At 44.8% G+C, this 63,377-nt stretch overlaps 1 long non-coding RNA gene across 1 annotated transcript; it reads right to left on the bottom strand.

The window, feature by feature from the left end:
• Positions 1-2,670: 2,670 nt before the first annotated feature.
• Positions 2,671-27,188, bottom strand: LOC137750969 (uncharacterized). The gene is made up of 3 exons (XR_011070662.1): positions 27,162-27,188; positions 15,897-16,042; positions 2,671-2,914 (listed from the first exon to the last, which is right to left on the bottom strand). It is a non-coding gene; the product is annotated as an uncharacterized lncRNA (long non-coding RNA).
• Positions 27,189-63,377: the final 36,189 nt, after the last annotated feature.

Raw genomic sequence — 63,377 nt, 5'->3', positions numbered from 1 at the left:
TACAGATGGTGCATGAGGAACGGCCCAGTTTTCAAAGGAGGACCATCTTCTACAGGAGGGTGAACACGCATTGGCCTATAAACAGTAATAAGAAGCTACAAGAATATCAACAATGGCTTCCAGGCCTGAGGTAAATTGGGGGTGTGAGAACAAACAGCTTCCCTCGCAGGGGCTCTGGGCAGTTGCATTCCTTCCTTAGCTCAAGCGAGAAGGAAGAGGGAGATTCCACAAAGAGCTAAAAGCCACGGGAGAGGGTGCCGTCGACGAACAGGGTTTCTAAAAGGCAAAGATGAGAGGCCTGAGATGGAGCTGGCAGTGAGAAGAGGAGTTGGGAGGCGTCAGGTCAGAGCTTGTGTGGTCTGTATTTAGGACAGAGGTCTGTATTTAGGAGGGTATTAGACAGAGGGGCTGTATTTAGGACAGAGGTCTGTATTTAGGAGGGTATTAGACAGAGGGGCTGTATTTAGGACAGAGGTCAACAGTGAGAGCCAAAGGCCTAGCCAGGCTCATAGTTTTCAGTAGAGTTTAGCAGTCTCCTGCTGAACTTGTCGAGTTTGGGGAGACTGGGCTTCCTTCCTGCAGCTGCCTCCTGATGGTAGAGAGATGGGCAGGAAGCCAGCCCACGGTGGGGAGGGCAAGGGAGAGGCTGCCTAGCAGCAGGGGGGCTAGAAGGGTGGCGGCCCTCAGCTGAGAGGTCCTGAGGGTGGGGCCTCGTGTTTCCCACTTTCTTTCCCCTAGTATTTTAATCGAGTATTTTCATTATGTGTTTCTAACCCAACTTCCCTATTAACTTCAGAGGACTGTACATCGCTATTGTGAAGGGCGGATCCTTAAACAGGGTTGAAAATGTAAACCCAGGGCAAGCATGTGGGTCTTGAAGAGGACCATTTCGTAGGAAGCAGGCTGCCAGGCCGCCAAAGGAGGCCAGCGCAAAACTAGCCAGAGGGAGACCCACTCAGGAATGGTGGCAGGATAGGAACCTGGGACTGGAATTATAAAGGGGCAGCTACAGGGGTCAAAGGCTGAAAAGAGACTCATCCCTGAGTGAAATGCAGGGCCACACGTGAGAAAGGGAGCAGCGTTCCTGATGACGACTTACTTCACGGAGGGGCTGGGCAGACATGCAGTTACATTAACTAGTTCACAGTGCGGACCCATGACAAAGTCCAGAAGTCGGTTATAGGAATTCAGCACAAGGTTGGGTGGATTTACAGCCAGGAATTCTTGCTGTTAACACACTTTTTTCTTTTTTAATTTTTATTGGAGTATAATTGATTTACAATGTTGTGTTTGTTAGTTTCAGGTGTACAGCAAAGTGAATCAGTTATACATATACATATAGCCGCTCTTTTTTTTTTTTTTTCAGATTCTTTTCCCATATAGGCCATTACAGAGTATTGAGTAGAGTGCCCTGTGCTAGACAGCAGGTTCTTATTAGTTATCTATTTTATATATAGTAGTGTGTATATGTCAGTCCCAATCTCCCAATTTACCTCTCCCCCCACTTATCCCCTGGGATAAGTAACCATAAGTTTGTTTTCTACATCCGTGACTCTACTTCTGTTTTGTAAATAAGTTCATTTGTACCCTTGTTTTAGATTCCACATATAAGCGATGTCATATGATATTTGAGCTGATGATGCCTCAAGTGTCCCCGTCCCACCCCCTCACACCCCCGCCCAGGGTGAGATGGGGGGCAGAGGGCTCGGGGTGGGATGGGGCTGGACTTGGAGGGTGAGATCAGGGTTTCCAGCTGTGAGGAGGGGAGGCTAGCAGAGGTCAAGGATCAGGCAGGGCCTAACAGGTTGTGTGGAAGCTGGCAGCCACGGCCACCGTCCTGAAACTCATATTCCTCCTCCTTCTATTAACCCCGAATGGAGGAATTTAGCCATGCCACCAGGGACAGCTGCCCAAACCACGGCAGTGGTGCCTGCAAGGAGTGAACCTCCCCCTTCCCATGGGCCCTGGGCCCTAGAGAGTGGTTTTTATTGAAACCACCTGTGCGCTATAATCAAAACAAAAGCAAAAAGCCTGATGCTCAGGCAACACCCCCAAATCAATCAAATCAGAATCTCCAGGGCCAGGAACCAAGGCCCAGTGGATTGTCAAGCTCTCTGGATATTTGCAATGTGCAGCCAGAGTTAGAACCTGAGGTTGGCCTCTGGCTTGGCCATAAAGCTGTGTGACTTTGAGCAATTTATCAAACTACACTTCAGTTTTCTGTGTGAAATGCAGCACTACCTTATAGGGTTCTTGTGAGGTTGGAGTGTGCTTAGGCAGGGCCTGGCGCGTGTCATAGCACTAGCTACTATTATTAATGCTAGTCAGGATTCAGTTTGCAAACCCAACCTGAAAACCAATGGTTAGCCTCTTTGGCTCTTCTGGCATTTGTCAAGTGTCACCCTCTTAAATAATGGCATGGTTTGTAGAGGTGGGGTGGGTCAGATTCTGTGGTGCTGATGGATGATCACATGCTGATATTTTCTAAACAGGATAGGAGAGAAAAACAAGTCCCACACAGGCTGGTCATTATGTCTTCAAATGAGAAACTGCCTTTTCAGGAAATCATTATCTCCATTTTACTTTTTTAATTCTTCTACTTTTGGGCGGGAGGGGGGGTAACAGTTTTATTCAGATATAATTCTCACACCATATGAGTCACCCATTTAAGTGCACAACTCAGTAGTTTTTAGTACATTCACAGACCTGTACCATATTCTCATTGCTGTTGTTTTGTTTTCACAAATCATCTTCCAAGGGCTTGTTCAATTGTTGCCGTGTCTGGTGATCCTTGTCTTGGAAGAATGCTGTTAATCCAGCACTGGTTCATTACGAACTTCAACATGCCTAGTAGGGATGGTTCCTCAAAATGGGACTATTTGAGCGTGATACTGTTCAAGTTGTTTTGAAGTTCCTGTAACAGAAGTCATGTCAGAAAACCTAAGGCACCAGCGGCATGGGGTCCAGCGAGCAAAGCCATCCCCTTGGCAGCCAGCCCGGGGAGAGACAGACAGGAGGGGCCTGGGATGAGGAGAGTGGTCCTTCTAAAGAGAGGGGAGAGGGAAGGGAGAGAAAGCCTTAACCTCCCCCTGGCTCATGTCTTGCTAAGATTGGCTAACCAGGCCCCTCCTTGTCCCACAAGTAGTAGGACAGGTTCTATCATTTTCTAGGCTTGAAGCACATGGGGAAGCTTAGTGCTCCCAGAATTCTCAGGTGGAAGTAGTCAGTGAAGCTGCACAATCTTGGAAGGTGACTGAAGTGGGGACTCCCTGTTTCAGCTGCAGGACCCTCCATTCAGGATCGAGTCGTAAATTCTCCCCATCTGTCCATGGGCGTATCCCCTCATCCTTTTGTTTTTACTTAGTGTTAGAGGTAATATTTCTCTGAGCACTATCTCAGTCCCCAATTTCTACAATTTTAGCCAATCCTTTTTTCTACCATCATCTTAGGTAGTTTTCAGAAGTGTGTTGTTTGTATAAACACATACACACACCAACTAAGGTTTTATGCTTTGTAATCTCCAAACACAACTCTCAGGTCTCCACACCATGAACAGTATTTCCAGACTCCTGGCTGGAGGTGGAGCTGAAACAGGAGGAAAGGGGCAGGACACAGCCTTTAAAAGAATGACATAGCCATAGGATATAACAAAAACTGGTTAGAACCAACTAGGTCCAAGATGGCAGAATATTCGACTTCCAGTGGACCTTGAGCCTCATCATACGCCCATTGTAATACATTAGCATAAACTAAGTGACACACCTACCAGCACCATGACAGTTCCGAGGCCAACCATCAAAGGCCAAAAAGTGGACGATGGCCCACTTCCTGGAAATCTCCACCCCCTTCCCCCAAATAATTGGAATAATCCTCCCACTCATTAGCCTATGAAATTACCCAGCCCGTAAAAACTAACCATTGCCATATTTCGAGGCCACTCTCGCCTTCTGAGATGGTCCACACTCTGTGGAGTGTGTTTCTCTCTAAATAAATCCACTTCTTACCCATCACTTTGTCTCTCACTGAATTCTTTCTACCATGAGACGTCAAGAACCTGAGCTTCATTAAGTCCTGAGACCAGGTGTGTGATCTCAGTTAAAAGACCATGGGTTAATCAAAAGAAAGCTGGAGTAGCAATTCTCATATCAGACAAAATAGACTTTAAAATAAAGACTATTACAAGAGACAAAGAAGGACACTATATAATGATCAAGGGATCGATCCAAGAGGAAGGTATAACAATTGTAAATATTTATGCACCCAACATAGGAGCACCTCAATACATAAGGCAAATACTAACAGCCATAAAAGGGGAAATTGACAGTAACACAATCATAGTAGGGGACTTTAACACCCCACTTTCACCAATGGACAGATCATCCAAAATGAAAATAAATAAGGAAACACAAGCTTTAAATGATACATTAAACAAGATGGACTTAATTGATATTTATAGGACATTCCACCCAGAAACAACAGAATACACATTTTTCTCAAGTGCTCATGGAACATTCTCCAGGATAGATCATATCTTGGGTCACAAATCAAGCCTTGGTAAATTTAAGAAAATTGAAATCGTATCAAGTATCTTTTCTGACCACAACGCTATGAGACTAGATATCAATTACAGGAAAAGATCTGTAAGAAATACAAACACATGGAGGCTACACAATACACTACTTAATAACGAAGTGATTACTGAAGAAATCAAAGGGGAAATCAAAAAATACCTAGAAACAAATGACAATGGAGACACGACGACCCAAAAGCTATGGGATGCAGCAAAAGCAGTGCTAAGAGGGAAGTTTATAGCAATACAAGCCTACATCAAGAAACAGGAAACATCTCGAATAAACAACCTAACCTTGCACCTAAAGCAATTAGAGAAAGAAGAGCAAAAAAACCCCAAAGCTAGCAGAAGGAAAGAAATCATAAAGATCAGATCAGAAATAAATGAAAAAGAAATGAAGGAAACAATAGCAAAAATCAATGAAACTAAAAGCTGGTTCTTTGAGAAGATAAACAAAATTGATAAACCGTTAGCCAGACTCATCAAGCGAAAAAGGGAGAAGACTCAAATCAATAGAATTAGAAATGAAAAAGGAGAAGTAACCACTGACACTGCAGAAATACAAACGATCACGAGAGATTACTACAAGCAACTCTATGCCAATAAAATGGACAACCTGGAAGAAATGGACAGATTCTTAGAAATGCACAACCTACCGAGACTGAACCAGGAAGAAATAGAAAATATGAACAGACCAATCACAAGCACTGAAATTGAAACTGTGATTAAAAATCTTCCAACAAACAAAAGCCCAGGACCAGATGGCTTCACAGGCGAATTCTATCAAACATTTAGAGAAGAGCTAACACCTATCCTTCTCAAACTCTTCCAAAATATTGCAGAGGGAGGAACACTCCCAAACTCATTCTACGAGGCCACCATCACCCTGATACCAAAACCAGACAAAGATGTCACAAAGAAAACTACAGGCCAATATCACTGATGAACATAGATGCAAAAATCCTCAACAAAATACTAGCAAACAGAATCCAACAGCACATTAAAAGGATTATACACCATGATCAAGTGGGGTTTATTCCAGGAATGCAAGGATTCTTCAATATACGCAAATCAATCAACGTGATACATCATATTAACAAACTGAAGGAGAAAAACCATATGATCATCTCAATAGATGCAGAGAAAGCTTTCGACAAAATTCAACACCCATTTATGATAAAAGCCCTGCAGAAAGTAGGCATAGAGGGAACTTTCCTCAACATAATAAAGGCCATATATGACAAACCCACAGCCAACATTGTCCTCAATGGTGAAAAGCTGAAACCATTTCCACTAAGATCAGGAACAAGACAAGGTTGCCCACTCTCACCACTATTATTCAACATAGTTTTGGAAGTGTTAGCCACAGCAATCAGAGAAGAAAAATAAATAAAAGGAATCCAAATCGGAAAAGAAGAAGTAAAGCTGTCACTGTTTGCAGATGACATGATACTTTACATAGAGAATCCTAAAACTGCCACCAGAAAACTACTAGAGCTAATCAATGAATTTGGTAAAGTAGCAGGATACAAAATTAATGCACAGAAATCTCTTGCATTCCTATATACTAATGATGAAAAATCTGAAAATGAAATTAAGAAAACACTCCCGTTTACCATTGCAACAAAAAGAATAAAATATCTAGGAATAAACCTACCTAAGGAGACAAAAGACCTGTATGCAGAAAATTATAGGACACTGATGAAAGAAATTAAGGATGATACAAATAGATGGAGAGATATACCATGTTCTTGGATTGGAAGAGTCAACATTGTGAAAATGACTCTACTACCCAAAGCAATCTACAGATTCAATGCAATCCCTATCAAACTACCACTGGCATTTTTCACAGAACTAGAACAAAAAAATTCACAATTTGTATGGAGACACAAAAGACCCCGAATAGCCAAAGCAATCTTGAGAACGAACAATGGAGCTGGAGGAATCAGGCTCCCTGACTTCAGACTATATTACAAAGCTACAGTAATCAAGACAGTTTGGTACTGGCACAAAAACAGAAATATAGATCAATGGAACAGGATAGAAAGCCCAGAGATAAACCCACGCACATATGGTCACCTTATCTTTGATAAAGGAGGCAAGCATATACGGTGGAGAAAAGACAGTCTCTTCAATAAGTGGTGCTGGGAAAATTGGACAGGTACATGTAAAAGTATGAAATTAGAACACTCCCTGACACCATACACAAAAATAAACTCAAAATGGATTAAAGACCTAAGTGTAAAGCCAGACACTATCAAACTCTTAGAGGAAAACATAGGCAGAACACTCTATGACATAAATCACAGCAAGATCCTTTTTGACCCAACTCCTAGAGAAATGGAAATAAAAACACAAATAAACAAATGGGACCTAATGAAACTTAAAAGCTTTTGCACAGCAAAGGAAACCATAAACAAGACCAAAAGACAACCCTCAGAATGGGAGAAAATATTTGCAAATGAAGCAACTGACAAAGGATTAATCTCCAAGATTTACAAGCAGCTCATGCAGCTCAATAACAAAAAAACGAACAACCCAATCCAAAAATGGGCAGAAGACCTAAATAGACATTTCTCCAAAGAAGATATACAGATGGCCAACAGACACATGAAAGAATGCTCAACATCATTAATCATTAGAGAAATGCAAATCAAAACTACAATGAGGTATCATCTCAAACCGGTCAGAACGGCCATCATCAAAAAATCTACAAACAATAAATGCTGGAGAGGGTGTGGAGAAAAGGGAACACTCTTGCACTGTTGGTGGGAATGTAAATTGATACAGCCACTATGGAGAACAGTATGGAGGTTCCTTAAAAAACTAAAAATAGAACTACCATATGACCCAGCAATCCCACTACTGGGCATATAACCTGAGAAAACCATAATTCAAAAAGAGTCATGTACCAAAATGTTCATTGCAGCTCTATTTACAATAGCCAGGACATGGAAGCAACCTAAGTGTCCATCATCGGATGAATGGATAAAGAAGATGTGGCACATATATACAATGGAATATTACTCAGCCATAAAAAGAAATGAAATGGAGGTATTTGTAATGAGGTGGATGGAGTTAGAGTCTGTCATACAGAGTGAAGTAAGTCAGAAAGAGAAAAACAAATACAGTATGCTAACACATATATATGGAATCTAAGGAAAAAAAAAGGTCATGAAGAACCTAGTGGCAAGATGGGAATAAAGACACAGACCTACTAAAGAATGGACTTGAGGATATGGGGAGGGGGAGGGGTGAGATGTGACAGGGTGAGAGAGTGTCATGGACATATATACACTACCAAATGTAAAATAGATAGCTAGTGGGAAGCAGCCGCATAGCACAGGGAGATCAGCTCGGTGCTTTGTGACCGCCTGGGGGGGTGGGATGAGGAGGGTGAGAGGGAGGGAGATGCAGGAGGGAGGAGATATGGGAACGTGTGTATATGTGTAGCTGATTCACTTTGTTATAAAGCAGAAACTAACACACCATTGTGAAGCAATTATACTTCAATAAAGATGTTAAAAAAAAAAAAAAAAAAAAAAAACGACCATGGGTTCAAGTCCCAATCTGAGTTACACGGTTTCAGTGCCATCACAAAGAATTGCAGGTGGGACTTCCCTGGTGGCGCTGAGGTTAAGAATCCGCCTGCCGGGACTTCCCTGGTGGTCCAGTGGCTAAGACTCCACGCTCCCAATGCAGGGGGCATGGGTTCAATCCCTGGTCAGGGAACTAGATCCCACATGCATGCCGCAACTAAGAAGTCCGCATGCTGCAACTAAGGAGCCGGCGAGCCACAACTAAGACCTGGTGCAACCAAATAAAGATAAATATAAAAAAAAAAAAGAATCCGCCTGCCAATGCAGGGGATACGGGTTCGATCCCTGGTCCAGGAAGATCCCACATGCCGCGGAGCAACTAAGCCCGTGCACCACAACTACTGAGCCTGCGCTCTAGAGCCCGTGAGCCCGCATGCTGCAACTACTGAAGCCCGTGTGCCTACAGCCCATGCTCCACGACAAGAGAAGCCCCTGCTCTCTGCAACTAGAGAAAGCCTGCACACAGCAATGAAGACCCAACTCGACCAAAACATAAATAAAAATTTAAAAAGAAAAAGAATTGCAGATAGTAGAGGAGGCTTCTGACTAGTTAGATGGCGCCAAAAATTCTCTCCCACAGGTCAAGCTTGCCTTAAACCAGTGCTTCCCTAACTTCTCAAAAGAAGCCCCTGTTTATTTTTGTATATGGTGTTAGAGAATGTTCTAATTTCATTCTTTTACATGTAGCTGTCCGGTTTTCCCAGCACCACTTATTGAAGAGACTGTCTTTCCTCCATTGTATATTCTTGCCTCCTTTGTCGTAGATTAATAATGATAGGTACATGGGTTTATTTCTGGGCTTTCTATCTTGTTCCGTTGATTTCTATGTCTGTTTTTGTGCCAATACCATAGATAACCAACAAGGACCTAATGTATAGCAAGGGAACTATAGTCAATATTTTGTAATAACCTATAAGGGAAAAGAACCTGAATCACTGTGCTGTACACCTGAAACTAACACAATCAACTTTACTTCAATTAAAAAAAAAAGAAGCACCTGTTTAAAAATGCAAATTCCAGAACCCATCCCCAACCCTCTAAAGCAGAATCTCCAGAAGTCAAGAAAGATATTTCTACAAATGTCTCCAGGTGATTCTTACCATAGGAAAGGGCTTTTTTTTTTTTTTTTAATGCAAACACCTCCTCATTAGAGATTCCAGTTTAATGAGGGGGTGGGGGGGCGGGTGGAACCAGGGTGGACTGATGTTTGTGAACACAGTGGCTCTGATGTGTAATCTACTGAGAATCACTGCTGACCTTCAGGCATACTTGACCCTATTCTCACCGCTTTGATCAAGAAAGCCAAACTTTAATTGGGCTTTTTTTTTTTTTTTTTAGGCTGCACTGGGTCTTCGTTGCTGCACAAGGGCTTTCTCTAGTTGAGGAGAGCAGGGGCTACTCTTCGTTGCGGTGCGTGGGCTTCTCATTGCAGTGGCTTCTCTTGTTGCAGAGCACAGGCTCTAGGCGTGCGGGCTTCAGTAGTTGCAGCACGTGAGCCCTAGAGCACGAGGACTTCAGTAGTTGCAGCGTACAGGCTCAGTAGTTGTGGCGCACGGCATTAGTTGCTCCGCGGCATGTGGGATCTTCCCCGACCAGGGATTGAACTCGTGTCCCCTGCATTGGCAGCCGAATTCTTAACGACTGCGCCACCACGGAAGTCCATCAACTGGGCTTTGTAGTGATGATTTCAATCAGGTTTTCTCCCTTTTGGATATGATATGTTAGTTTTCTTGATCATCATTATTTAAAAACAAAATATAAAAACAAACAAGAGCTCTGCTTTGGGAACTGTCCTGTGCGTACCCACCCTCACGTAGCCCTCTCGACAACCCACTGAGGTTGGTTCTATCACTGCCCCACTTTACAGATGAGAAAAGAGCTTCGCTTAAGACCGTCTAGCTAATGAGTAGCAAAGCCATTCTCACCAAATCCCAGACTGGGCTCTCCCCCTCATTAAGGAGGACGCCCACACCCTTTCTCTCCTGGTGTGCATCTCTGCCTTGCTTCTGTCTTCACTAAACTGTTTCTCTGTGTGCTCTCTCACTTGTTGTTCTGCTATGTCTCTAATAATAAACTTTGTACCTGTTTTTACAGGGAAAAACAAAAAACGCAGACTAGCCACCGAGTGCTATACCCCTGTGCTCAGCCTGCCCAAAACTGGCCCACAGCGCAGGGTGACTCTGAGCCAAGAAGCCTCGATATGGAGACGAGTTTCCCAAGTCGAGAACGAGGCTCCACCGAAAAGCACACACACCTGCTTTGTATCAGGCCAGCAATGGTAGGCTATGTTGGAAGTACCCTTACATACAATCATTCCCAGTTGATGGTGCTTCAGAATCACCTGGGGAAGGTGTTAAAAATGCAGATACCTAGGTCCTATCCTCAGAGATTCTAGCTCATTATGTCTGGGATGCAGCCCAGGAGTCTATAAGTACAGCCAATGATTCTGATGCAAGTAATTGGAGGGCTAGGATGAAAAAAGAAAAAAGGGGGGAAGGGGGGAAGGAGGGAAGAAGAAGGAAGGAAAGTAGAAAGAGTGCCCTGGGTGAGCAATCAGCCTTGACAGAAGGATAAGAAGTCCCCCGTGGAGGGGAGGCTGCAGCCTTAATGACTTCTCCTCTCTTCCTCCACACCTAGATAATTTCCACTCCTCCTTCAAGCCCAGGTCCCATGTCACACCTCCTCTGTGCTGTCTTTCTCTGTGACTCCAGAAAGAGTTAAGGAGGCCTCCTCAGGAATTCATAGCCTTTAAATCTAGGCACTGGTGCATTTTCCTTATCATATTGGCTCAAGTGGTGGTTTTCACTGCTTAGGCTTTGTGGTGGTTTTCACTGCTTAGCCTTTGTGGGTGAATTAATCACCTCACAGGGGTAAAGCCACAACTCTGGGCTGCTGTCTGCAGACCTGCTGCTGGGCTGCTGGGGAGCCAGAGGAGACCCAGAGAGGAGTCCAGGTAGGCCTGAGCAGATGTTCAACGACTATCAAGGGCTGTTAATGCTCCAGAGGTGATCTGCCCACACCCCACACGCCCACCCACAGGCCAAGACTCAGCCCCTTGAGAACAGGGACCCTGCCAGACCCTCTCCTGAACTGCCAGTGCCATGCCTGCCGGTAGGCACTGAAGCAAGGATGCCAATAGGTTTCATCCAGCTTGTTGACTCCAGTCAGGGGTAGCAGCTGCTTGGAGGGCCCTGTGGACGTGATGGAGGTGGTGTCAGGTTCTATGGGGAAGAACTCTGATAATGATTATTAATGTCTGCCTGGGGCAAAGGAGGTACTTGCCTGCCATGTGTTTGCCAGCTGCATTAGTTTCCTGGGACTACCACAACAAATTACCACAAACTCAGTGACTTACAACAACACAAATTGATTCTCTCACAGTTCTGGAGGTCAGAAGTCTGAAATTAGTCTGGGTCAGAATCAAGATGCTGGTAGGACTGTGCTCTCTCCAAAGACTCTCGGGGAGAATCCTTTCTTGCCTCTTCCAGCTGCTGGTAGCCCAGGTGTCCCATGGCTTGTGGCAGCGTCACTCCAATCGCTGCTCCCAGACTCACGCTGTCTTCCTCCGTGTGGTCAGATCTCCCTCTCCTCTCTTTCATAAGGATACCAGTCACTGCATTTAGTACCCACCCCAAATCCAGGATGACCTCATCTCAAGTTCTTAGCTACATCTGCAAAGACCCCTTTCCAAATAAGGTCACATGCACAGGTACCGGTGGTTGGGACTTGGACTTTTTTGCAGAGCGGGCCGGGTGAGGAGTGGGCATTCAACCTACTACACTAAGCTTGTACTAAATAAATGTCAGTAATTAAGTACCCTCTCCTCTTTTTTCCCCACCTCCCACCCCCTTGTTCACACCTTTCAAAACCTAATGCTGGTGAACCTCCCTTCCCATCAGCGACAGATGTGCCCTGGCCAGTTTGGGCTCATTTCAGGCCTCCCATCCAGCAGCCAGGACCACAGGGGATGCTGAGGGCCAAGAGAGGCAGAGAGCCTCCCGCTCCGACAATGATGGTATAATGAGTGCCAAGCCCTCTCCAAATGTCACCAGGAGATCACTGTGCAGAGTCTCCCTGGGGTGTACCAGATGCAGAACCCAGTACATGAGTGTGGGTCAAGGCCATGGTCGGCTTGCCCTCACCCCACTGACTCATCCCGCCCCTGTGATCATCGTGTTCCACCCCATCTAAGTATCTCCTGCTTAAAGGTCACCCACATCACGAAAGGCAGTTGCAGTGAAGACCAGGCCACAGAAGACCTGCTCCAAATCCCCCTCTGCCACCTTCTGTGCAGCCTGACTGTGAGCTGCTCATTTCACACCTCTGAACCTCACTGTAAAATCAGGCTGATAGTGATACCTACAGACTTAAATCCTTTCTCCAGCCAGGCCAGGTATCATTAAACAGGTCCTTCCTCACAGGCCAGATGAATAAGTGTGAAGGTTCCAAGCCCACAGTAGGCCTTCCATAAGCTGCTTTTTTTCTTTTTTCTTACTGAATAAAATGTGTGACAACACAGCAGGTGCATTATCCTACGTTCACCAGGTTTGAACACACTCCTGTCTTTAACCAGCACCTGCACATTAGTAACTCCTAAGTCTCTCTTCCTCCTGCACATCTGACCGCCTGACCCATATCTCAATGTTTCCATGGTCAGACTCTGCATCTCCCATCCCTCACCTGCTCCTCGTCCTGTAATCTTCATCTGCGTGAGTAGCCACCCAATCCAACATCTGACAGGTGTCTCTCCTTTACCCCCAAGTCATTCACCAATTGTTATCCGTCCTTCCTTAATATACCTCAAATTTCTCTCCACCTCTTTATGTCCACCTTGTCTTCACATATTTAAAGCCACATCATTTCTCAGCTGAAATGATGAAACATGTTCCCTTCTTTGTCCCTTCCCTGCCCGGTTTATGTTGACACAGCTGACATTTCTAAGATACGCATCTAATCACGTGCACAGACCCTTTGGGCCAAAGACCATCCTCCTCGGGGTGGCTGCAAGGCCCATGTGACCAGCCCCAGCTACCACTCCAGCCATGCTCCCACCGTCCCCTGAACCAGAGCCCTGTGTAGCTGATTGAGCTCCCAGCCACCTCTGCCCCGCCCTCTTTCATTCCTCCATGCGTTTGCATATTCTGTTCCCTTTGTTGGGAGCATTCTTCTAGCCATTCGTCACATTATTAACCCTTCCTCAACCTTGAAGACTCAGCTCCTTCAGAAGGCCTTCTTCAACCTTCCCTCTCCAGGCCCCCATAGCATCTTGCCCTTTGTCTCTCGCAACACACATTATATCGTAAATGCCTATTACTTATCTATCTGCTCCATGTGTCACACACCCCTACACCCTGCCCCAGACTGTGAGCTCCTTGAAGTTTGGGACTGTGTCTCTTCTCTCTGTATTTCCAGTACCTGGCACAATGCCTGCCAATAGTGCCTTAATCAACATTTGTTGAAGTGTTGAATGCCAAGGACAGAGTAGCATCATATTAATAGATATATCTGGTTGATTCTCTTTTTATTCATAAATACGTTGTTTATTTGTTTGTTTTTAGCATTCCATACTGCAGAAAGAGATTTCTATGCCTGAAAAAATTTTTCCTTTGTTTAGTAAATCACATAGAAATCCAGCAGAAATCATGAAAATTCTGAAAGACAACATGGCCATTTTGGGAAAGCAAGTCAAAAATACAAATAACATATGAGCTAAAGCACAAACATTATTATTAAAATACATGTGTTCTGAATCCAAAAACCAATGTAAAAACTTAATGAAGAATCCCAAATATGGGAAAGGTAAGCTGGGAGGAAGTGAGAGAGTGGCATGGACATATATACACTACCAAACGTAAAATAGATAGCTAGTGGGAAGCAGCTGCATGGCACAGGGAGATCAGCTCGGTGCTTTGTGACCACCTAGAGGGGTGGGATAGGGAGGGTGGGAGGGAGGGAGATGCAAGAGGGAAGAGATATGGGGACATATGTACATGTATAACTGATTCACTTTGTTATAAAGCAGAAACTAACACACCATTGTAAAGCAATTATACTCCAATAAAGATGTTTAAAAAAAAAAAATCACTGTTGAAAGTAACACACCCTTGGGGAGCCAACTTGTGATAGAATCTAGATCGCTGTCAGTTCAAAATTAAATTTCCTGAGTAAGGCGGATGGTGCCCACATCCTGTGTGGTTGATTAAAGAAGATTCTTTAACGAGGACCACATTCTATGGGAAGACTGAGCAGCCTATTAAAGAGATGAAGCCTGCCCCGTCTCTACCCAAACGTGGGTCACAGGCTCCTCTACATAAATCCCACACCCCAGGTATGCTGGATCTTCCCTTTCTCCAAATCCATCATGCACCTTCCCGCCCCTCTGCCATTTTCTCCACCTGGAATGCCCTCCCCCTCCAATTCCTTCCCCACAATATCCTGTCCGTTTGCCAAGGCCCAAGTCATTGAGATATAGATTATATTCCCCCATTATCTCTTTTTTCCACATTGAACTTTTGGCTGGACACTTGGTCACTTGGCTATAGACTACATTTCCCAACCTGCTTTGTAATTAGATGTGGCCAAATGGCCAAGTTCTGGCCAACAGGATAGGTGAGCCACTCTGGGTCTGTGCCTTAAAGCATCTGTTTGTTCCTCCATCCTCTCTTCGCCCTTGCCACAAGGTGGGAGGTCAATGCGGCAGTGACCAAGCTTTAACCTTACAGATGAAGATAATACCCAACAGGACAGTGGAGCAAAGCAACAGCGCAGAGCAAAACTGTGTCCCTGAATGACCCTGCGGAGCTGAGCTGTCCCACCAGACTAGTGCCACCTGCATCTGCACTGTTATGGGAGAGGGAAATAAAATTATATCCTAAGATTGATCTTATATAGACTATCGTGTTTTGGGATCTCTGTGCCATAACTTATTTACCCACTATCTCCTCTAAAAAGACTTCCCTGAGAGCTGTCCGAAGTCCTGCCGTGACTTTGGTGGCGATGCTCTTACAGCATCCATGTGCCATTACAGCCACCTCCATGCATGTTATTTGTCACTCCTGGACTGGAAGATTCTTGAGGGCAAAGGCCACACCGACTTCATCTTCGATGTCCCCCAGAGCAATCAGCACAGCGTCCTTACACGGAAGTCACGTTTGCTGAAGAAGTGAGTGAATACACAGTGCTTCCCACTCGAATACCGTTTTTAGAAAAGAAGCAAAGATAGCAGCAGTGGAGTCAACACACAACACACTTAAACGTAAACCAGAAAGAATGGGGCTGACAAATAAGAGGCCTGCGGTGTCAAACTGGTAATAGTAATTCTCCAAAAATAAATGTATTGTGGTAACAAAGCCTGAAGAGACTGCACTGAAAAAACACAGAAGGTTACTGGAGCCCCGGAACAGCCCCTCCCTTCCGCCCAGTGACTGCGTCGCCCTCAGGAGATGGCCAAGGTGGAGACGGCCACACGCTCTCAGGACCTGGATGACCACTTCTGCAAACTGGATCCCCTCCCCCTGGGCACTTGTTGTCGTACTGGGAGAGAAGCCGCAACATTGTTCTTCCAGACCATGGAAGTCTCAATCACAGGGGTGTGAGGTCTGGGGCCAGAATACTGAGTTTGAATCCCAGCTCAGCTGCTTACCAGCTGTGCAACCTTGGACGAGTAGCTTAACCTCTCTGCACCTCCATTTCCTCATCTGTAAAACAGAGATGATAACAGTACGTACTTCGAAGGTTGTTGTAGGATCCAGTGAGTTCATGCATTAAGGCACCTAGGACAGGGCCTGGCGCACAGTCTGTGGCAAGTGCTGTCATCAACATCATCCTTGTCTTTGTTGTCGTCACCCTTACAGGTAGCTCACAACGCAGAACCCTTTGTGCAGGAGGTAGAGCAAAATAAAATGCCTGATTTCCAGACTAAAAATACTGAGGCTCTAAGGGATTATGTGACTTGCCAGGGGTCACCAGGAATAGAAGCAGGACCTGGGCTGCCCCTCTGGTATCCCAGCTCTAAATCATGTGCTAATGGGGAACTCTGTAACCTCCATGTGGGAATTCTTCTCCTGCTTCCAGAAGGGCTCCTGGACTTCAGGAGGGAGCAGCCCCGGGGAGGCTAAGAGCTGAGGGGAGATTATCATCTCCTCCTGTTTGAGTGGCTTCTCAGGAGTCCAGGTGAGGAGCCAGACCTCTCTGCCTGCTGCCCATCCCCCAGCAGCCTCTTGACCCACCTGGGCCCCAGGGAGCTGAGCCTTCTCTGCAGGCTGCGAGGGGGCGGGGAGGCACCAGGAAGAAGTTTGGGTGCTTGCTGATAAAAATAGATGAAGATATGTGAAGGGACCAGAAAGTCTCAGATGATGTTGTGAGCAAGTCTGCAGAAAGGAAAATGTGAATGAGGAAGTATAAATGAGAAAATAGAAAAAATGTGCTTGGGCCGTGTCAGAGCACAGGTGCTTCCTGTGATGTCCTGGCTGGCCCATTAGCCGAGGTGATCCGAATAAAGCCAGACTGTGTGTGTGTGTGTGTGTGTGTGTGTGTGTGTGTTCCGGGGGGCGTGATCGATGCAGACACAGCAGGGGTCAGAAAGAGAGACACGAAGAGTCTAGGAGCCATACACAGAGAAAAGAAAGGATGGGAGAAGAAAAGAGGAGAAGGGAGAGGAGACAGGAAGGGAAAATAGACAAAGAGAAGCAGAGAGACTAGAAAAGAGGAGAGGCCGAGAGCCCCACCACCACAGAAGCAGGGACTGTCTCCACCATGTCACGCTCTCAAAGTGCCCCCCTCAAAAACTGAACAGAATGGGACTTCTCTCCCTGAGGGAGCTCTCTTTCAGGAAAGTGCTGGAATGTTCCAGCTGCTGGGCGCTGACCAGTATCCCAGCCCCCCTTCCTGGCTAACCTCCCCCTTTTTGTCTCTTCCTGATTTGGTAGGACGCCCTCCCTCTTCCCTGAGCTCTGTTTCTTCCATAAAATCGAAGACGCTGTCGTGGCCCCTCTCGGCTGATCCTGTGGGTCGGCCCAGTGGAGCCCTCCAGTCCGGTGTGCCCGCGGACGGCCTCCCAGCAGAGGTCACGTACGTTCCCAGCCCCAGGTTGCAGGGTCACGTGACAACCAAGGTCCACAAACCCTCAGGCCCAAGGTCAACGCCCAGCAGTAGTGGCGAGGCCCAGAGGCCCCTCTGTCTGCAGGGGGCAGCACTCCCTTCCCTCGGGCCGAGCAGACCCAAAAGTGACCACAAACCACGGCTCCAGTGGAGCCCCGTCTCTGTCCCCGGAGAGGCGGCCCACGAGCTCCGTGGCTGGCAGCCTCCGCCTGCTGTTTCCCCTGCACCCCACACCTTGGCTGCAGGCCTCACAGGCCTCCTGGAGGTTGGCCTCTCCACGCTTCACCCCGCGCACTTCCTTCCAGGTCAGACAGGACTCCAGGCCACTTTCCTCCACCGCCATTGTCTTGACTTCCTGAGAAACCTGAACCAAACACCCACCTCGGGACGCACACTCCTTGCATCTGCTTTCAGGTGAAGGAGATTTCAGATTCCAGGCCCTTCCTGGCCAGGCGCCTGCCCCCTTAGCAGGGCCAGCAGGACAGGCCTGGGGATGCCTCCGCCCCCACAGCTCAGTCCCGGGACCCCCTCGCCTCATCCTCAACAGCATGAATCCACCCACACCCAATTCCAAGTCTTCTTAAATCTGTAGTCCCAGCAGGTCTGCCACACAGCACGTGCATAATAAGCGTTTCTGGATGGATGGCTTTCAACTTCTGATTCCTGGGAGTCTATAGACCGTTTTTTAAAACTCTTCTTTCAGACCAACCCCAGTGCAGCTCGGCCTCCTCCTCTGTCTCTGCTGCAGGCACAGGGGCCCGTAGGAACCCCTTCTTGACCTTCTAGGTGGCAGAGATCAGAGGACTGCAGACTCTAAGGTGTTCCTGGGCCATTGCCCAAACCTGGTGTATCAATTTCCTGTGGCTGCCGTATCAAATTGCCAAAAACTGGGTCGTTTCAAACAATAGAAATTTATTCTCTCGTGGTTCTGGAAACCAAAATTCTGAAATCTGTATCCCTGAGCTGGAATCAAGGAATTGAGAAGGTGGCACTCTGTCCAGAGCCTCGAAGGAAGGAAAGAATCCATCCCTCGCCTCTTCCAGCTTCCGGTGGCATTCACTGGCTTGTGACCGCATCACTCCAATCTCCACCTTCTGGTCACATCTCCTTCTCTTTTCTGTGTGTCAAATTTCCCTCTGCCTTCCTCTTAAAAGGATACATGTGATTGCATTTGGAGCTCACCTGGATAATCGTGGATACTCTTCTTATCTTGAGATCCGTAACCACATCTGGATTAAATTTAACTTAATCACATCTGGATTATGACAAAGCCCTTTTTGCCATATAAGGAAAGTGACATTCACAGGTTGCAGGGATTAAGACCTAGATGTATTTCGGGGGACCATTGGTCACTTTGCCCCTTGCTAGATCTGTGATTTGAACAAGTTGCTGAATTTATCCAAACATCTATCGAAGGTCTTCTGTGTGCCAGACACCATGCTAGGCATGAGTTCCCTCCAAAATGGAGAAAACAGTGTGTTCAGTACTATGCTGATGTATGGAGAGTGCCTGGAATTGTGCCTGACTCATAGTAAGCGCTCAATAAATCCTAGCTATTACCATTAACCATAGTAGGTGTTCAGTAGGTGGGATTTATTTTTAACACCCAGATTATACAGGCATGGAAAAACCAAGACAAAAGAGAATCATGGAAGACAACAGAAAAAGGAGGTCCTCCGTATCTTGTTTGATTTTCACAACCCTGTGTGAGTTGGGTGATCTTTTATTTTACTGAGGAAAAAGTAAAGTTCAGAAAGTTAAGATCCAGCAAACACAGTTGATGTTCACCACATATCCATGTGTGCCCCACAATTTCCCCTGTAGCTAGACAGGGCCATGTGACCACTTCTGTCCAGTGGGCTGGGAGCAAGAGTTACAAGTGTAACTAGCAGGATAAGGCGGAGAAAGCGCCCTGAATGTCCCCTCAGCTCTCCCTTCACCTGCCATGGTCACCACAGAGTTCTCACGCTGAGACAGCATAACCACAATATTGAAACAACCCAGGCCCCCAAGACACTGCTGGAAGAGAGCTGTCTGATCCACAGAGGACTTCATACAAGTGAAAAAACAAAAACAAAATACAGAGCTTGTGTGTGTTGGGCCACTGAGGCTTGGCGTTTGTTAGTTATCACATCATAGCCTATCCTTGACTTACTAAAAATCCAGGTCTTCTGACCAGGGGTTTGTTTCAATCTACACTTACAGTCTTTACTTCCGCACCTCCCACTCACATTTTAGTCTCTTTGGTCAGCCTTCTAGCCCATCTGTCTACTGAATTTGCCCTTTGACCACCATACTTCCAAATCCAATTGACAGTATTAGATTTTTTTCATAACGAATTTTTGAGGAGTGTGACTCCGCTGAAATATTTTCCTCCCTTGGTTACCCTAGTAGAAAGTAACAGAAAACCTAATCTAAACTGGCCAAAACAAAAATAAAATTCATTACATCACATAGGAAAAGGCTCGGTGGAAGAGTGGATTCCAGGGATGGCTGCGATAGTGGATCACCAATGTCATCAAAGATTCCAGTTCTTTCCATTTCTCCTCTCTGCCAGCTTTGGCATGTGGACTTGCTCCCTAGGCTGGGTTTCCTTATGATCACAGATAGCTGCAACTGTTTCCGGTATCCCATGCAGACTGGACAAAGTCCAGAGGTAAAATAGAACCATCTCACCCTTGCCTCTGTCTTAAGAATAGGAAACCTTTCCCAGAAGCCCTTTAGAACTCTTCCTCTCACGTTTCATTGGTCAGGATGGGTCACAGGTCCATTCCTAAACCAATCACTGACAAGGGGAATGAGGTTACCACCACTGGCTTCCACTGTCAAGATCCACTCTTTGGAAGAGGAAAGACCACATACTTATGTCAAGGAGGATAGACGGACAGACCTTTCTTTGTGTCCTCTCCTGGGTCCTCTTCCTCTGAAGGTAACTTGAGTTTTTACTTCCCCAAGGGTTTTATGCCCAGACTTCTGGTCCTACTCCACACCCTCTCCCCAGCAGTCTCATTCATCCCTATGGTTTTAATTTCCACATATATGTCCAGGAGTCCAAATCTACACCTCCTGCTCTGAATTCTCTCAAGCTCTGGACTCAAATATAAAACCGTTTGCTACATGAGGTCCCAAAGGATCTTCAAACTCGCTGTGTCTAAATCAGAACTGATCTAAACCTTCCCACCTCAACTTCCTCAAAGTTGTTGTTCTTCTTGGGTCTGTGGTTCAGGTTAGTGGCATGACCTTCCACTCTCCACTGCTCCTTCTACCACACTGGATTAGTCATCAAGCCCTGGGGTTCCAGCTTGAAACCTCAAATTCATCCCCCCTCCCCATCCTTACACCTGCTCCCTGGGTTCAGGCCTATGTTTCTTTCCTGGTGCATCACAGTAACCTCCTAACTGGCCTCCTTGCTCCAGCCTGGGGGCCGTCAATCCACCTAACACAGACTCCAGGGCAGTGGCATTGTGCCCCTTCTAATTCCCATCCCCCAGCTCTGAACACACCTGCTGGGTCTTCCATGGGCAGACCCTGCCCCTGCAGCTCTTTCATCTGCATCCTGACAGCACCAACCTTCCATATGATGTCACCACTCTGGGCCTTTGAACTTTCTGTTCCTACTGCCTAGAACACCCAGCAAACTTCTCTTCTTCCTTTAGTCATCACCTCCTCCAGAAAGCCTTCCCTGATTCGCTCCTGATAAAGTTAATCAGTGTCTCCTCTGTGTAACATTTTCCTTCAATGATCCATTAAGCATGTACTGCCTGCTTACTATGTGCCAAGCACTGGGATATGACAAGGAACATGACAGACACAGTCTCCGTCCTGTGGGAGGGAGAGGAAAAGGAAACAAAGCTAAGAGATGTCAAGAGGAATTGAAATAATGACGGGGAGGGCCTCAGGGAAGACTTTCATGGGCACCTGAAAGATAAGTAGGAGCTCACCAGGTGAATGGGAGAAGGGGATTTGGGCAGAGGGATTAGCCTGTGGCGAGGCCTTGGGTGGTAAAGAACATGGCATATCAAAAATATCAAAAGGTCAAGTCTAAACCTTCTACAGCTTCTCTTGCTGGACCCCCCAACACAGGGATCACCAGAGGGTCTTCCCTACCAGGAAGAGTCCCTAGAGGGCAGGCTCCAGGACTGACTCACCTCCTCCTCTTACTACTGCAGGATGTGGCACCCAGGAGGAGCTCAGGGGGATTTGGGGAGAATGGAGAGACAGTGGATCTGACAAAGGTGTCACGTGTAAATGTGAGCCACTCTGCACAGGCAAGCTTATTCCCAGGGAAGAGACTGGGGGCGGAAGCCCCCTTTGTACACACCCTCTTGTCCACACCCAGACTTGCCAGCAGACACCTGGCCCTGTGGTCAGCAGGAGAGACGCTGCCACCTTGCCCCTTGAGAACAGTGCTGCTTGTGTCCCCCTCAAAATTCATATGTGGATACCTCATCCCCAGTGTGATGGCGTTTGCAGGTGGGGCCTTGGAGAGGTGATTAGGTTCAAATGAGGTCATGAGGGTGTAGCGCTCATGAATGGGATTAGTGCCCTTATAGAAAAAGACACGAGAGAGGATCTCTCTCTCCACCATGTGAAGACACAGTAAAAAGGAGACAGTCTGCAAACCAGTGTCGACTGAAAGAAAAAAACAACAGAGTTGTGAGTTAAGTTATTTTCAGGGACCTTACTGAGGACTATAGCCCAGGAATCAGGCTGTGAGCTAGCTCTGAGGAACTACTCTGAAGAGGTAGGTGAGGAGCCAGTATATAAATGAATTTGGGGGCTAGGAAAAACAATTAGTCAAGCATACATCTTGGTAAAAGATGACCGCTAATCACAAAGAACAGATATCTGAAGTTAATGTGCTTGTCTAGCATGGAAGACACAAGAATCTGGGGTCGTTGAAATTCTTCCTTAGAAATGCCCCTTAACTGGGTAGGGGCCTGTTTTTCCAAAACACAGAGTGCCTCATGCAGTTTCTCACTCCTGAATGCCCCTCAGGGCACACTGTCCTGGGTGACTGCAGTGGGTTGTGATTTAACCCTTTGTATAACAGGATAATGAGCAACATTGTTCTTTTTGTTTACACCAGGAAGAGAACACTTACCAGAACCTGACCATGCTGGCAACCTGATCTCGGACTCCAGCACTGTGAGAAATGCATTTCTGATGTTTAAGCCACCCACTCTGTGGCGTTTTGTTATAACAGCCACCTCCTGGCATATCCCTTCAGACTCTTCTCCCCAGCAAAAGGATGTGAGATCCGCCCAGAGAGGGTGGTGCCGAGGGGAGTTTGCAGGCAGCCTTCCAACCTCACCCCCTTCCTCAGCTCCGCTGCCAGCCCCCCACACTTGAGTGTGCCCAGGGAGCCTGGTCCCCTCTCTCTGAAATGCAAGGCCTAAGCCAGTCCTTTGCTGGTCATGGAACAAATAAAACACAATGATCACAAGTTCAGACAGATGCAGAGCCATGTGCCACCTGCTTTTTAAAGAGGGCTGCAAATACGGAATAAACCTAAACTTCGAGATCCAAACTGGGTCCTTGAGCCAATTCTAACACCATAGAGGCTTAGAGTAGCACCACTAGAAAGATCCTTGTTGATAAACCTGTTTCACACTGTCCCACAGCAGTCGGAGGCCCAGAGATGCTGTCCTATCTGTGAAAATTCAGCGATCCAGGGCAGAAGGACACCTGAGGCCACCTGATTCTCCACTCAGAACTCTGCCAGGCAACAGGGAACTCTACTCAGTGCTCTGTGGTGACCTAAATGGGAAGGAAATCCAAAAAAGAGGGGATATATGTATACGTATAGCTGACTCACTTTGCTGTACAGCAGAAACTAACACAACATTGTAAAGCAACTATACTCCAAAAAAATTAATTAAAAAATGTAAAAAACCCTAACACAGTGATGAATGCAGCCCAAGCACACTGTTTGAAGATGAATTTGGCATTACTTGTTTAGACAAAGACACAAATGTACTTGTAGCTTCATTTAGAAAAAAACAAAAAACAAAACAAAACTAAAAACCCAAAGAAAAGAAAACAAAAAGGTACCCCCTACCAAATCTTTGGAAGACAATTGTTCTAAATTGAGGCCCTCCCCTGACTCATCAAAACAAATCTAGCCAATGAAATTTCTTTTACTCTTGATGAATAAAAGTCAACATTTTAACTGTAAGAACTCTATTATGGGTACAAATTTCCAGTTATAAAATAAGTCCTGGGGATGTAACATACAGCATAGCGACTATAGTTAATAATATTGTATTGTATATTTGAAAGTTGCTAAAAGAGAAGATCTTACATGTTCTCATCTCAAGAAAAAAAAATCTGTATTGAGACGTGGCTGGATCTAGAGACTGTCATACTGAGTGAAGTAAGTCAGAAAGAGAAAAACAAATATCGTATATTAACGCATGTATGTGGAACCTAGAAAAATGGTACAGATGAACCGGGTTGCAGGGCAGAAGTTGAGACACAGATGTAGAGAACAAATGTATGGACACCAAGGGGGGAAAACTGCGATGGGGTGGGGATGGTGGTGTGCTGAATTGGGCGATTGGGATTGACATGTATACACTGATGTGTATAAAATTGATGACTGATTAAAAAAAAAAAATCTGTAGCTATGTTTTGTGATGGATGTTAACTCAAATTATTGTGGTGTCCAGTCACAATATACACAAATATTAAATCATTATGTTGTACACCTGAAACTAATATAATGTTACATGTCAATTATACCTCAATTTAAAAAAAAACACCCTATATTATGTAAAAAATAAATAAATAAAACAAGTTCCTCTAAAAACAAAGAACTCTGCCAGGCAACCCACAATGGCTCTTATTGCCCACAGGGGATGAATCAGATTGAAGGGAAATACAAAAAAAGGAATGGAGACTTTGCATCAGAGGCAGCACTCCCAGAGAAGGCAGCCCATCTGAGAGGAGGAGAGCCCGCCCTGCTGGAAGGAAGATGTGCATGTGTGCTGACCCCACCCCTGAACCCAGCTCCTCCCTGGCTGGGTGTTAGGACGGACCTGGGCAGAGAGATCCTAGAGTTACACTCTGCTTTAGTCTCACCATTTCCTGTGGACTCACTCTGGGAGTCCCGGCCAGAGCAACAATAAGATTAGTGAAAATTTAGAGAAAATCTAGAGAGTAGAGAATAAAAGACCTCAATTACACAGGTCCCTAAACAATAGGTTGGAAAGCTATTTGGAACCATTTGGGGGCAGGGCATTCAGTAGGAGGGTGATGTGGAGAGCAAGAGAGCATGGATAAACCTGCTAAATCCAGACAACAAGTCCTATTTTCTTAGTCTTTCTTTTTCATCATTTGTTTGCGGACAGAGGGTAGCAGCAGAATCCGAAGGTCCCAGGGATCACAAAAAGCAAAACTTGCTGTAGGCTTTAGCCTGACAGCCTGGGGTGGATTCCTCCTTATCTGACCTTTCTTTATCTGGCATCTGACCTTTCCAAATGATCACTACTCCCTTATCTGCTGCTTTCCCCCACCCTTCACCTACCAGGCTGCAGAGATGTGGTTGCTGCCAAGGGGAAGGACGACTTATCTACATGATCAGGAAGAGATGGTTCCCCATAGAGACACCCCAGGGAGCCCTAGGACCAGGGTCCTCCTGAGGATGGGTCCTGGGGAGGGTTGCCTTTCCTGACATCTGCAACTGCCACGTGAGACTCAGGGCAGGAACCTGCTCTGGGGTGGGCGAGTGTGGGTCTGCTGAGAGCATAGACTCTGAGGGTGAAAGGAGATGGTTATACCTGGTTCTCATGTGTTCATAGTAACATAGGCCCCAAATATGGGCATGAGGGCTCCCCCATGAGCCAGAGTCCTCTGAGACACTTTCCCTGAATTAGCAGTGTTCAGGAACATGTGTGTCCCCCTGCCAGACTGCTCAGTGAGGGACTGCCCGGCCTTCTGTTGGTTTATATCCCCTTTGTGAGTATGGTAGGCTGAACAATGGCCCCCCAAAAGATTTCCACTTCCTAAACCTAGAACTTGTGAATGCTACCTTATACAGAGAAAAAGGGAGGAAGGGGAATTTTGCAGGTGTAATTAAGGGTCTTGTGATAGGGAGAGATTATCCTGGATTTCCTGGTGGGCCCCAAATCCAACCACGTGTATCCTTATAAGAGGGAGGCAGATGGAGATCTGACACACACAGAAGAGGAGAAGGCGACCACAGGGGCAGATATTGGAGTGATGCGGCCACAAGCCAAGGAATGCTGCAGCCACCAGAGGCCAGAAGAAACAAGGAACAGATTCTCCCCTAGAGCCTCCACAGGGTGTTAGCCCTGCTGACACCTTGATTTTGGCCCGGTGATACTGACTTTGCACTTATGGCCACTGAAACTGTAAGAGAACAAATTTCTGTTGTTTTAAGTCACCTAGTTTCTGGTAATTTTGTTATAGGAGCCACAGGAAATGAATACAGTGAGTCATCTCATAGGATTCATTCCTATTATTCATTGGACAAACATCTGCCAAGTGCCCACTCTATGCCAGGCACTGCTGTTGGTGCTGAGATACACAGGACAGAGCAGGCCTTGCCCCATGGAGCTGAAGTCCAGCTGGCGGATGAGGGCCAAAGGGCATGTAGATGATTATCTGAAAGAGCTTCCTGCAAATAATTATGGACAGCAGCACTGATGAGGAGAAGGAGAGCATGGTCATTTGAAAGGATCCTTTTTAAAGGCAGCTTTAAAAAAACCACACAGACCTCCATAAAGTAGTCACAGCTACTGCACAAATTATACACAAGTACACTTGTGAGCACAGATGTGCTCTTCAGGGAAACACAAAGCTCTCTGGATCCTAGCCACACCCCAGAAAGCCTTCTGTGCCCACCTGCGGGGCCAGTGCACTTCTCCCCTTCAGGGAACACAGGCTCCTGCAGAGGTGGCGGGGCCTCAGCCCTCACAGGCCCGTAGAAATGACCTAGCCCAGGAAGACACCAGCAATAGGGTCCTGAAAGAGTGGCTTTTCAATGTTAACATAGAGATTGACTGCATGTAATTTACCCCAAACTTGAGGATGAGGTCATGACTCTGGGCTCACTTTAGATGAGTCAAAACGTGTTGGGCCTAGAAGACTCCAGGCTCCAGCAAACTTGTGCTTTCCCACATGTAAGCTGGTCACATCCGCAGGCAGTTACCTCATGTAATCACGCCCGGTGAACTCCAGAACGGACCATCTCCAAAGCTGGCTAAGCTCCTAGCACCGCCCCGGCATGACCAGGTAACCTGATTCTGCAAAATACCTGCTGATCTTGGCCACAGGACTCACGCTGTCTGAACAGCCCGGGAGGAGGCGTGGGGCAGTCCAGGATGGGGAGGAGGCCAGGACAGTCCACATTCTGCCCCACCACTGGGGCCCTCACTTCTGAGGTTTAACAGGACCCCTTCCTTCTACATGTTTTGAAAATTAACACTTCCAACATTTGGAAATACACTTTGGAAAGTGTTAGATGTCGAGACAAGGCCGAGCTATGTTTTTAATCATTGGTATTATTCAGTTGCCTCTGGAAACAATGACCTTTACATTGTCTTTGCTGGGTACAAAAAAAAAATCTTCCTCTAAACCAGCGGTCCCCAACCTTTTTGGCACCAGGGACAGGTTTCGTGGAAGACAATTTTTCCACGGACCTGGTCGGGGGGTGGGGGAGATGGGGGATGGTTCAGGAGGTGATGGGGAGCGACAGATGAAGCTTCACTCACTCGCCAGCTGTTCACCTCCTGCTGTGCGGCCCGGTCCCTAACAGGCCCCGGACCGGTACCGATACGCGGACCGCGAGTTGGGGACCCCTGGTCTGAACGGTTTCAGTAGCTACAACTTTGTGTGTTAGCTGATTCCCACCCCACCCCGGCACTCACCCGCTTCCAAGCTGGCCGCTCCAAGGCAGTTTCCAGAGTGGAGCCTGTGTAGTAAAGAATTAACCTTCCCCAAAGACAGGTCTGGCCTTTGTCCTCAGCTCCTGCAAGGTATTGCTAAATTCTTAGAATGTCCTGCCTGATAGCAGTTTACCTGGGGTCTTGGACCACACTGGATAATCTAACAATGTGATTTATGGTGGCGGCTTTGGCCACATGATATCAGCTCAAGCTCCAGAGGGCTGGAGATGAAAGGTCAGCCAAGCAGGTGGTCCACCATGGCTACCTGACTGCATCTAAACGAAAGCTCTGGACACCAAGGCTCAGGTGGGCTTCTCTGGTTGGCAATATCCCATGTGTACTGTCACACATCATTGCCAGGAAAAGTTGGTGCTGTCCATGACTCCACTGGGAGAGGACAGCCAGAAGCTCCCCTCTTGGAACTTTCTGCTCCAGGTGTATCTTCCCTTGGCTGATTCCTTTCACTGTAATAAACTGTAGCCATAAGTATAGTAGCTTTCAGTAAATTCTATAAGTTCTTCTAGTAATTTATCAAAATTGAAGGTGGTCTCAGCAACATAGATGGACCTAGAGATTATCATACTAAGTGAAGTAAGTCAAACAGAGAAAAGCAAACATCATATGATATCACTTATATGTGGAATCTAAAAAAAATGATACAAATGAACTTATTTACAAAACAGAAATAGACTCACAGACGTAGAAAACAAACTTATGGTTACCAAAGGGGAAAGTGGGGGAAGAGACAGATTTGGAATTTGGGATTAACAGATACACACTACTATATATAAAATAGATAAACAACAAGGACCTCCTGTATAGTACAGGGAACTATATTCAATGTCTTGTAATAACCTATAATGGAAAAGAATCCAAAAAAAGTATATATATAAATAACTGAATCACTTTACTATATACCTGAAACATTATAAATCAACTATACTTCAATTAAGAAACAAAAAACGAAAACAAAAAACTGAGGGTGGTCTTGGGGACCCCAGGTCTTGCAATTGGCATCAGAAGTGAGGGTGGCCTTGGGGACTGCCTCCATACTCTGTAAATTCTTAACCTTGTCATGCCTTGGACTCCTTCAGCAGTCAGTCTGGTGAAGCCTGTTGACATTTTCTAGGTTAAAGTTCTTAACTGCATAAAATGAATATAAAGTATTTAAAAAAAACAGTTACATTGAAATGTAAGTATCAGAATATGTGCTTCTTTATTAACACGTTAAATAACAAGTTCTAACAGCAGATTTAACATCTAGTTTTGAAGTAGCGTCAAGCCTAGCCAATATTTTATGTGGACTTGTGTTGGTGTCAAAGTCACAGGTGTTGTTACTACTAGTGTATTTTTTGCCTATGTTCATAATTGAAGGAGATTCCTAATTTCAGTTAGAGGTTAGTGAAAATAAAAAGTCTAATTTTTTTCCTATCCAAGATCACAAACCCCACAGATTCTACCCACAGACCATCAAGGGGTCCATGGGCCCCAAGTTAAGAGGCCTGGTCAAGGGCTTAGGTGATAATCTCACCCTTCATAGCTAAGTAGAGCTGCTGCTCTCAATATTATTATTAATAATAATAGCTAATACGCAGTGCTTGCTCTGTGCTAGGCATAATAAAGGTGAAAGTGTCACACAAATTTGAACCATTATTTTTATATTTTATCATTTAATGAAGATGATCTTTCTGGTTGGGTTAAGAAAATAATAGCTACCACTTTTGGTGCATTTAACATGGGCCAGGCTCATGCCACGTGCTTTCAGTGCATCCTTCACTTAGGCCTCCCTACAACCTGATGAGGTGGGTCTGCTCTTCTTCCCATTTACGGACAAGGAGAGAGAGGCTTAGAGAGTTTAAGCAACTTATTCAAATTACGATGCTAGTAATTGGTAGAACAAGGAATTCAAACCCAGATCTCTTCTACTCAAGACAAAGCACAGCTCCCCAAACTGGCAGAATGGCACTCTGCAAACAGAGATGGCCACAAGGTGACCTGACCACAACCGTCCACCTGTGTCCGGGCAGAAAGACTGCCACTGAACGGAAATAGGGCTAACTCAGCACAAGGTCCTGCGTGCATTAACAAGTCACTGATTGCCTAGGCTGTGAGGAAGTTCCTGTATTAATCATTAGTGTTTAGATTCCAGGACAATGGGAATCACAGAAGACTAAGCTTCCTGGTGAAGAGCTTCCCGGTTTCTCTGAGAACGCCCTTGCTCTGCACACAGAGAAACCCTCAGGTTCCCCACTGAGCTAGCAACATCCTCTATACCAGGCCTTGTGGGCTTTGCTTTCTCCAAAGGAAAAAAAATCTCAAAGTTCTTATTTGACATGAACTCCAGATTCTACAGAGCAGCTATTGGCAGGAAAGCCCATCAAAGGACCAGGATGCCAGAGGCAAAGGCAGGTAGCAAGGGGAGGGCTGGGACCGAGGTAGAAAGAGAGAAAAAAATAAAACCTTAAAGCAGGGACTTCCCTGGCGGTCCAGTGGTTAAGACACCACGCTTCTGCTGCAGGGGGTGAAGGTTCTATCCCCGGTCAGGGAATGAAGAACCCACATGCCGCGTGGCACAGCCAGAAAAAAAAAAAAAGATGTTGAAAACAAACAAACAAACAAAAACCCTTAAAGCAGGACAAGTCACAGAACAGGAAACTATGTGGCACCCATGCCACTACTCCCTATGTCCTCACCCACAGCAGACCCTGCTAATGGAACACATAATTCCCCTTGCTGAGATTGGATGCAGCTTCAGAATCCTTCTCAATACAGCTGTCCAAGTAGCTACAACCAATGGATTGAACTTGACACACCAGTTGAAACCTATTTTCCATCAGAGCCAGGCATACAAAAAGGAGAGGAGAAATGTTATACTCTTGAAATAATGACATGAAACAAGACGAGCTCACACTTATTGAATGTTTATTTTGACCCCGTCCTTATTCTAAGCACTTTACATGTATTAACGTACATTTTCCTCCCTCACAGCAATCCTATAAGGTTGATACTATTATTATCCATATGGGATCCATATGGGAAAACTGAGGCACAGACAGGTTAAGTCACTTGCCCAAAGTAACCCAGTGAGTAAGGGGCAAAGTCAGGATTTGAATCCAGGCAATCTGGGTCCAAAACTTGCATATTGAAATAATGTCTATGCTGTGTTGATTCTGTCCATGTGCTGGGGGTGTTTTCAGCTGATGATCCTAGCAAAAGACAAAGATGAGAATGGCTTTACATTTTTGTGTGTTGCATGTCAGCAAAGGTGACTCGTAACATTCTAAAAGACTGTTCTCTGATGTCCTTAGACACTTCTGTCAGGAAATGCCCTTGCTCTGGTCTAGCTTCTCAGTGTGGCCCACTTCCCCACCTCCCACCTCCCCACAGCAGTTCATCTGCCCAGGGCCGGTCACACCTGGGGCAGGTAGCAGAGCCCAGCAGGAAGCACGTCTGAGCCCTGTGGCTGAGGCTGGAACTCCCCTCTCCCTCCTCACCTTGTGTGTATTCCCTGACCCACCACTGGCCTCACTGCAGATCCCAATCTAGCCCAGCTAGACCTGGGAAGTCTCTGGAATCTGGCTGTTCTGTTAATATCAGAAGTTGACAAAAACAGGTGCAGAGGAAGCCAGCTCCACTCCTGCCTATGGTCCCAATGGCGACCAGTCAAATCTCCAAGGAAACAAGCCAGAGTCCAAGCACATGACTCAACCACCGTGTCACATCTTCTCTTTTCAAAGATGAAGCCAAAGGAGCTTTAGGAGGGTGATACAACTTCAGCCTCTGCAACAGAAAAGGCCCACACCTGCCTTGGCAGGTAGCTGCTCTCAGCAGCAGGAACAAGTGTGGCATCTGAGCTTAACCCAAGGTCACCACCAATGCCCCCTCAAAGCTCCACGTTCAGAGACTGCTGAGCAAGGCAGCCAGCAGGTGGCCATGGCAGAGACCATCGAGGTGCTGTCCGCATGCCACCCTTTCCCCCAGCCCCGGAGCACTCCCTCCTCCTTGGCGGGGCACAGAGGGGGAAATGGAGACCTTCTCAGGGGCACCAGCAGCTCTGCAGTGCTGGTAGCAGCGGCCCTAGTTATTAACAGTAGCTCCCGGGGCCAGGCCCAATGGGTTCCCCACCCAAATCCTGACGGGGAGTCAGATGGGAGAGTCTGGGCAGACTGGAAGGTGGGTCCCAGGCGGGCTCAGCTAGTCCAGACCATGTTAGCATCAGCTGTCATTTGAAATTAAATGGGCTCCCTTCCTCCTTCTACCCATGAAAAAGGTAAATTTTCAGAAACCTCATGTAAAGCTCTCTAAGCACTTTCAAAAATTTTATAGAACACTTTGCAGTATGTAACATTTCATAGGTAACATTTCTCTTACTCTTATATGAAGTCTGAGATGCAGAAAGGGCCGATCACTATGGCCATTTGGTAGATGAGGAAAGAGGTTCTGGAAGAGAGTGTGAAAAGCCACCATCACACAGCAAGTGAAATGGCAGAAAAAATCCAAGCCCAGATCTGAGTGTGAAGTCCCAGCTCCTTCCACTACATCAGGCCAAATCCCCACCGTGCTGATACCTCGTCTGCAGCCCATTCATCCTTGCAAGGTTCCTGGGGTACCACGAAGCAAAGGCAGAATTAGAAATGGATCTCTGGGCGCTCACAGCCTCCCCCAGCCTGCTGCAAGCCCTCCCCTACTCCCCATCTCCTACCCCCACCTACCTGGCAATTACTGCTGGAGCCAATAGGTTAGGCCATTAGACACTCGTCAACATTTGGTCAGCATTCACAGACCACGGGCGGGGCAGGGAGCAGCTAAAATGAGAGGGTTAGACAATCCTTTCTATACTGGGGTTATAAATGTATAATTCTCTGCACTTATCTCCAGCTTTTTGTAGAGAAAGCATTTCACAAATAGGTCAGGCTTAGGGTGAGTCACACAGAAGCCACTCACATCTGCTTAGGTCAAGAAAACCCAGGTGGAGAGAATGTTCTAAGCAGTTCCCTGCAGCCAACACAATCACCGCGTGGAATTCTAGTGCGAGCCCTGCTTTGGGAGATTTTCACAGGGCCTGTCTGGAAAACTCCAGGCACATAACTTTTCAGCTTCACCATCTTTTTCCTTTTGGATGGTGGGATTTGGGCCTGGTTCACCAAAGCTGCTCAGGCCCAGTCTCGAGAGATGGCCAGGCCCCGAAAAGTCATCCAGTTTACATGTGGTCCTCCTTATTCCTGAGGTCCCCTCTGGAATTTCTGCCCTTTTCCTCACCCTCTCCCCTCACTGTGATGCCTGGTCATCCTTCCTGGCTCAGAAAAAAAGCAATCTAGTAAAATGATGGCAGGGTAAGATGTGGGTGTCACTTTTCCCAGAAGTGGTGAAAGCAGGTCAGCAGAGGAGAGAGTGGTGATTGGGTAAAGAGACGCAGATTGGTCTACTGACCGGGCTGGACTTGTTGTGTAATTGGACATTGCCTTTCCTTTTTCTCCCCCCTGCCTTTCAAACCTTTGCTCTTGGTTCTCTCTTTCCCTCCTGGGACAGTATCTTGGAAAGATCCCAAAATATTCTGGTCATTTTCAGATATTAACCAATGATCCTTACCTTCAGATATTAAAATTCCACGCCAATCTAAGTGAAAACCTGAATCTCTCAGCTAACTCAAGGCTTACTGCCTCTTCTTCAGCCCCGCCCCCGACACAGACACAGATACCTGCCCTGGGGAGGGTCACGAACTCTTCCTTCTGACTTCCTACTCCTTCTTCCACATTCACCACCTGCTTTGGGTCTCCAGGTTTGGGGCAGGAAAGAGATATGAGAAGCAGAGGGGCAAATTGTCCTTTTAGTTAATGCATTTTCTACTCCTATCTGACCAGAATTAGCAAATTAAAAAACAACAGGATGCCCGGTTAAATTTGGATGTCAGGTAAACAATGAATACTTTTTTGGCGTAAGAATGTTGCGTGCCATATTTGGGCAGCCTGTATTTCATCTGACAAAGATACTCTGGCTGCTGAATGCCTCCAAGTCATGGAAGGTGTATTAGTTTCCTATCGCTGCCTTAACAGACTGCCACCAACTTAGAGGCTTAAAGTAACAAACATTTATTCTCGTACAGTTCTTGAGATCTTAAGTCTACAATGGGCTGCGTTCCTTCTGGAGGCTCAAAGGGAGAATCCCTTTCCTTGCCTTTTTCAGCTTTTAGGGGCAACCTGCATTCCTTGGCATGTGGCTCTCTCCTCCATCTTCAAAGCCAGGAACATCTTCGCTCCTCTCTGACTTCTGCTTCCGTCCTCACATTTCTCTTAAAATGACTCTTGTGATTATATTGGGCCTGCCTGGATCATCCAGGATACTTTCCCTATTTCAAGATCCTTAATCACATCTGCGAAGTCCTTTTTGTAATTCAGGCGACGTAGTCACAGGTTCTGGAGATTAGGACATGGACATCTTTGGGGGGCTGTTATTTACCAGTTGTCTACAGGCAGACTTTTCCCCTGTTCCCCAAGGGGGCCTTGAGTGGGTTCTTGAAGACCCCTTGCTGAGGATCCCCCAGCACTGCCCCATTCTCTGATCCAGGCGACATGGGTGATGCCCTCTCCAGCTAACTTTCTACAAACATCCCTTAGCTCCTGCTTGAAAGTTCAGCCCACAGAGGCACTTTGTACTGGGGTGTCCCTTTCTGAGCAGGCAGAAATCTTGGGTGGGGACCCTTGAGCCTAGCTATCTCCAAAGGTGTCAGTCATGTCACCTCGGACCCCAAGGAAACATTCCAGCCCTGGCCCAACAAACTATGGAAATTATGCCATGCCCAAGAAATAGTTTAATGAAGCCACATGGGGTATGGCTGCACATTCTTTCTCATTAAAGAAATCCTCAGCTCTCTGAACATTCTTTAGACTTTTCTTAAATCTAGGCTGGAGGTGGGTGATGTGCTAAGACCAGAAGTTGCAGGACCGGTTTGGATACTTCTTAGCAAGCTCTTCATGGATGGTCTAGCACCTCTCTTTAAAATGTGTGGGTTGGTGGAGGTGAGGGGGTGGGGAAGTTGGGGAGGGGGGCAAGGGAGATCACCTATTGTTCTAGGCTTTGGATTTCAGCCAATATCCCCAGACAACTGGAAAAGTCTAGCCTATCCTTCTGGACAAAGAAAAAAATGTTCCAGAAAATAAATTTTCAGTAAAGTATGGGTGTCACCTATCCCAGAGGAACTAACGTTTGACAGAGGAGAGGGGAATGATTGACTCAAATGTATGCACCGCTAATGAAAAAATGCTCCACATCAATGATAAACCTTCCCAGGAAGTCTGTCATACACCTGGCACTGCCTACCTGAGCCCAGCGTCAGCATTCTGCAGGAGGAGCAGGGCCCTAAGACACACCCGAGTCGGCACAAAGAGCCCATGATGCCCAAAGGGAAGGCAGCTGGAATGGTGCCGGGATAGCCCACAGGCTTGGTTTGCACGCCCACCCTGCAGATCCAGGGTGACCGACTCTATGCAGAAGAGCACCAAGGCTGCCCTGGATTTGGTGAGAAAGTGTGTCCTCCGCCGCGGACACGGGGCCAGAGTGGTGGTTCGGAACACTCCCTGATAGAGCCGGAAGGTGGCTGCGGAGTGAGTCGTGGGTGTGAATGCTGACTCTCCCACTTACAAGTTGTGTGACATTGGGGTTCCTGCTTAACCTCTGGACCCCCATTTCTATAAACTGATAAAAGCTATCTATGATCTAGGATTCTTATGAAGAGTAAATGAAGTAATGTTTGCAGAGCACCTGGGACCCAATAAACGTTATTTCCCTCTTTCCTCCTCTAAGATGCCCTCATGTCAGACACCTTTTCTTTGTGTCTATGTATCAGTGGGTGTATTTACCATTTAGTCCTGATCCCGGGTGGCCTCGGCCTGCAGTGGCTTGAAGCAGGATTTTGGTTCCCAGCCAGAGACTGAAGTCAGGCTGCAGCAGCGAGAGCACTGAATCCTAATCACCAGACCACCAGGGACCAGCGGCCAGTGACAAGGCCCTGGCCTGTCAGCTGTGTCGAAATGAATTTCCACATAGAGACAGAAAGTAGTGAAACAAGTAAAGTGTTAGGAGGAAAAGGGGTACACATGGATAGACACACGGGCGGGCTCAGAAAGAGAGTCACGCCCTCATGGTAGTCTGAATCACTTTTACGGGGCATTTCTTCCAGGTTTCCTTTGACCAATCATCTTGCTTTACCTGGTTCTGAGTCCGTATTTGGTTTATCTCAGGGTCCTCCCCTGTGTGTGATCACATCTCTCAGCCAAGATGGATTCTAGTGAAGAGGCCTAAGGGTAGGTTGACATCACCTGCTATGAGGTGACGCCTCCTCCCTCTTTGACCTTCAAGGAACCTTTCTGTGCATGTGTAGTCAGGAAGGTCTCCTTGACTTTGAGAATGAGGAACATGTGGTCTTTTATCTGGGCAGGGCTCAGCTTCTCCTCCCTCCTGCTATTTTAGAGTATCCGTCCACAGGGGAGAACTCCAGCTGCCCAGCCTGGGGCCCATCCATCTCCTGCCTCAGTCCCTACATCATACAGATGCAAACCCATCTGGGATTAAAGACAGAAACATCATTAATTAGTGGCCCATCCTGGGTGTGACAAAATTCCTCTGGCATCGGTTTCCGGGTGTGCCTGCTGGTTGGAATTCTGAAGAGACAGGTTTTCAGTTTATAAAGATCAGGTGGCTTTGCTGTGACTCCGTGAGCTAATCTCACCCTCTCCACACACACACCCCTTACTGGAGACCAGGGAGAGGGGAGGAGAGTAGAAGACTGCCACCTGCCCACCCCCTACCCCCTGCCCAGCACATCTGCACAAAGCAAGGTGTCATGGAAATCTTTTCAGTTTACTCCAGAGAAACCATTTCAACCCAAGCTCAGAGCAGCCTTTCCCTCCTCGTATTAATACAAGGTGTTGGACTAAGCACTTCAGTTGCATCTTATAATGTCTCACAGCAACCCCATGAGATTGGCAGTTTATTAAACCTAATTTGCAGGAACTTCCCTGGTGGTGCAGTGGTTAAGAATCCGCCTGCCAATGCAGGGGCATGGGTCCAACCCTGGTCCGGGAAGATCCCACATGCTGCGGAGCAACTAAGTCCATGCACCACAACTACTGAGCCTGCGCTCTAGAGCCCGTGAGCCACAACTGCGGAACCCGCACACCACAACTACTGAGGGCTGCGTGCCTAGAACCTGTGCTCCGTAACAAGAGAAGCCACCGCAATGAGAAGCCCATGTACAGCAACGAAGTCCCAACGCAGCCAAAAATAAATTAAAAATTTTTTTTAAAAACCTAATTTGCAGAGAAGGAACCAGGGCACAAAGAATCACTAATGTGAGCTGACAGTGTCTGCATCAGAGCTGACCCAGGTCTACACTACGGGGCCTCTGCTCTCCCCTCAGGTGAGACCTGCTCCACCCACGACTTGCAAGTCACCTGACCCAACACAAGATTCTGAGAAGCTTCTCCCCTCCCTAAGAGGACTGACGGCCTTGCCTTACCTCCACCCCAAGCATCCCCAAAAGGCAGAAGGAAAGCACACCACACTGATCTGCTCACATCTCACTGTCCCCCAACTCTGGTGAGTGAGTCATCACTCTCCCCACCCTGGGCAGGGACCCCACTCCGGGGTTGGGTGGGGCCTGTTTTGGCTTTGGCAGGAGTGGCAAGACCTGGGAGGTGCTGGCTGGACAGCAAAACACGTGGGCTCTGCAGCCCCTCTCCCTGCTGGGGGGTGGGGTGGGGATGGGTGGGGAGTGAAGCAGAGCAAGTAAGTAGCCAGGGGAATCTGAAGGTGTGGGCCAGGCAGCCATCTGTCCTCTCCCTTTATAGTTCTGAAGAGTCCAGAAAGGAATCTCTGCTGTGGGACAGGCAGGAAGGCTCCTGCCATCAGGGGAGCCAGCACAAAGCTCTGATTCATGGACAGGTGTGAGCCGAGCCCGGGAGGGCATGGGGATGTACCACCGGGGGGCTGGAGCTGCTAATCCTGGCTTCGCCCCGACCTGACCTGAGTGTGACCCAGCTTCTTCTCTGCACCGACGGGCTTTCTAGAGAACCAGGGGGAGGTGACAGATACCACGTTAAGCTCCTGAAAGAGATCAAATGCCATTCTTTTGGTGTTTCCAGTCCATAAAGGAGGCCCCGGAAACTCAATGGCCACCGTGACACCAACAGCTCGTGTCTGAACAGCACTTGACCTTTTTTAAGCCATTTCATAATACAAGTCCAAGCCAGAAATCTTGGTTAACCTCTCTCGCTCTGTCTTTGTGAACCTCCCGTACCGGCCCAACAAGCCTTTGTTGGTTGAATCCGTTTGTGGGAATAAATGAGAGCCTCACAGAGACCTGGGAGGTAGTCAGGGTTACAAATCCAGGCTTACAGATGGTAGGAAGGGAAGGGAACTGATATTTGTTAGGGAAAGGGTGCTAGATTTAGCAAATAAAAGTATAGGCTTCAAAACAAAGTCTGGGCCTCATAATGCCTCTGGTTGTTAAATTGTCCCTGGGAGTGCCTCTGTGATCCTCACAATTTCTGGCCACTTCCTTCCATAAGCCACCTTAGGGAGTGCCTATCATGGTCTGGTTTGCACATTTCTGTTAAGGTCACTTTCAGCTCCATGCCCTTTGGCCTAATTCAATTAATGAACAAAAAACAGTATGACTGAGAGACTACCAGGTTCCTAAAAATGAGAAGCCAATGTGCCAATCTTCCCAAATTAATTTATGGATTCATTAACGACATTCAAAAATCAAACAGGAGTTTTGGGTGAAACCAAAAGATTTAAAGGGAAAAATAGTAACAATTGGGGACTGGTGCATCTTCGTTTTAACACTTCTTATTAAATTAAAATAGCAAGTATATGCAAGTTATAGGCAAACACATTAACAGAGCAGAATTAAGAATCCAGAAATGTACCTTATACAAAGAATCTGACAAAGGACACACCTCACATACAAGGCAAAAGGATAGATTACTTAACGAAAACTTGTGAGGAGCAGTACAGTGGAGAAAAGACAGTCTTTTCAACAAATAGTGTTGCAACAGCCAGACATCCACATGCAAAATAAATAAATAAATAAATCTAGACAAAGACCTTACATTCTTCACAATTCAAAATGGATCATAAAATGTAACTATAAAATTCCTAGAAGATAACATAGAAGAAAATCTAGGGACTTCCCTGGTGGTGCAGTAGTTAAGAATCTGCCAATGCAGGGGACAGGGAGATCCCACATACCACGGAGCAACTAAGCCCATGCACCCCAACTACTGAGCCTGTGCTCTAGAGCCCACAAGCCACAACTACTGAAGCCTGCACACCTAGAGCCTGTGATCCGCAGCAAGAGAAACCATCGCAATGAGGAGCCTGAGCACCACAACGAAGAGTAGCCCCCGCTCGCCACAACTAGAGAAAGCCCGTGCACAGCAACGAAGACCCAACGCAGCCAAAAAATAAATAAATATTTAAAAGGAAAAGAAAATCTAGGTGACCTTGGGTATGGTGATGACTTTTTAGACACCACTCCAAAGGCACAGCCCATGAAATATCTAACTGATGAGTTGGACTTCACTAAAATTAAAAATTGCACTGTGAAAAAGACACTGTCAAGAGAATGAAAAGACAAGCCACAGGGTGGAAGAAAATATTTGTAAAAGACATATCTGATGAAGGATTGGTATCCAAAATATACAAAGAACTCTTAAAACTCAACAATAAGAAAATGAGCAACTTGATTTAACTATAGGCTAAAGATGTGAACAGACACTTCATCACAGAAGACAGAAGATATACAGATGGCGAGTAAGCATATTAAAAGATGCTCAACATCATATGTCATTAGGGAAATGAAAATTAAAACAATAATGAGATATCACTATACACCTATCAGAATGGCCGAAATCCAGAACACTGACAGCACCAAATGCTCGCAAGGACGTAGAGCAATGAGAACTCTCTTCACTTTTGGTGGGACTGCAAATTAATACAGTCATTTCGGAAGATGGTGCTTTCTTACAAAACTAGACATACTCTTACCTTAAGATCCAGCAATTGCGTTCTTTGGTACTTAACCAATGAAATGAAAACTTATGTCGATACAAAAACCTGCACATGAATATTTATAGCAGCCTTATTTGTAATTGCCAAAACTTGGAAGCAACCAAGATTTCCTGCAGTAGGTGAATGGATAGATAAGCTGGTATGTCAATACAATGAAATATTATTCAACACTAAAAAGAAATAAGCTATCAAGCCATGAAAAAAATATGGAGGAAAGTTAAATGCATATTACTAACTGAAAGAAGCCAATATGAAAAGGCTACAAACTGTATGATTCCAGCTATAGTATAGGATTCCAACTGTATGATGACATCTTGGAAAAGGCAAAACTAAGAAGTAAGATCAGTGGTTGCCAGGGGTTGGGGATGGGGAGGGATGAGTAGCTGGAGCACAGAGGATTTCAGGGCAGTGAAACTATTCTGTAGGATACTATAATGGCCGACACATGTCATTATACATTTGTCAAACCCATAGAATGTACAACACCAAAAATGAACCCTCATATAAACTATGGACTTTGGGTGACAAAGTTGTATCAATGTAGGTTCATCGATTGTAACAAATGTACCACTCTGCGGGTAGCAGGGTTGGAGGGACAGGGGGAAATATGGGAACTCTCTGTACTTTCTGCTCAATTTTGCTGTGAACCCAAAACTGCTCTAAAAAATAAAGTCAATTTAAATTTTTTTTTAAAGTTAAGGTTATGAGGAAATGGAAACTTGGAAAAATATTCAGAACACCATGTCATTCACACTCAAAAAACTTATAAGCTAAAATGTAAAAAAAAATTAAGACACAAAATATTAAAAAAATAGATATTTTATCTTATATCTGCGTAGGGAAAGACTACATAAGCATAACAGCAACAAAAGAAATTACAAAGGAAATGATCAATTAATTTAACCACTAAAGAACTTAAAACTCATGGCAGAAATCTTAACATTAACTCAAGTTTTTAAAATATTACTATTAATATGACAAAATGTTACTACATCTGTAATAGTTAAAAGATAAGCAGCAAGACCTCAATAGAAAACTTCATATGACATGACTAAAGAATTATAAAAGTAGTATCTTCTTTAGTAACTAATAAATCTGTATAAATGAAATTCAAATAAAAACAGCAATGGAATATCATTTCCTCCCATTAATTTGGCCAGTATTGTCCAGAGTGATAACACTTAATATTGATAAGGATGTGACGATCAAAGCCATGTAAATTGATATGGTCTTTCTCAGAAATGATTTGACACTATGTATCTAGAGTCTTAAAAATGTTCATATCTTTGATCTAGTAATTCCATTCCAAGAAAAGAAATAATCTGAAATATGAACAAACATTTGCACACAAAAATGTTCATCACAGCGCTATTTGTAATACTGAAACTTTAGAAAAATGTAAATGCCTAACAATAGGGGACCCATTATTATTTTACAATCATTAAAAATATTTATGTATAGTTTTCCCCAAAGGAAAACAGCTTTATTCATCTGCTCTGATGATAAAAATAGTCTGTGTTCATTGTAATTCCAAACAACATTAAGAAGTATAAAGAAAAATATGACAATTACCCAAAATTCCATCATCAACAGGCAATCACTATCAATAGTCCAACAAATTATCTTCCAAACATCTTTCTGGGCATATAATTTTACAAAATGGAATCATGATATCCATTTTTTTCAAATTGCTTATTCCACTGAGTGTCTAATAGACATTTTTACAGAATAATAAATACAGACATTTTGGGGCCATTATTTTTAATGGCCATATTGTATTTCAGAATATGGCTTGCCTGTTATTTGGATAACTGATTTCCTACTGATGGACTTTTCCTACATATTTGCTGTTACAATCATCACAAGTAGCACACTCATGCAATCACCTTTGTACACGTGTCCAATTATCTCCTTAGGATACAATCAGAAACCGCATCAAAAAGTATGCCTGTTCTAATGGTAACACATAATGTCAAGCTGACTCCAGAAAGTCTGAACCAATACACCCCCAGCAAGAGTTTCTGAAAGCCCATTGCCCCACCACCTGATACTGTCCATCTTTATAATCACCACCCGTTGCCACCAAACATGGGCTATCTTTATTGTTTTAACTGGTATTCTTTTAATTATGAGTGAGAATGAACACATTTTCATATATTTATTTCTCATTTGTTTTTCATCTTTTGTGAACTGCTGTTTATGCCATTTGTTCATTTTTAAAAGACCTTGCCTTATTAAAATTAATTTGTAAATGTCCTTTGTATATTAGAGATGTTAACTCAGTGTCATATATGCTGCAAATATATTTCGTTAGTTTGTCATTTGTGTTTCAACTTTTTTACTCTTAATCTTCAAAGTGTTTTTTTTTAATTGTATGTACCTGAATCTATAAAATATTCCTTTATCGTTTCCCTTTGGTATCTTACATTCTGCACTTCAGGACTATAACAATAGTTACCCATATTTTGGTATTTTATGGTTCATTTCTAATCTTTGAATTTTTTATTATTTACAATTTATTTTGGTGTAAAAAATGAAGTAAGGATCAAGCTTTATGGTTTTCCTGCTAGATAGTTGTCAGAGATTTAAAATGCCGGCTTCATCATATACATATAAACACTGCATTAGTTTGCTAGGGCTGCTGTAACACAATGGCAGATGGAATGCGTAAACAACAGAAATTTATTTTCTCACAGTTCTGAAGCTATAAGTCTGAGATCAAGGGGTCAGCAGCAGTGGTTTCTTCTGAGGCCTCTCTCCTTGGCTGTAGATGGCTGTCTCCCTGTGCCTTCACGTGGTGTTCCCTCTGTGCATAATGTCTGTGTCCTAATCTGCTCTTCTTACATTGACACCAGTCATATTGGAGTAAAGCCAACCTGATGGCCTCATATTAACTTAATCCCCTCTTTAAAGACCCTCCGATATCTCAAATACTGTCACATTCTGAGGTACTGGGGGTTAATACTTCAACATATGAATGTTGGAGAGACATAATTCAGCCCATATCACACACACACACACACACACACACACACAGAGACTCACTCTGTTGGGTCTCTACTGTCTTGTTTCATTGATCTGTCTGTTCCTGCATTGGTATCATACACAGTTGCTATAGCTTTGTAATACATCTAATACTTAGTGGGCAAGTACTTCCCTGCGACTTGCCTTTTTCAGAATTGTCCTGGCTATTTTCATATCACTCCCCTCCCCCCTGTGAGTTTCAGAATTCATTTGGAATCACTTTGGGGTTTTCATTGAGATTGTGTAGGATTTCTGATTGGTTTGAGAATGTGAATCTTTTTCACATTGTGTCTTCTCAAGTGTTATGGGTTGAATTGTGTCCCCTCAAAAAGATATGCTGAAGTCCTAACCCCTGGAAACTGTGAATATGACACTATTTGGAAATAGGGTCTTTTCAGATATAGTCAAGTTGAAGTCATTAGAATGGGCCCTAATTCAATGTGACGAGTGTCCTTAGAAGAAGAGAAGCAGAGACACAGAGACAGAAACACAAGGAGAATGCTATTAATGCCATAGGCAGAGATTGGAGTGATGTGTCTACAAGCCAAGGAATGCCAAGAATTCCAGCAACACCTGATCGTTAAGAGACAAGCATTAAGTAGATTCTCTTCTAGAGCCTTCAGAGAGTCTGCTGACACTTTGAATCCAGAATTCTAGCCTCCAGAACCGTGACAGTAAAGTTCTTGGTCACTCAGTTTGTGGTAATTTGTTATGGCGGCCCTAGAAAACTAATACACCATCCAATAACATGATTTGTCTTTTCGTGTATTCAAACATTATTTCTCTCAGGAGAGTTTCATAAAGATTCTATTCTATTTTGTTTTGGTTTTGTTTTTGGTTACATGTACTCCTAGGTATTTAATTTTCTTTATACTCTTGTAAGTGGAATATCTTTTCCATTACATTTTCTAACTGGTTGTTGCTGAGATATAAGAAACCATTAATTTTATATATATTTACTTTGTACTTGTACACTACAGGGAACTCTATTACTTCCACAAGCTTTTTAATGATTCTCTTAGTGAGCAATCATATCATCTTCAAATGAAGACAATTTTTCCTTCTTCTCGCCAGTATTTAGACATCTTGCTTCATGATCTTACTCACTGTATTGACAAGCACTTTTAAACAAGGAGAAAAGGGTGACATTTGTCTTTCTATGACTCTAACAGGACTGTGTCTAATCAAGCGTATTATTATTAGTTTGAGATTTTTCAAAATCACATGATGAATATGGCTTTTCAGTATCAAAATGATCATATGAAGTTTTCACATAAGATTGATTACACTAACAGATTTCCTAATATTTTGTTATCTCTGCATTCCTGAAATGAAATTCACTTGGTCATGGTACATTCCTTAAAGTAGATTGATGGATCTCATGCCAAATATTTTATTTGATATTTTTCATCAGTGTTTATAAATAAGATTGAAATGCAAGATATGTGTGTGTCCTGTGTGCTTTCATTTCCGTCTTGTGCAATTAAAGTTTGTGCTGTTTTTCTGTTTGGGATAATGCTTATGCTGCAATGCATATTCAGTGTTTGCCTGTATATGCAGGGCAGAAAACAAAGGACATCATAATGGTAACACTGGTTATCTAAATGGGGGCATTATAAGGTTTTTTCCTTTAATATTGTATAATAATTGAGCATCAATTTTATAACAAAATGGTTTAAATATATGCCACTAAAAGAGAGTGGGTGGAACTATATTAGCAGTTACCTCTGTGAGAGGGAAAGAGACATGATTTTTACCTTCTCTACCCTGCTCTGAATCTGTCTATCCCTCTCTGTCCATGCCCCCAACACTGCTGACCAAAATATACAAATATATATATTTACATAATTACTTTAACTGTTACAAACTCAGGACTTCTCAAATTATTATAAACCAGTGCAAACAGATCTAAGCTCTTCTCAGGATAAAATGAATAGGAAATTCTGTGGTTATTAACTAGGGTCTAATTAGAGAAGGCTGTCAGCTGTGCACATCCCGTTTTGGTAACTGGAGTCAGGTGTGAGTTATGCCTCTAGTTCTACGAAAGCAAGCGATTTGTCCAGGGATCTCAGCAAAACGAGGAAGTCTTTCTCCTTTAGGAAGTTAGCATCTTAGTTTCAGTGGGACAAGAGGGATTTTAAACAGCCTGCAGCCTCACACACCGCACTTGTAGTCTCACAGGAGGCACCAGTGCGTGCATATTGGTATCTTTCTTCCAAAGATTCCTAAGCAGTGCACCCACTTTGACTAACTTTCTTGAACTGTTTTTAAAAAAAACATGCTGGAATTTCTGAGGGAAGATGCCTCACCTCACCCACCGTGTAGCCACCTCTGGCCGTTGCGTCTTCCCAGACGAGGCCCTGCAGAACAGACAGGGCTACACAAACAAGCAGAACACAGCGCTCTGAGTCACAGAGTGGGGGACAGTTGATTACATGGCAATAGATAACCAGATGCTTACTCTAGGTTTATTGGAAAACAGGCTATCTTGCAACTGCTCAGGAAAAACGATTCCACAAAGCACTGCCGAACTTCCACAGGAAACATGCGAGCAGATAAGCCACGTTGCCATGCTAAACAGCCTCGCCCTGGGAAGCGGAGGTTCGGCTCTTACTCCTTACGTAAAAGCCGAACATTGGAGACCCATTAATCATCAGGCTGCTCAAAGATTAGTGGTGAAGGGACAAATGGTGAGGGTTTTCAAAAAAGAAAATATTTACATCATCTTGCAAAAAAAAAACCCAATTGCCGGAGTTGTGAATCTTAAAAAGTAAAAGTTGCATAGTGCCTTCATGCGATTGATCAGGTTAGCCCTCGACTGAAGGCAAGAGCAAGGCCTGGACCAGCAAATCCTCTGGCTCCTGAGGATGTTTCTTTTCATAATTTTTTTTAAATTTATTTATTTCATTTATTCATTTTTTGGCTGTATTGGGTCTTCGTTGCTGCATGCGGGCTTCCTCCAGTTGTGGCGAGCGGGGGCTGCTCTTCGTTGCAGTGCACGGGCTTCTCATTGCAGTGGCGTCTCTTGTGGCAGATCACAGGCTCTAGGCATTCAGGCTTCAGTAGTTGTGGTACGCAGGCTCAGTAGTTGTGGCTCACGGGCTCTAGAGCGCAGGTTCAGTAGTTGTGGCGCACGGGCTTAGTTGCTCTGCAGCACGTGGAATCTTCCCAGACCAGGGTTCGAACCCCTGTCCCCTGCATTGGCAGGTGGATTCTTAACCACTGTGCCACCAGGGAAGCCCCTGAGGACGTTTCACCAGCCACAAATCAGTCAGCTACACTGACTGTTAAAGGAGAAAAATTAATCATTCAGTCAGCAGAGGAATTCAGTTTCCAAACAGTTATCTTGTATTTGTGTTCGTCTCCAGTTTCCCAAGTGCTTTTGAAAACCTTGCTTCATTTGATCCAAAGAACTGCTTACAATGGAATCAAGGCAGGTACTATCATTCCTAATAAAAACAGCTTCAATTTTGTGAGTGACTACTGTATGCCCACGACTGGACTAAGAGCTTCAAAAAACATATCATTTATCCTCACAACAACCCTCTGAGTTTAGGAAAAATTGTTATCCCCAGTTTACAGCTAAGGGAACCAAGGACTTGAGGAAGTTAAGTAAATGCAAATTCATGCAAATTATTATGTCCCCAATTTATGAATGAAGGAACCGCGGCTTTAACAAGGTCAGGTTACTCTGCAAGTTCATAGACTGTTGGAACCAAGTCTTAATACCAGATCAGTCTGACTTCAAAACCCATGCTCTTAACCATCAGGCTGCCTGCCCTCCCTGGGTCACAAGTAAGTTAACACAGGGACAGAGAGCCCCAGATCAGCAGTCAGTGTGGGACCAGCAGCCTCACTATTCCTGTTTATGACACCACGTCACTTCCCAGTGAAAACCTCCACTGCCAATTCTGAGATTTTTAGGGAGAGTTTTCAAACTTTTTCCTGTGAAAAGTTTCCCTTGGGAAAGTCAGATGATATCGCCTTTCTCCACCAAAACTGTACCATTCTAAGGGAATCATTGCTACTTCCTCTGCTGATGCTGCCCGACTTCGTGAATGGATTTAAGAACGTCCCCAAGAGGCCAAACGAGCAAAGGGAAGTGCCAGGGGTGCTGGCATGTACCTGAGCGAATCCGTGGGAGCAGCCCAGGCTATGCTGTGGCCAGTAAGCCCCAAATAAGGCCGCAGCAGGGGGATCCGTGCCCTGGCTTCACCCCCAAAGGATGATGCTTTGCTTGCTGTCCCTCCAGCTGGCTGGTGGGGGCAGGCAGCCTGAGTCGTACGGAGGGGTCTCAGCAGCCTGGGGTTGCCATGTCCTCCTCCCCGCAGCACATGTGCCAGGAAATCCTCCACCTCCAACATACAAGGATCCTGGGCCACACGTTCTGGAATGACTCCCAAAGCCAGAGTGGGCATTTCTGCCTCAGGCTTCAGCAGATGATGGAGGATGGTGGCACCAACATGGAACACACTAAGTCAGGATGAAAGAGAGGAAGCAGCTCGACAGTGACAGATCTCGTGATAATTGCAGCTCAAAGATAAAGCAAGCCTCACTCCCAAGTGTCTGCTGCGCCGGCTCCCATTCCTGCTGTGACCGCTGTGCAAAGGGAGCTTGGCCGGAGCTCCGGAAAGAGCACGTGCCACCTCGGTTGGCAAGGCTTTGCGACTGGCTACCAGAGATGCAACTTCACCACTTGGTTTAGGCGCGAGGATCTATATCTGAAGGACTTCTATCATCCCTTTTTCTCTCCAGGCAGGGACTGAGGGGAGAGGGACCTTAGCGGGGTCACCAGGGCAGCCTGGTGCCCAGGGCAGGTCACAGCAGAAGAAGAAGCAACAGACGTATGAACAGGGTCCAGGCCCAGATCTTTCTGGTGTTTCTCCTCCTCCTCTGAGTGCTGAGTAGGTCAGTATATTTGTTCCAGCAACAAGCCTAAAATTGCATTTGGGTAAATAAAGTAGGACTAAGCTACTGCAGGAAAACAAACAAACAAAAAACATATCTCAATCTTCCCCTACAAGGCACAAGTTCAAAAAAAAAAATTGTTAAGAATTTTGAGACAGTGATGGCAGAGCCTTAAAGCACAGGCCCCTGCTGAGCACAGGTCCCTGTGATGGCACAGAGCACAGCCACGGAGCCTGCCCTGATGTGACCTTTCCCTTCACCTTTAACTCTGCCACAAAACCAAGGAAGCCTGTAGTTAGCAATTCTGAGGAAGTGTACTAAGAGGTATGAAGTGGGCTTGAGCCGTAGGGCCTGCTGTTATTCTTTCATGCCACAGATGTTTACTGAACAGCTACTATGTGCCAGGCACTGTTTTAGGTGATGGAGATAAAACAGTAAAAATAAACAAAAAGCCCTGACCTCAAGAAGCTGACTTCCAGCAGGAGAGACAATAAACAAAATGTGTGAACAAAATAGAGTGTTGGATGGTAGTTAAGTGCTAAGGAAGGAAAAATAAACCAGGGAAGGGGCAGGAAGGATTGGATTGAGGGTGCCACTCTAGGTGTTAATGTTTAACATTTTACAGCCATTTACTGCAATAGTGAAGAACAGAGAAAATATCACAGGAGAAAGCTGAGAGAGCTGATGGGGAGATGGCAGGTGCTGGCAGTGGGAGGGTGGAAAGCTTTTCTGAGGAGGGACGGGGTTCTGCTCATGTGGGACCCCTCTCCCCCAACCTTAGGCAGGACACCTGCACAGGGAGCTTCCTGTCTCTTCCAGCCAAGCTGGTCTAGTCCTTGCAAATGTGAAATGAGGTTCATTAAAAGAGAGTTTCCCTGAATGTAAGGGCTGGACAAATGATGAGTTCCCGTGACCTCAGGGAAGTTCAGTAGCCCACATTTAAACCAGGTTTTCAGTCAAAGCTTTCACATTTCTGGTTAAATAAGCCAGTTGATTAGGCGCCATAACTTAAGCCAAAAGTGGTGGGGATCCCCCTCACCCACCAGCCTGTAAATCAGACGTCCAATTTGCCTAAGTGAAAGCCAGAGGGTGAAGCGTATTCCCCCAGGGTTTTACTCTGCCAGCTGAACACAGACCAACACCAAACTTTCCAGAACACTGTACTTCCCAGTCTATCTTTTTAAATATCTCCAGAAACCATTCAGTTTACTCTCCAAGAGAATTGCTTACTAACTTCTGATCACTTTTTAAAAAGGAATTTATAATGCACTTCTTGACAACTGTAGTATTCGACAAAAGACATTAAGATGGAAAGGTTTAGAAAAAAATGAAGATTTTCTCTTTGTCCCTTGCTTGTATGATGTTTGTCTCCCTCTTTTAGTAAATCAATAGATAAAGATTATCAGGAGGCTCTAGGGACCCTTTTCTTGAGTCATTTTCACATCCCAGGTTCAAATTCCACTTCTATTAATTTTTAAGACGTCCTCTGGTTTGGGAAGAAGAAATTATATCACCACTTCTGTAACTAAACCGTGGTGACCTTGCAAAGAAGAAATCAGCATCAAATACGCTAACCACCCAGACACAGGGCCACGTGTCCCCTCTTTAATTTGGACGGAGCTTAACCTGAAAGTTAACGTTTAGCCAGATCTTCCCGCTTGGTTCTCCAAGTGTGTCCCCGCGGGTTGGCAAGGGTAGTGGGACGGGGTATCCTGGCTGAGGAGACAGTAACTGGAGGCTGGGGTGCTCGCCACCCCAGCCCGGCTTCTGCTGTGCTCCCATGCAGAACGAAGAGGGCTGGTGGGGACGCCTGTTACCCATTCACCTCTCCCACTCGGAACTCGGTATGAATGGACTCTGGTGTTGTTATTTGTTGGCGGATTCTGTCCACGTCTCTTCAGCGTTAAACACTGGCATCTCTGAAGCTGGCTTTGTCTCCCACCCATTGTTGGGTTTGGGCATTTTGAGGCCCTTAAAGAACTTCACAAAGTAGAAGAGAAAAGAAAAGGGGCAGTCAGACAGGATACACTGGTTGCACTATTCTTACCAGTCCATCCAATTCCAAGGAGCTCCTGCATCTTGAATAGTTAATAAAAGGTTAATGTGCAGCTGGGCCCCATGGACCCGCTACCTTTCGCTTAAATGACTGATAAAGGGAGTCTTTAGGATGGCTCACAGAACCAGAAATGACCGCCTTAAGAAACAATTTATACTTACAAGTACTGTAGTTAAAAAAATAAAAGGCAAATGTGGGTTCATCGACTGTAACAAAGATACCACTTTGGAGCCAGATGTTGATGGTGAGAGAGGATGTGTATGGTGGGGAGAATGGGGCACATAGGAACTCACTGTACTTTCCCTCAGTGTTTCTGTGAACCCAAAAAATAAAGTCCATTAAAAACTAAAAAAATAAAAAGCTATGAGGAGATCTCCCTATTCAAAATAGTTTTCATAGCCCAACCTTATTCACATATACTGGGGGGATGAAACAAAGTGAAATTAAAATGAACAATAAAAATATTCTTTACCCTTAGGCAGCAGGTATTTGCATGCTATTTAAAATACAAGTATTAAATTAAAAAACTGAGGATCTTAGTGGTTAGTATTAATTAAACATTTGCTGTACCCTGAACTAAGCACTTTTTCGCATGAACTTAAAAACAACTCTGTCCGGAAAGTGCTATTATCATCCTTACTTCACAGAAGAGGAGACAAGCTTAAGCTGGTTAAGAAAATTGTGTCCAGTCACACAGCCAATAAATGACCAGCTAGGAAATTAGCATTAACTGAAGAGTAAAAAATAAAGGAGAGGGCAGTCACCCAATATTTTTTTGCCTAAAAAGGAACAAATTAAACACATAAAAAATTTTTAATTAAAAAAAAAACTTACCCTTACATCTAAAAGATAAACAAGTTGTAATTAACAAGTTTGGAGGAGAGAAGAGATAAGAGAGGAAAAAGAGGGACATAGAAAGTGGGTACAATTTTGGGGGTAGAGAGGAGTAAAAGAATTCTGCCTTGGGGTTAAGTTTGGAGAAAAAAAGTGAAGGGGGGAAAGGGAGAACATAAGAAAAGAGAGGAAGAAATATATTAAAGAGTGGGACAATTTAACTTATGTGACTTTCATTTTGGAATGAATTGGTTTCAACAAAATGATAGTCTATGGTGGCATCAAGTGTGCAAATATACTTTTAAATTACTTACATTCAATTGTGTGGTTAAGTAAAAAACCTTTAGTTTTTCGTCTTTGTTTAGTGTAGATGTTGCTGTGTGCCCTCCCTCCCTAGGACCTGAAGCTGCTGTACCTTATCCCTCAGGCTCGGACCCCCGGGCCGCTTGTGTGGGAGCATCTCACTGCTCAACGTCTAAAGATATGTGTTCGGGGTACACCATGGCCCCAAGTGTAAGCCAGTGGCTTCATCTGGTGCTTAAGTGAAGAAGCAGCCAACGCTGGAGGAAACTCGAGCTGTGTTTGTCTTACTGAGAGCCTGTGTACCAGTCTCTTCCTAAAGGATTTTCAGAAGCCTTAACTTTGCTGGATGTTTACTTCATGTGCTAGTGTAGAAAGTAACCCCCATGTACGGACAGACTTGATGGGCCACTGTCCTTCTACTCCCCACCCAACCGCATCCAAACCCTAGAACCATCCAGAACTGTGAGATGAGCCATTAAGAGAGGCCACCCCCAATATCAACAATGAGCTCTCCCTCTCTGTTCTCTTCATTAAAACATCATTTTTTTTTAAACATTTTTTTTTTTTAATTTACCTTTTTTTTTTTCCCTAATTTTGTGTCATGCTTTATTTATTTATTTATTTATTTTTGGCTGTGTTGGGTCTTCGTTTCTGTGTGAGGGCTTTCTCTAGTTGCGGCGAGCGGGGGCCACTCTTCATCGCGGTGCGCAGGCCTCTCACTATCGCGGCCTCTCTTGTTGCGGAGCACAGGCTCCAGACGCGCAGGCTCAGTAATTGTGGCTCACGGGCCCAGCTGCTCCGTGGCATGTGGGATCTTCCCAGACCAGGGCTCGAACCCGTGTCCCCTGCATTGGCAGGCAGATTCTCAACCACTGTGCCACCAGGGAAGCCCTAAAACATCATTTTAAATGAATGACACATCTTCATTTCAGCATTTTTGAAATCAAGATTACACTGGTGCCTCAATCATCCCAACTAGCAAATGGCCACCACGAAACTAGGAAATTGGGTTCTCCACAGGCCTCTGTCTCACTGCTCTACATGACCTCGGGTAAGTCACAAGCCTGGGGCCCAGATTCCTCAGCTGGACAGATAGAGTGAGTCAGATGACCTGAACCTCTCCAGCTACAAAATTCCATTTTCCTGCTCACCTACCGCTTCACAGCATGTAGAAACTGGAGTTAAAAAGAATAAATCTCAAATTCTGACCAACGTATAAACCCACCCACGACTGACCAGTTCACTCTCACTCATAGGAACACACACACTTGCACACACATGTACACAGCCTCTATCCCATACACCATATGCAGGTTAAGGAAGTCATATCTCACAAAAGAGAGCAAGAAAAACACTCTCTATCACTGCATGGGACTCCCAGGGAACATCTTAGGACAAGCTGATGATAAGGAGGTCAGACAACAATCTGTCCTTTACCTAAAATATGACTAAACTTCCCAATCTCTGTAGACTCTCTGTTGTTATTATTTCAAAAGAGCAAAAAGAATAAAGTAGTGATGAGTTAATGTTTAATTGTTGAGCAGTCACAAAGAAACCCAGAGGAAATTCAGGATGTTTAAACATCCAAATGGTGGACAACTCTGAGACTCACATCTAGTAATCACCACATAATGCATCAATCTCTATAGCACTTCAGAGCCCCAAATCCTACCTTGGGTCCCTACTTAGATTTTTGTTTCAGTTGCCTTTTATTTCTGTAGTCTGTCCTTGTGTTTCTGAATTCCTTATCACCAGGTTTTTTTTACATATATATACATTTATTTGTATTTATTTATTTATTTTTGGCTGCGTTGGGTCTTCGTTGCTGCGCGCGGACTTTCTTTAGCTGCGGTAAGCAGGGGCTACTCCTCGTCGCGGTGAACAGGCTTCCCATTGCGGTGGCTTCTCTTGTTGCGGAGCACGGGCTCTAGGCATGCGGGCATCAGTAGTGTGGCTAGCGGGCTCTAGAGCACAGGCTCAGTAGTTGTGGCGCACGGGCTTAGTTACTCCGCGGCATGTGGGATCTTCCTGGACCAGGGCCCAAACCCGTATCCCCTGCACTGGCAGGTGGATTCTTAACCACTGCACCACCAGGGAAGCCCATCACCAGGATTTTTAATTAAAGAAGTCCAGGCATGAATAAGTTTATTAATCAAAAATAACAATGTCTCATTTGAGGACTGTCAGGTGGTGAAGTCACGGCAACACCAATGATGTGCACATTCTGGGTGTCTAAGTGAGTTCAGGGTCTTAGAATCAATTACAAGAGATTTATCACAGTTGATGATCACCATTTATAAGAAGGAAGGATAACAAACAGCGACTATCTCTACTGTTCACATCAGGTCCTAAAAAAGCAAAATGTACAAAAAGACCTGTTCCTTTGTGTCTATGTTAATATTTACATGTTCCTGTTGGGGGTGGGAATCAGTGCAGCAAGAGTCAGAACCTCGATGTTCTGAAAGTCTCATCTCTCTCCCCCTCCCCTCTCTCTCTGCCTCCCTCCCTCTGCATTCGGCCCACTCTCCTCTCTGCTCACTGGCACCACGTACCAGATTGTGGCACAGCCCTGCTTATAAACGCTTGAGCAGGTGCTGCAAGGCCCCTCGCAGTCTGACACCACCAGATACTCAGTCACTCTTCCACAAATACTACGTCTCAGCCCCACCCAACTACTTAATCATGGTCCCTGGTAGCATGAAACTCCCTCTTCTCTGGACCTCTGACCATGCCCTTCCCTCTGTGGGAAAGTCTTCCTTCCCCCCTCAAAGGAAGGCTGTTTTCTTCCAGAAAGACCTAAGCCCTCATGCCCCTCCCATCTACTAGGGGACTTCTGGATTCATTCTTTGGAACACTTGCAGCCAGCCAAGCACCAGGTTTTTCTTATCTTTGGCCAGTGGCCAAAATGGGAGCCCCTTGTCATCTTCTTGCTACACTCTAACCCCCAAAGAGCTCTGAGCTTCCCTGCCTTTGACCACCTCCTACTCCTGCTCCCTTCTCTCCGTAACCTTTCCCTGAGCCCTCTAGAACTTCATTCCATGATAAAGTTGCTGTCACCCACAGTCATGTCACAGTGGTTCTTCCCCTCCACCTCTTCGGGTTAAATGAATCCCAGCTCATCCCTGCAAGGACACCACTCCTCCCCTGTAGCCTTCCCAAGGAGATGCCATTCATCCAGACTGGACCCAAGAGGTGGGAGGAGAACGCCATTGTCAGCTCCAAATGACAATTCCCCTCCCCATTCAGGCTGATGCGAAACTAGCCCTATACTCCCCTCTGTCAATGTCAAATTCCAACCCCCAGTCATTCTTCTTCCTCATTCAAGGAGCCTTTGGCACCTTGCTCAATCTTCCTTTCCACCCCTAGTCCTACCATTATCCTGGGTAGCTTCAATATCTTAGTTCTTTGATTTCAAAAGAGCATCCACTCAATGCCACTAAAGCCACCCTTCCCTTGGCCACCCGCTGGACCTTGTCATCACCCCGAATTGCTCTACCTATGAAATCTTAAATCCTATAGCTTACTCTGATCACAAGATACCATTTTCATTCCACTTACCATCACCACATCTGTATTTTATTTCAGCAAGACCTTCAGTATCTTGATTCCTCTTTCTCCTTCTCTATCAACCCCCTCCTGTTTCTACTTCCTTCCCTAGCAAACCCAAACTCCATGACACATCATATCTGTTACTGTCTTAGAAATATCCTCACTCTCTTATCCATAGGGTACTCTCCTCCCTTGGCTTCAGGAACACTCTATTTTCCCTCCCCTAAATCTCCTTTCCAGAATGTCTTTCACCTTTCCCTTAAGCGTCAGTGTTTTGAGTGCCTGCTGGATTCTTCCCACTCTCCCTTGATAATCTCATGTACGCTGCTTGGCTATTTCTGGCAATTAATTTCTTTTTCTACCTAAGTGCCAAGTCATTTGCTTTGAAATTTCTTTTTACAAGGAGACTATACAAAATTAAATCTAATATTTAATTTTTGGAACTAGAGAATTATCTTGACACAAATATAGGTATAAAATCTAGTCCAAAGACCAAAACAAAATTTGCTCCTGATGCATATTAACAGCATTTTTATAATAAGATGTTTCCAAAATCATGACAGCCACAATATTTCAAACAGTTATTGTGTGTCAAGCACAGGTGGAAGCTTTGTGGACTCTCATTGAACCTACCCAACAATTCTGCAAGGTATTATTGTCCCCAAGTCTCAAAAGAAGACTAGAGAGATTATATAACCTATATAACCCACAAGGTCCTATAAGGCAATGGGCTGGAATGTAATCCTGGCTCTGATGGAAACTAAAGCTCATCTCCTTTCCACCCACATTGCCTCTCCAATATGGGAATTTTTGTACCCATCCAGCTCAGTGATGGGCTAATGCTGAGAGAAAACATTTGTAATTTATGACATGTAAACAATAGGCAACATTAATCAATAGCTGAAGCACCAGAGATTTTCCCTAGAATTGACTTAATAGATGACATCCCTTACAGAGATTATTCCATGCATGTGCCATACATTTTTAAATATTATATAATTCTCTTTATTGAAATGTACTATCTCCTGATTTTGTCTATGAAGTTTTCTTTTAAGGAATCCTATTAAAAAGTCAGTTCTCGGGCTTCCCTGGTGGCACAGTGGTTGAGAATCTGCCTGCCAATGCAGGGGACACGGGTTCGAGCCCTGGTCTGGGAAGATCCCACATGCCGCGGAGTGACTAGGCCCGTGAGCCACAACTACTGAGCCTGCGCGTCTGGAGCCTGTGCTCCGCAACGGGAGAGGCCGCGACGGTGAGAGGCCCGCGCACCGCGATGAAGAGTGGCCCCCACTTGCCGCAACTGGAGAAAGCCCTCGCACAGAAATGAAGACCCAACACAGCCATAAATAAATAAATAAATAAAATTTTTTAAAAAGTCAGTTCTCAACTTTCTTTTTTGCCATTAAAAACGAGAGTGATAACAAGTTTTAAAACTCCTATTTTTCAAACTCTGATCACTTCAACGTTTTGTGAAAAATGTCTAAGATCTTGAATTTTTCTTCAGCCATAGAGCCCACAATGGAACACTGACTAAAATTTTAGTTGTCCCTGGAAGAACATGGCATTTCTCACCATACATCCCTATAATGTGCCATATTTTTTGAAGTTACCAGTTGATCACAGTCTTGGTCTCTGCTGACCTAAATCCAGCCATAGGCTTCAATAAAGAGGGAGCTTTTGGCCTCTCATTTCACAGGAAAATATAGCAGTGAATCCTCTAAATTTAGATAAACAGATTCAAATTGTTCCCAAAGAAAAGTTACTAGAAAGGCTTTTCCTCCTGAGAGGCAGTGGAAGTCCATTGGAAGTCTGCCTGAAGCTTAGTGTTTATTCTTAGACTGGTCTGAGAAAGGATTTGAGTAACCTAAATAAGAGATTAGGGAAGAGGTGATGATAAGTAGAAGAAACATTCTTCACCTTTGCTACAGCAGATTCTATTTCCAAAGCTCACTTGCAAAAGGAAAAACCTATGGAACCTTCTTTTGCAGAAATGTGAAAATCAGGAAAAGGCCCTTGCTCAGCCAAGGCGGAGCACAGACTGTGAAGTGGCACAGACGCCTTTCCAAGGGCAGTGCCACTTGTGCTTGTCCTTCTGGCACTGGGAACACAAGCCGGGCCAGCCACCTCTGCTGTCATGCCCGCAGAGCCAGCCTGTTGGGCAGGAAGAGCCTGGTGTTCCCTGGCACACTCAGGAGACATTTACCTTTCTCCTAAGAGAGGATGGTCCAGTGGACACTGGATGAATTAAATGGTCAACAGGCAGCAGTGCTTCTTAAGCTTCCAACACTTGCTTAAAGAAAACGATGTCTGTGTGCAGCCTCAGGAGACATTTACTTTCTCTTTAGAGGGGATGCTCCAGGGGAGACTTGTATCACATTGAATTCAACAAGCAATTATTGAGCGCCTACTGTATATCAGGCATGGTGTGAGACACTGGGGACAAAAGGATGAACAAGGTGCCCTCCTGCCCCGAATGGTCCCCAAACAAGCCCAAGAAACAGGCACTAATAAAGCAACTCTAAGACAACAGGAGCAGAATAGACCAGTGGATGAATACAGTTCTGATGGGAGGTATGGAGAAGGCAAAGGGTGAAGAGGACAGTGCTGGGAGAGTGTCTCAGAAGTGGTCACACTTGAGCTGGGTTTCCTCCAAACTTCCAGCACCAGGAAGCAAATCCCAATCTTTCCTTCCAAAGCTCGCTGTTCTAAGAACCGGCAAAGGCTTGGAAAGAGCTACATTCTTTAAATACATAACATCCTAATTAGTGGCTATCCTCCAAAGCCAAACAAAGCAGCCGGAGAGCAGACTTCAAAGCCACTCATCTGATGACAGACTAGGACACAGAATGGCTTGAAATGAGAATAAGCCCTGACTGAGCTACATTTTGCTAGCATTCCAATTATCACCGCTGCTGGCATGCCTAATTTATTCACTCAAAAGAGCCTTTTTCTCTTCGTCATCCCACAGCAAGATAAATCTTTCTTCGGTAGTCCCCAAAGGGAAATATTAACAAATTCAATAATTAAAAGATGCTTGTAAACTTGGCCCTGAAAACTGTCATTCTGTTTGAATTCAGTAAGAGGGCAAGTTCTTGCATCCAAGTCAAATATTTCCTAGCAGGGCCTAGCTTCCTCTAGGTCTAGAGGCCAACTTTATTTTTAAGCATGAGTTACTTAAACAAAGGTTCATCCTTCAGAATGGACTTATAACCTAATAGTTGATTCTAGTCTAGGACAGTAAACTAAATTTCTATCCTGAGCTTTAATTTTCATTCATTCCAGCACTTAGGAAGCAACCATTATGTACACAGTAGAGATTCAAAAAGCTCCTTCCACCACTTTCAAGCCCTCTCATCTAACCCCATTTTCATCACAGCACTTACCCTACCTGCCATTGTATTATACACTAGAACATAAGCTTCATGAGGACAGGAGCTTCAGACTGCTTTGATCACTGCTATAATCCCAGAGCCTAAAACTGCCTGGTGGAAAGTGTATTTGCTCAGTGAGACACTTGCTAGTTGACTCAGGTGAATGAATGAGCCAGGCATTGTGCAGTGCAGGGTAGTCAACTAAAGTTACAGAATGTAGTGGTAGCTCCATCATTTCTATATGGAAGGAGTTGATAGGGCTCAGTCTAGGGTTGGAAGGAATGGTTGTGCCTTAAAGCTGGTCTACACAGCAAGCACATTGTTTCTACTTAGATCATGTTGACTTGGAGTGATTTGGTGTGGAAAATAATGGAGATTTTGGAGGAGTAGCTAAATTCCTGCCACTAAATGGATAAATGAATAAAAGAATAAATGTGTTTGACTGAATGAGTATCACAGTTTCTAAAATAACAATATGAGATCCTTTCCCTCAGAAAGTCACATTTAGTAGGGTAAACATGGTGGATGCAAAAGTGTTACAGAAGCCCCAGAAAATCGACAATGAAATGAGGAAGACAGATGAGGACGTCTGAACTGAGGCTTATAGAAGAGTGGGAATTTGCCAGTGTTGCCCATGTGCAAAATTCATCAGTAGTTCCCTCAAATGCACACAGAGACCGCCTCAACTTTGGGTAGCCTCTTTAGATGAGACACAGGAACGTGAGCTCTGAGCCAGGCCACCTGGGTTCACATCCTGGGCCTGCCACTTATTAAATGTGTGACCGACCTCGCTACCCCTCTAGATTAAGGCTAATAATACTCTTCCTACTTCAGAGGATTGATGTGAGAATTAACTGACTTAATAGATGTACTTAGAACAGGGCCTGTCATAGAGTAAATCAAATGATAGTTGTTTATTATTATTAATGGGATAACTATTATTATTGTTGGTGTTATGAATAGAATAGTACGCCTATGGATGAAATAAATGACCAGTTATGATTTAAAGGCAGTTCTAGTTTCCACCCTAGGCAATGAGGTCAACTGGGCCTCCAAATGAGGGCCCACAACCAGAGAGGGCCAATTTTAACAGTCCAGGTAAACCTTGCCTAAAACACACATAGCACAGCTTTTTATTTTTATTTTTTAATTTTTTAAAATTTTTTTCTATTTTTTTTAATTGAGATACAGTTGATTTAACATAGCTTTCAATGTAGAGGGAAATCAAATTGAATTATTCATACATATACCTCATGAGCTTAGAAAAAAAGAGACATTACATAGAAGGGAGGCTCCCAATGAAAATAAGGAATTATATTAGTTTATACCTTTCAGCCTAGACTCTACAACGTGCTTTGGCTGAAATTAAGATAATTTGGCACCTAAGCAACTGGCCAAGCAAAAGCTACTTTTAACATTTTGTCATTCTTTCTGCATTTAAGACCTTAAACGCTACTGTGAAATATTCGAAAATCACAGAAACTATTTTCTAAACCACTAGATGTAAAATGTCAAATTATCACTGTAAGCTTAACAGTGTTACCATTAACAACTTCCCTTTATGGAAAATAAATTTTAGGAAATCAGTAAAACTTTATAAGGCATTTATTTGTGTTTATACATCAAACATGCTTTTCACTCTTTTATTCACACAAAGCAACAAGTAAAAACTTGACCTTCATTAGTGCAGGTTTCAGTTTCTATGCTCAGAGATTTAGTTAAAATATCCCCAAGAAATGCTTTAAAAGATAGAAGCCTATGAAATTGGGAGTCATTACACACCAAAATATGCTTTACTATAGCAAGTTAAAAGTAAATTGGTGGGCTTCCCTGGTGGCGCAGTGGTTGAGAGTCTGCCTGCCAATGCAGGGGACACGGGTTCGAGCCCTGGTCTGGGAAGATCCCACATGCCGCGGAGCAACTAGGCCCGTGAGCCACAACTACTGAGCCTGCGTGTCTGGAGCCTGTGCTCCGCAACAAAAGAGGCCGCGATAGTGAGAGGCCCGCGCACCGCGATGAAGAGTGGCCCCCGCTTGCCGCAACTAGAGAAGGCCCTAGCACAGAAACGAAGACCCAACATAGCAATCGCTCAATCAATCAATAAATCTTTAAAAAAAAAAAAAAAAAAAGTAAATTGGTTTCAAAAAAGCCAGGTATTCAAAAAATATAATCTCTTTTAAACTCATTAACCTTGCTCTGGCAGTTTGCTCTGCTTTTTCTATTTCTCGCTGATATATTACTCTGTACAATTATTTTCACTTAATTAGTAACATTACGTTTGTTCATGTGAATCTTACATATTTTTCTGAAATATATCATGGTTTACCATACTGGCTCACATATAAATGTAGAATTGTATATAATAGTGGCCACTTATTTTTTATATCACAGAAATACATTTTCAAATAATTTCTGGAGAATTGTGCACTTCAAACCCATTCCTCTGGTTCCTTTCACTAAAACTCTCTTAAAATTCAATAAATTCGGGACTTCCCTGGTGGTGCAGTGGTTAAGAATCTGCCTGCCAATGCAAGGGACACGGATTCGAGCCCTGGTCCGGGAAGATCTCACATGCTGCAGGGCAGCGAAGCCCATGCGCCACAACTACTGAGCCTGCGCTCTAGAGCCCGTGAGCCACAACTCCTGAGCCCGTGAGCCACAACTACTGAAGCCCATGCGCCTAGAGCCCGTGCTCTGCAGCAAGAGAAGCCACCACAATGAGAAGCCCGCACACCACAACGAAGAGTAGCCCCCGCTCACCACAACTAGAGAGCCCGTGCACAGCAACGAAGACCCAATGCAGCCATAAATAAATAAATAAATAAATTTATATTAAAAAAATATTCAATAAATTCCATTCATGGATTTCTCATTGAAATTGAGTTCCTAGGTCTCCTCCCTCAAGCATACTCTATGTTAGGGTCACACCACTGTTAAAACAGGTTGATTTGTGATTTATTTATAAGTTAAACTAAAGCCCTGAAAATAACTTTACACCTTTACTTGTCAATCATCATTAAATAAAAACAACTGGAAACCACTTGGGTTATCTTGGGCAACCTGCAAATGTCAGCTGACTTGGTTTAAAGCTGTGCTTTTCAAATCCCCTGGGGTCTTAGGAAGGTGGAGGGAGGACAAGCCAGGGTCTCTCCTGGTTCTTGGCCCTCCAAACCTCCCTTCAGCCAGAGCAGCTCAGAGCTCCAGTTTTCTCTCTCTTATTTGTACATGCCATCAGGTGAGTTTGTTTTAAAGATATTCCCCTGCTCGCTTGCTTGCTTTCTCTTTCTCTTTTTGTTTCTCCACCACCCCACCTTTCTTCTTTTTCTAGGAGTTACATCATGCGAATAAGCCCGTGCCTTCTCCTTCTGAGCAACTCAGTCCTAAGTCATCAGGGGCACCAGAGCAAGGGGGGGGGGGGTCTGTGCAGAGGAGCAGCCTGGTGGGGGGTGGAGGGGTCAGAGCCGGAGAGGAGAGTGTGTTGGGGAGGGTGGTGATGGGGTGAGGAGGGTAGGCAGCCTGGTGCAGTGAGTCAGAGCCCAAAGAGGGCAAGGTGTCCACATGAGGGGAGCAGCTTGGCATGGGTGGTCAGTCAGAGCCCAAGCAGAGAAGAGAGGTGCGTTGTTCATATCCCAAGCACGGTGAGGAGGGAGGACATTCACACAGGGGTAAGGCTTGGGGCCTGGTGTCCAAGCAGGATGAGAAGAGCGCTCAGGTCAGACATGGGAATGACCCAGTGAGGAGAGTCAGAGACCACACAGGGTGAAGTGTCCTTGTCTGTGGGTGGCTCAGAGTGGGATGTCAGCACTAGGCAGGGTGAGGAGGGCACCCCCGCAGAGAAGTGGTCCACTGTTGAACGCTGGAGCCCAGGTGTGGAGGGTATCCATGTGTGAGGGCAGCCCAGAACGAGTTGTGAGAGACCAAACCGGGTGGGAAGGATGTCCGCACATGGGGCAAGGCTCAGCAGTGGCCGTTGGAGTGGGATACGGGGGCCATCGATGATAAAAACAGCCTGGTATGAAGTATCAGAGCCTGAGTGGGGTCACAGGGTATCCATGTGGGAGAGAGGCAGCTGTGATGATGAGATAGGTGACATACTGGGAGACTGATCAAATAATTTAAATATATTAAAGTTAATGAGACCCAGTCTTTCACTGTCCGAGAAGAGAGGAAACTCAATAGTGTTAGAATTGGAGGTATCAATTCAGTATGAAGTCATGGATCTCCACATAGAGACAGATGTAGAAGTTTAGATGTAAGAGTGCGTGTGTATACACACACTAGATTTGTCCACTGAAAGGGCCTGGGACTGGTACATTCCCCAAAGCAACAAGTACAACTCATGCCCAAATCTTGGCTTCTAAGTATCACTCTCCACTAAAAGGGCTCTTTGGAGAAATGGCCAAATCCTGGGTTGGGAAAGGGAAAGTTGAAGATGAGTCTAGAACATCCTGTAGCAAAAAAGTAAAAAGGGCTCAAATAGTGAAGATTTGTCAATAGGCCACAGAAGCCAGCTTGCCACTGGCCAAATTAGGAACTATTTGAGCATCAGAATAAATTATGATAATAATGGGTAATAAAGTATGGTCCCTGGGCCAGTAACAACAGCACCGCCTGGAAACTTGTTAGAAATGCAAATTCTTGAGTCCCACTCCAGACCTACAGAATCAGGAACTCTGGAGACAGGGCCCAGCAGTCTATGTTTTAATAAGCCCTCCATAGGATTCTCATGCACACTCAAGTTTGAGAACCGCTTAAGTAGGAAACCATGAGTCCATAAAAGAAATAAATGAAAGTTTGATGAGGAATACAGTATCTATATGATAGATCTTCAAGTACCCTAATGTGACATATTGAAATTGAGCACCACCTGGTAAGATGTGATGATGTTTATGGGGTAAAAAGTTTGCCAAAGTAACTCTGGAATTTTCGTTTCTTCAAGTCATTAGGATATTCCTATAAGAAAGCATGATCTAGGGACTTCCCTGTTGGTCCAATGGGTAGGATGCCGCACTCCCAATGCAGGGGGCCCGGGTTCGATCCCTGGTCGGGGAACTAGATCCCGCATGCATGCCGCAACTAAAAAGGATCCCACATGCCACAATGAAGATCCCACGTGCCACAACTAAGACCCAGCACAGCCTAAATAAATAAAAGCATGAGCTATATAAAAAAATCTAGACTTTACAATTTTACCCTATTACTTTTTTAACAGTTTATCTTAAGTCAGAATAGTTTGAGTCATTCTTTCTGACAGTAACTTGGACTTCAAAGCAAAATTATATGAAGTCAGCTGCCAGCAACAATAAACCATGTCTTCAGCATATGAAAGAATGTTTTCTGAGCCTGCCTGCAGTATATCCAATAGTTTTACCCTACTGACTTGAAAGAAAAGGCTAATGCAAACATATTGCTGTTTTACTTGACTGGAAATTCGCTAAAGAATTCTAATGAATTATCCAATTCATTAGGAAATAGCTCCCAACTCTAATTCTGGGGAAATATTAAGGATAAGTTTCTGTGTATCAGTAACCAAGAGTCCTCATCACACTCAAGAGTTAGAAGGAAACACAGGAGTAAATCTTCATGATCTTGAGTTAGGCATTATCTAGTGTCTTAGATATGACACTAAAAGCACAATCAACAAAAAATTAATAAATTGGACTTCATCAAAATTAAACTTTTGTGCTTCAAACAATACCATCAAGAAAGTGAAAAGACGATTCACAGAATGAGGGAAAATATTTGCAAATCAATTATCTGATAAAGTCTTATATCCAGATTATATAACTCTTACAACTCAATGACAAAAAAACACCTAATTTAAAAGTCAGCAAAGGATCATTAACAGACACATCGCCAAAAAAGACATGCAAATGGCCAATAAGCACATGAAAAGGTCGTCGACGTCATTAGCCATTAGGAAAATGCAAATCAGAACCATGGGATACTTCACAAGCTATAATCAAAGACAGTAAGTGTTGGGGAAGATGTGGAGAAATTGGCTACATTGATGGTGGGAAAGTAAAATGGTCCAGCCACTTTGGAAAACAGTTTGGCAGTTCCTCAAAAGGTTAAACATTG

The sequence above is a fragment of the Eschrichtius robustus genome, chromosome 17 (assembly GCF_028021215.1).
Source record: "Eschrichtius robustus isolate mEscRob2 chromosome 17, mEscRob2.pri, whole genome shotgun sequence".
Lineage (NCBI taxonomy): Eukaryota > Metazoa > Chordata > Mammalia > Artiodactyla > Eschrichtiidae > Eschrichtius > Eschrichtius robustus.
This window is presented reverse-complemented; position numbering and strand designations above follow the sequence as displayed.